The sequence below is a fragment of the Brachyistius frenatus genome, unplaced genomic scaffold (assembly GCF_029030835.1).
Source record: "Brachyistius frenatus isolate BFR_SWC_R1_liver_20210118 unplaced genomic scaffold, ASM2903083v1 Contig_8, whole genome shotgun sequence".
In the NCBI taxonomy this organism is placed as follows: Eukaryota; Metazoa; Chordata; class Actinopteri; family Embiotocidae; genus Brachyistius; species Brachyistius frenatus.
The window spans coordinates 3,147,023-3,219,111 of record NW_027210607.1 but is presented as its reverse complement, the minus strand read 5'-3'; the positions used below and the strand labels follow the sequence as shown (position 1 = coordinate 3,219,111).

The window sequence follows — 72,089 nt, the reverse complement described above, 5'->3', positions numbered from 1 at the left end:
AAAACTCTCACAACCCGAAATGATAACCTACATCTCCCTATATACTGGCAGGGATTTCTCTTTTGGAGTGATACTCTTTGTTTGCGTTATAAACCCGCCAACTGAAGTCGTATTAAGAACCTCATTGGCAATACAAAGCGCCAATCATCAATCATGTCACCTCTGATTTGCTGGAATAGAAGTGAGGCATTCACATCCGTTCAACACAGGCACTGGTGGGCTATCTTAGGCTGGCGACAAGATATAGAAGCTCCTATTGGCTCAGGTGAGGTGCCAATCAAGCAGTGTACAGCGTGCAGACACTGTTTGAAAGCTGGCGTGAAGCCATTATTTACTACTGACTCTAGTTTTGACTGTGGAAACTTAGGAATTCCTGCCGGGACATTTCAATGCAACAGCGGATGATGTGTGTAATAATGTGTTTTGGACTAAATACTTTCCTTGATTGGATTTAGTGGACCTTTGCTGACTTAACCAGACTATTTTTGTCTGACTTTTTTTTGGATCTGTGCTGGACCACAAGGCTTTATTGGTGAGTTAAGTCAATAATGTAATTGATTTTTTTTTGTTTGGTGTTGGTCTGACAATGCTGTTTACTACACCTGCTGTGATGATTGTATCTTGAAATGGTTTATACCAGAGACTCTTAACTTTTCCAAAGAAATCTAACATGAGTACACAGTGAACTGTTGCACTATGGAAACATTAGCCGGAAACTTCAACAGCCCACAGGCTGCTCAGGGAAACCTCAGAAGTGTCTTTTCCTTTTTATTTCCTGTTTTAAGACCAGTCAGTGATGCAGCCCGAGAGAGAACCAAAATAGTTCTTCTTTCTGCTCCCTCTCGCACACAAGCTACCAAATATCACAATGTAGTCCTGAAATGTCTGTAAAAGGAACATTAACGAATGTCTGAATGATAACCAAATTCAGAAAAGTTATGCCCGCCGTGTCTTTCAGAGACTTTAGTTCCACTGTCATATAAAGTTGGACAGATCTGAGCTCATTAGATGTGGGAGGATCTGGAGAAAGAAAGAAAAAACTCCCACAAAGAGGAGATCATAAACACACTTTTAAGTTTTTTTTTTACATTTTATAATACGAGGTTTTCCCTAATATCATTTCGCTTGTGCAACTCCCAAGTGTTTTTTCACAGCACCTAAGCCACTATAGCTTTACTATAAGCTTTGTTTACCAAATGTTTGGTGATTATTATTTTTTATGGCAGACAGTGCATTTTTTAAATAAATATTGTAATGATAGCAGTCAAAACTTGCGTAAAAATGCAAAGGTTTAAAGTCAAGCCTGAACACACCGTCATGTTATCCATTGGTTTGTGAACGAACAGTCTGAAACTCCCAGTTCAATATTTTGGTCATCACCATCTTGTTATTTTTGAGCCAGAAGTGTCCATATTTGGAAGAGCTGTAAAGAAGCGATGGGTGGGACTGACTTCACGGTAGACCTGTCAATCAAAGAGGCATGTCCCCAAATATGCCGCTTTTAAATGCCTGACAGAGCCATAATGCAGTTTTTGTTGGTTTTGTTTCATGTTTATATAACACACAGGTGATCGTAACGCATACACATGCAACTTTTGTGTTTGAACAGTAGGGGGAGCATTAATGATTGAATTATTTTCAGATAGATCTCTAGAAAACTAATAAGAAGGAGTGACTAAAGCCAATGACACCTTAAGGACTTCTGTGAAAAAAATGGGTTGACTTTGTGAAAATCATTTTCTGATCATTGAAATGAAAACTAAATAATTTGCATAACATGTTTGTAAAATGTATCTATAGCATTCCTTGAGCTCATACAATGTGTTAGGTCTGGTTAATTGGGGCCTCTGGATGTTATCAGCATGAGGAGTCTGTTTTCTTAAATAAATGAGAAATGTCTCTTTTTTTTTTTTTTTGCCAAATGCATTCATAGTGAATTATGATTGCAATGTTCAGGCCAATTAAACTGGTGTTCAAGCTCCAGTTACAACTGTGTGTGTGTGCCAAAGGGATCTGGAATATTCTATGTTGCCTTAAATGACATGAGATTGAGTGGAAAAAGTACTGCTTCGGTTTATAAAGTAGTTCACTCCTCAAAGTAGAGAAAGACAGGATTCTACTGGATAATACATTTTACATGAACCTTGTGGAGGAACTATAGCTTTCAGATCCCTTGTTGCTCGTGAAAAAATAACAAACTGAAAATGTTCCTTATAATTACAAAAAGCATCATTAATAAGGAAAAAAAAATGGACTAACCATATGGAAGTAGTAAAGTGAAAAACCATAGAGCTCCAGAGCAGCTCTGGCGAGTAGAGGTGTTTATCCCCGAAATGATTTATGTTAATATTGGGCTAAATGGGCTGTGAATCCAGCATATCCCCCGAAGCTTTGGCTCATTTGAAGATCTATGTGTGCGACTGCGTAAGCCTGCAGATGGCCCCGGCTGATCAGGCACCCAGACAGGTGGGTGTGCCCCTCTTTTAATTGATATCCCCATTGTTCCCACTTGGTCGAGCATGGATCGGTAGAAAGCCCTCACAAACGAACACGCTACAATTCACAAAGCATAGACCTTACGTCTTTGTGATGTATACTCAGCACAGATGAACTTGACTCTGATTATAATCTACTGTGGAGTAATATCTCATTGGGCACCTAAATCATCTGACAATGATTCATTTTATGCATCAATAATTTTGTGTCCACAGCTCCCTAATGGAACTGTAAACTGCTCTCTTTGCTCTGTTATTGTCTCATGGGATTACTGCGATAACGTAATGCGTGTATAATTGAGATTCACTTTATTGGCCTAAAACATTGCACATGTACATAAACTCTAAAATTCAGGTTTCAGTGTACTCAGAATGGCTGCATGTCGAATCAACTCACCTCAACATATCGGGACTTTAATGCACCATTTCACCTTCCTCTAACAACTACATTTTAAAGATACACTGATTAATATTTGTGTATCAACAATAGATCAAAACAATGTGTGTAACATGAAAGGTGTTGCTTGTATGTCCAAACCGAGAAGAAATTATCACCTAATTTTGCACATGCCTTCAAATAAAGGAGCTTTTAGCACCTTTCAGACTGTAACTTTGGTTTCAGCCCTTATCATTGTTGTTTTAGTCACATCAAGTAGCTTTTTCCTACAAACAAACAACCAATAAAAAAAACCCCAAAAAAACAATAAAAAAAAACACCTGCCCATGCAGCACCATACTGCAGAGGAGCGTTTAACAGCTAAAAAAAAAAAAAGAAAAAAAAAGAAAAAGATATTTCCCCTCGGAGTTATGGATGGGCATTTTAAGCAAAGATACTATCTGATAATTGCTTGGAACTAATCGACTCTTATTCCACTATTAATCCTGTCCCCTGCAAACTGCATGAACACGTATGTAAAGAGAAGGAGAGACTCAGTTGCGCTGTAAACTCGAGCTCAAAAACTGCCATCCAACTTCTAAAACCATCGCCTGGGACAAATCTGATGAGCAGCATCTCTTTAGCTTCCTCTTTGAGATTAGGGCTGTTGTTTGTGCTGAACGTCCAACATCAAACTCACTTTGTCTGGCCGTTGATTATTGATCAGTGGATTCACCATCTGCTCTGTGTTTTACTCTAATGACTGTACATAGATGTGGTAGACCTGTCTGCCTGCTATACCTGCAGAGTTTGCACTAAATCATTTATGTTTCAAAGGAGTTCTGCACAGACCTTTTTGACATCTGTAGTCATCTTTGCATGTTTCTCATGTACACATTGTGGTGTAATCTCACAGTTTCACCTGCAAAGCTCCAGAGCTTGGTAGTAACGTGTTCTTCTTCTCCTTATGTTGTTTAATGGAGGCTGGTAGACAGCTTTTAGGTGCATTACCGCCACCTTCTGACACTACTAATGCATTACAACAAGCGCCGCTAAAAACGGGAAATAAGGAAGGATGATCTTTTTATATTGTAATGAATATTTGAATATCCTGACAAGGAGTTGGTGGAGAACAAAACAGAGCCAAAAAGGAGAGTGAGATTGTGTTTAAATTTGCAACTCCAAAAGAATGCTAACAGTCCTCTCAATTCACTCTGCTTAAAGTTGTGGCAATTAAACAACTTTTGATAAGTTTTGGATGGAAGTTAAGGACATGTTTGGCGGAGTTAAGGGGGAGCTAATAAATTGGTTTGAAACTAGAGATCCAGGTTAATGATATACACCCATCTACTGCACTGATTTTACCTCCGTTGCTTGCTGACATTTGTCTTTGATTTCTATCTCAAACCATTCTCTTTCTCATCGTACTTTCCTGACTTTTCTTGCATGTGCAGTCGTCTCTATGGTTGGATGTTATGGTTACTGTGTTTTACTAAATACAATATGTGAAGACAAGGTTTTGCACAGGTGTATCATTTGATTTATAATGCTGAATGATGATAAGAGGGATTGTTTACAAATAAAGCACAGTCTATACAGTTAATAGTACTCGTTCTATATCTTTCTTTCCATGGCGGTAAAAGACAAATATATTCCTTTCGGTCCATGTCTGTAACACCTACAATATTAAAAGAAATAATTTAAAACTGTACAGACTATATGTACACGTCAGTCAAACTGAATGATTCGGAAAACATCCATAGAGTGGTGTATAATTTATTAAACGCATAAATATTTGAAAAATGTGCACTGCAGCCCCCCATTCATGACCTTGTTTTTCTCTCACAGGGATGGCCCCCAGACACATGCAATGTGGACCAGTTGAGATTGCAGAGCAGAGTGCATCTCTGAAGGGCTAGGAGACCATTTAGCCTGGTTGAGCTGGCAGCCCACAAATTATTCAGGTTTGGCTACCGAGGCGCATTCACACGTCGGTGTCACGTAGAGTTCACAACCTAGCTGCTCTGCACAGGTGGACTCTGAAGCCCCCGCAGATAGCCCGAAGGGTTATTGGCACCTGTTAATTTGAATTGGACTGTGTGGGTGTTTGCATGAGTAGCATCAAATTGTTTTTGGTCAGCGTGCACAGGCGTTTCAGTGTGGTTTTTTTTTTAAATTAGCATCTTGTTTCAGAGTACCTCGGACAATATGCAGTGATCAGCAGTATTTGCTTGAATTTCTCTTTAGAAACCCGAGTCTAATAACCCGAATTTCTAAAGGGACACACACATGAGCTTTTACACTGTCAAATAAAAGTAAATAAATATATATTTCAATGTACTTACATTTTTTTAATTACATTTCTACTGTATATCAGATGTCTGCCATTACCTTACAGGATCCAGATTGTTTTCATACACATAAGAGATTCAACGATATATATATATATATATATATATATATATATATATATATATATATATATATATATATATATATATATATATATATATATATATATATATATATATATATATATATATATATATATATATATATATATATATATATATATATATATATATATATATATATATATATATATATATATATATATATATATATATATATATATGTCTGCAATCTGTGTTACCGTTAATTCAAACTGAATATTACTGCCACTACTTTGCATTAAAAGCATGCAAATTAAGTGGCTTTTATTGTGAAAACAGTCACAGGAAATCCAATATATTTACCACCGTCACAGGCTGAAATCATAAGGATTAAAAATGAACTTTAATCAATTTACAAGTGATTCTTAACTACCTCCTAGAACATTGACCTATGAGCGATTCAGACTTAAATTTCTGCAACATACATTGATCGTAGCCCCACCACCTCCACCACCACTGTGAGTTGATGCTAACTATGTTATGTTCTGCTTCAGGCTGAAGATGAATAGATTTTTGATGTTGGGAACAAAAATGCCCGACAGACTGAAAAAGGAACTTCTGTCTTGTTCTCTTTTGTCTCTTTCTTTCAACTTTTTGTTCTGTTATTGTTTCATTATCAACCTCCTCCTATGGCAGATTCTCACTAACATTATTTAAAATATTGCAAATAATGGGACTATACTGTAGCATTTTATATAATATGTCTATGCCAGCTGGTCCTCGTCATTGCTTTGCCACGTTCTCTCTTTTTCTTCTTCTTTTCATATTCATAGGATACTTTTCCATCCCCCCTGGGGCCTGAGCTTGAAACATGTTTCCATCCTCCCGACATTTATTGCTGCATCCTCTTTGATGTTTTTCCTTATGCTTCATGTTTCTGTATTAGAGGTATTTTTATGAAAAGGAAGCAACAACAACAACAATAATATTGTTAATAATAAAGTCTTCACTTTATTTGACACTTGCACCATAATAACACCTAAACATAAAAAGAAAAAAAATTGAATAGCCCAACTTCTCCTTTCTAGAGTGAATGACAACCCACACAGGTTTTTAATAAAAAAAAATTATAACAGCTAAAAATTAATGAAACAGGAACTAATTATATTCTGTACTTTTTATTACAGTGTTTCTGTTTTAACTTCCCCATTAATTATTGAGTTGGTAAGCCCAGGGAAGTTGAACATGATTTTTTTTTTTTTTAAATTTGAACTTTATGATCTTTTTTAAACTCTGACATAGCCAAGTACTGATAATAATAATAATAATTAAAAAAAAACGGAATAGGAATGTATGTTGTGTGAAGAACTGTATCATCACAAAAGGATAGACTGCTAAGTAGCAGAAAAGCATCTTTTTGAGCCTGATTTTAGTATTGAACACACAGATGGTTTAGTGTAGACAACAGCACTTAGTAGTTGTTGTAGTTATACAACCGGAGTGGCACTTCAGATTGTTGTTTTGATTTGTTTTGTAGTTGAGGGAACAATCACCCTCCAATGAAGTGGATTATAATCTGTGGGAGTCCGTTTCAGGGGAAACGAGATCCACATGACTAAGCAGGCGCAAACCAACCGCAAGAATCCAGTCCTCCTTTCAACCTGATTTACCACAGCCCATGTATGCTTTCCCTATCACCATTTCATGAGTAGTGCAAAACAATGACTGGAACTTTATGAGCTGCAATACTTCAATTGTTATAAGCACGTTTCCACGTTTTGTATCCAGCTCTGTGCTTCTTTTCCTCTTTAGAATCAAACCAGTTGCTTGAATGTCAGCGCACCTGACAACCCTTACAAAGCTGTGTGGCCCTACAGATGTTACACAACTGTGAATGACTAACACGTACAAAGCTTTCTAAAGTTGCAGTTGAAATCAAGTAAAAATAAAAGCCACACGGTTCCAGATGGCTTCTTAAAAATTGTACATCGTATACATCGTACACGTGTGACAAGAAATTAACATAAAAAAGCTGCACTGAATATGGTGTCTGCCAACTTGGGAGTTAGTGGTTTAATTAGTGTGCAAATATATTACAATATAAAGCAAATATGAATTTATTCAGTGATTCTCTGAAGTTTGCTTCAGTTGCATGAATGAGTATACGGTCACCGATCATACCACCACCAAAAAATGGGCTCCAAGGCACAAACATGTAAAAAGACCCCAACTCCCCTTATTGTTTATGGAAACAACTCTTCCAGACTAAAAGACCTGCAAATTGCAGCCATGTTGTTTGTAGTTTTTTGAGCCTTTTAAACACATTCTCATTCTCAAGGCATCAAATACTGATGTTTTATCAAAGCTGTTTGTGTCTCATATGAAACTCATAAGGAGATGTGTTCCTTAAATTTAGCCAACAAACATGTTGTGGTTATGTTCAGCAAAAGATTAGGCTTTGGGTTACTTAAAAGGAGTCTACGTTAGCTTCTGCCTTACCATGAACTCAAACTTCAGTCTACTGAATGAGTGTCCTTGGGTTCACTATGGGACTTAGCTCCTTTGTACTTTGTCACAAGACCTTTTTTGACCTGTCTCGTCATGGTGCAGACGTAAGGTACCTTGTGTATTTTTACGACTCCAACGGCTATAACAAAATGGCAGTATTTGACACTCTATTTCGTAGTATTTGTTCTTTTTCGTAGTTTTTCTATCTCCAGTTGGTTGTGACTTTGGATTTGCGTCTTTTTATTTGTAATTGTTTCGCATCAATTTTTGGCCACTTTACATTTGTTTCTAGTCCTTTTAAGCATTTTCTGTTCCTGTGTAGCTGTTTGGCATCTTGTTGTAGTTGTTTGTGTCTCTGCAGTTATTTTGTGTCTTTGCAGCTGTGTTTTGTCTCTTTTGGGTCACTTTGCATATCATTGTAGTCATTCAGCATCTCTTTGTTGGCATTTTGTGTCTGTTTGGAGTTGCTTTGTGTTCCTTTACAGTTTGTTTAGGTGCCTTTTTAGTTTGTTTCGTTTGTTTTTGCAGTCCATTTTTTTTAGTTTTATTTTCATTTTTTTGCGTCTCTTTTTGGGATCTTTTGTGTCACTTTGAAGTAATTTCATGTCTCCTCGTTTTGCTTCTCCTTCAGTGACATTTTTCACATGAACCATACTCTCTTGATTCAAAAAATGCACATGAACTTCAGTATTTTGTTCACCCTGGACATGGAGAGAGGCCATCTCACAGCATATGTGTATATATATATGCATGTGTAGGTATAGAAAATTAAGCAATCAAAGCCCGACATGCAGGTTTTATTGTCTGACAGCAGAGCTGCGCTGCTTCTGTGGTTTTATATTAGGTACATGTTAATGTAGCCTCAGTGTGCAGTGTAGTTTTAATGTGAAGAACTCAAACAGGCTGGTCCACTAAATTAAAGACTGATGAAGATCAGGAGCGAGTAAAGTCTCTGCTTTTAATTGAGCTCTGTGACTTTCTACCTGCTAACAGTCCCATCAGTAGATCAGTTCTGTGGAGACTTTTTCAGTAATCCCTTCTTGGTTGTAAGATGAAGGGCTGGGAGACTGTGTCTATCACAAGCTGACATATTTAACACACATCCTGCAGTATCCTCTAGAAGTCGTCCAAGAATGATCTCGTCTCCGCTCTCAGGGCTGATAAGACCTACACAAAAAAAACATGTTCAGAAAATGCAGTAAAAGTAAGAGCACCGAAAACCCCACTGAGCCCCATGAAAACTAAAGTCTCATCCTTCTTTTATGAAAACTGTTTTTTCTATGAACTTTACTGGCATTGACACATTGACAGGCATTTTTAGTTGTCGATGGGTCCACTCATGTCTTCCATCATGTAAACATATTTGACTCTGTAACCAGTGAACAAACGTGGGAGGGTTAGTCTTCATCCAAATAACAGTGATTCATTTTCTTGAAACCACTAAAGAAATATGCAGGACACTGTGTAACTGTAATCTGTGGTAAACATGTGTTTAGGTGATATCTTCAGTGAGAGGTTCCAGGGGATTGTGTGTTTTCAGAAATATCTCTAGTTCCACTTTGCCATTTTTCCAAAAATCTGTATTTGAGTATCAGTATTGTACCATGGTTTCTCTAGCATTTATTTGAATTTTTTTTTTTAAAGACACGAGTTGTCACTTTTACGTTCCAATCAAATTCTGTCCGTAATTGACTCTCAACCCAAATGTGATGTTTAGAACACGTTTCAGCCCAGTATCGTGCGGAAGCATGTAATACACGCATAAGTCCACTGCAGGATACTGTGTCAGTGTTGTGTTATCCTCGCCTTGATGCGAAAAGTACATGCGCATATGACCAGGGTAGAACAAGGAGGTTCTTTGACGATGGACAAAAGAAGTCAGAGTAGGGACGTAGTTGTTGTTTTTTCCCCTAAACCTAACGACAAGTTTTGTCAAGCCTATAGGCGAGACACATCGACAAAGTACGCTGGAGAGGACTGACGAGTGTAATACATGCTTTGGCATGATACTGGGTTGCATGTTTTTTCAGGTGTCATCATCCACTATTGTATTCAGCTACACTTTCCATGTAGAATCCTATCTGGTTTGTCTATTATGCTTTTGTATATGTGGGATATTCTTTTTTTTTTTTTTTTTTTTTTTTGCTGTTGCAAGGTGTTTAAACAGATGTAAAAAAATGGGTTTTTATATTTGTTGGTTCGCTATTGTTTTTTTTCTTAGATTGGGAAAATAGCTGATCAAACTGCTGGAAAGAACCTATATTGAATGGCTTGCATGGTATAAAGGCATCTCTGAAGTAATTAACACAGGATGGGTTCAATTATGGCATAGCATGCGGATCATTCATCTCACTTCGATACAGCTAAACTCACTAAAACTGGATTCGGATTTGACATTGTAACCAAAACATGTCAAGATAATTATGAAACCATTTATTAAAAAATCCTGATGTTTTCATTGTGATTGTGCAGTGCAAACCTTTCAAAGCAAAATGCAAAATAAATTGTTTCAAAACCTTTAAGTAAACTGACGTGTACACTCAGTCTAATACTTCATCTATCCATCTGAACAGTAGACTTATTGGCTGCCTGTCTCTGCAGTACAAGAATGACTCACTCAACAGTTCAAAGCTGACACACAGATGAGGAGTCTATTGAAAATGACCTCTGATGTCTTGCCAAGTTGCTCCCACTGGATCTACATATTCAAAATACTGCAGGTTATCAAGCATAGATTAAGAAAACCCTTTAACCTTTTTACAATATCCACTCCATCATCACAGAACACCATCCAGATACAGTGTGATTGTTTGACAAACTACATACGAGTTACTTTAGTAGTCTTACTTGGAATACAATAGATTATAAACTGAATGACATTCCCTGATGGCAGTGGCCTCTTTCAGCAGGATATAACAATCTTCAACACTTCAAAAAATTGCTCAGGAATAGTTTAAGGAAAACAACAGAAAGTGAAATGTGTTGAGCTGGTTTACAAATCCCCCAAATCTCAAACGCATTGAGCGTCTGGGGGACGCAAGTTCAAACCAGTCCAATCCACTCCGCCTTGCAATAGAACTAACTGGTCAGTTGTTGGTTTGTCCTCAGCGCACCGCTTTGGCCCAAACTGCAATATATCAACTACTATTTGAGGGATACCCAGAATATATGATCATATTTACACTAATGTACTTGTCAAACTTACCAGCTTATAGCAGAAGTCCTACTTTTTTTTGCATAATATGGACGGTGTGTACTGCAGCTGGTATGGCGCCACTGTCAGTGAACTATAAGTGAACATTTACAAGTTTTAGACTTTAGAGAACAAAAAGAGTTTGTCAGCAGGACCATCATAAGTCTTTTCCATATTCCTACAGCAGTCTGCCAACTTTCTGTTAATGCGTTATTTTGATCTTCACCACTATAACCTAGAGACCCTCACAAGTACGCTCTGCATGCTGACAAGCTGTGACACCCTTAGGCTCAGCCGCCATCAGTGTGTCTAAAATATGCTGCGCTGCATTAAAAAAAAAAAAAAGTCGAGAAAAGAAACAAAACAAAAAACAAATCTTACAGCGAATAAAAAGCTATCACACTCTATACTTTTGCTTTGCCTTTGGATACAAATAACTTCAAAGGTCTGTCGGAGAAAAAGCTAAGTGTGGAGAAAAAAAGAAAAAAAAATTTTCCCCTAAAAGTTCTACCCTACCTCTTTTTCTGCTTCTTTTATTTCCAGGGATGAGGGCAGAGCTGAATGAGGGACAAAGCTATCATATGTGGTGATTCACAGTCACGATTATAGAAGTGATCAAAGTTAGTGCGGACAGCTTCCAGCTCCACCATGAGAACAATTCCACTGCAAAAGACAAGAAGAAGAAAGTTTACCTGGGGCAAAGTGTAGCTGTGCTATCAAAACGACTTGGTTTTGCCTTTTTTCCTGGCAATCCCGGCCTTCCAGCAGCCAGAATAATTAGAATGTTGCCTGCATATAATAACACAAATCCCTCAAAGACCTCTGCTCTGTATGTGAGCATTTGCATTATGTGCTGTGCATTGTGTTTTTAAATTACAGTCCAGAGAGTGAATTATAGGCCCAGTGAAATGAGTGATAAATGTACAGGTAGGGTAGTCCATTTGCAAAAGCCGATACTTCCCCATAATCATAACTTTATTTAATCCACAGTGAGCCATTAACACAGTTGTTTGCTGAGTCTTGAAAGCAAATAAATATGCAAACACAGCATATCCACAAAAACGCCTTTACATGCCATTAAATATTTAGATGCTCTGCATAAAATAGTTATAGTCCATGTAAACAATGGATGCCGACACACACACACACACACACACACACACACACACACACACACACACACACACACACACACACACACACACACACACACACACACACACACACACACACACACACACACACACACACACTATAGTCTCATTCCCTGTTCCGTGCGTTAAATTAAATCACCAGGTCTTTTGTACTTGTATTTAGGCCTGACATACACTTACCTGTCTACTTCCTATTCATCTGTGCCATTTCTCATCTGACATCGTCATCATCATTATTAATACCGCACACATTTCTGGGTGTCAAACATCAAACTAACTTTCAAATCAAACGAAAACTACACCACTGTCATCATTCTCAAAATGACACGATGTACCGTATTAGCTCTCTTTAATGACGATCTTCCCTTTTTAAAAAAAAACAAAAAAAACTCCCCACTTCCTTCTGCTTTTCTTATACTGTAAACTTATCACATATTTCATTTATTTTTAATTTGACTCATTTATTATTAATTTGCTCATCCTGATATAGGAATCGTTCTGTAAATATACGCTGTCATGTGCAAAGGGATTTTTTTTTTTTTTTTACTTTTCCTGATTGCAATAATAGCTGTTAAATGTAATCATGTGATGAAACGGATTTGAGCAATAAGGCTGGTTGACTTGAAGACGGATGCACCCTGCCCTGCATAGCGCTTGGCAACGACAATGGAAAACTGCAAAAAACAAAGAAAAGTATTATAGGGTCTGGAGGGAGTGAATCTTCTGGAAGGCTCTTACATTAATTAATTGGCAATTAGCATTTAAGAAACCGCAGTGAGTTGAAAGCAAAGATGATATAGTGCTAATGAGAAACGATTACTTGTGTAAAGATGGCTCTCAAATGCCCTGACAACTTGTTTTCATATCAAATTGTTACACAGTCTACAAAACAATTCTAGTATTTTTTTAAATCTGTGTCATTATTAGCATGAAATACAAACATGTATTTATTTATTTTTTTGGTAATTTCAGTTTTATTTTCGCAGTCGTATTCCCAACACTGTTTTTTTTTTTTTTTTTTTTAAACATGCCTCTCCCCTCCTCCTTTGATTGACCTACTTTTCAGGATGCTAATAAGTCAGGAAGGAGACGTTTGGTGTAGCCCTGTCGGATTTGCTCACACTGGGCCGACATCACACCCCTGTCAGCCTCTTTATTGTTGATGAAGGCTGTTTTTTTTTTTTCAGGGCGGTAAGGGTGTGTAGAGGATTTGAAGCCGTCTAAAACAGAAATATGCTGAAGGATGTATGTTTTCCAGAAGAGAAACAAAATGTTTTTTGGCAGCGCTGCTTTTGTCAAGTGGCAACATAGGTAGTAAGTTCAGGAACGTGCAGCACTCTTTGATTCAAGTAGTAGACCTCGCCAATTTCAATTTCATGATTAAACAACAACAAAAAAAGATTGACAGGAAAGCCAGTCACCTCAGTTTCTTCCAAATAGCATGTCTAAAAATATCTATCACACTTTGCGGCTCACGTTGAGAGGCTCCGTATGCCAGTGAGATTTAGTTAAACTCCGAGACGTGTGGTCATCTGCCATTGTGAGGGAAGTTCACGGCTGATCTAAATGGACTGTGAAGCCTTCCCAGAGGTTTGCAGGCCGAAAGCAGCATAATGAACTGCAGCAGCCGGGCCGTATTTCACATTGCAGTGAAATGAATCAGTTCCACAGTAAAACCTCCAATTTCACATGTCAAACAGCTCGCTTAAACGGGAGCTGTGGTAATTTAATAATGTTTAAATGTGCAGTAATGCAGAAATATGCTTATTCTGAAGACTTTGAATATTTCACTAGCAGAGAGGATTATGTTCTGAATCACTGATGAGCCTATTTGCAAAGCATCTCTGAATTATAACAGAGGTAGATGTAATGTGTAACACAGATTGTGGGTGAAAACTGCATGGCAAGTACAGGCGGCATATTATCTGCCCACGATTCACACAGTGGCAGGTGGTGCATTGTCAGCTGTGAATGTGTGAACAGAAGCACAATTATAACTTTCCCACATCACCTGCTCCAAATTAGCTCGGCTGATCCTCGGATTCACGGGCGCCGGATGCAGAGACGAGATGACAGCTTGGAAATGCTTTCTGTCACACAAAAAGTGAATCATTTCAAACCAGACACTTCTTCTTCTTCCAAAACAGAGATTTGTCTGTTAGGCCATTTATAGCAAAAGCCTGAACATCGGTTTATAATGGCATGTCAAAATTGTAAAGCTTGACCTTTCAAACAACAAAACCAACTGGGGAAATTGACGTTCGTTTCGCAGTTTATACTTTCACCACTCTCACCACGAGTAGATCATCAGCTTAGCTTAGCATAGCATTACAGAGCCAGCTAGCCTTGGTTCACTTAAAGGTAACACAGCCTGCCTGTTGGCAACTTAAAAGCTCCCGAATTAACATGTTATACTTTGAAGTATAACCCATTTTCTTCACGCTGCTGTGACGTGCAAACTGTGTCCAGTCTTTATGCTAATCCAAGCTACCTCTGGCTAAGCTAACGTTGGCGATGACTTCATCTTATGTGAAAGCGTGGACTCCTGCAGTTGAGTGTTTTCCCCCCCAAACCTTTCTTTCAAGTGCTACTAAACACTTCAAACCCAATAATATTATTTTAATTTCGAGTCAGTTCACACGCTCTAATCTTGTTTTAACGCTCCTTTAGCTCCCCCAAAGAGACGCGCAACACCGGCTTCAAACGTATCGGGTCAACACTCGACTCTCCTCCGTGATTTGGCTTTTGTTGGCAGGATAATCGGAGCCCTCTGCGTTTTGAATCGGCGGCAGCAGGTCAACGAGCAGTCGAGTGGGAACTCGCGCCTCTCGGTCCTGTTTGACAGCCAAATAAAGTCGCCCATTTCATCGCCGCGCCGGGAATTGGCGGTGCGGCCTCCCGCGTCACCATGGCGACTGAGTCGCCTCACGCCCGGTGGCGCTTCCCGCTCACAGAGTTGTTCACTTCGTACTCGGTAAGCAGTAGCGGCCGATCACAATGGCTGACCCGGAGCGTTGACCTTCTACCTTGTAGAAAGTCGTAGTACGAACCGAGCCGAGCGCCGGAGTCACAGAGGAGGCGAGTCATTTGAAAAAGGTCAAACACCTGAGTGAGAGAGCGAGTGAATGAAACCCTGCACACATTAAAACAAAATGTACACTGAACCAAACAAAGTCGCCCCCATGTGTGATTTTTAGATGGCATGCTGCTTTTCTGGCTTTCCAGTCCCACGCTATGCTCTTCCTTTTACACAGGTGTTGCTCGGTGACTACCACGGCTGCCAGTTTAATGGTGGAACTGCAACGCCTCCCCGTTCAGTTTTCAGCCCTTTTACACAGAACAGCGAGGCTGAATAATGGCCCAACATTCCTGCCTTGAAGAGGCGCTGTAACTGTGACTGAGAGATAAAGTTACACCATTGGTTGGCCAAATGCGAGGTGAGTAACTGATGAAGTCATTACCGAATGCAGCAACTTCCTGTACCCATTTCAAAGTAAAAGCCATTGTTTTAAATTATAGGCCACATACTACCTTTTGATGTGTTCTGGTTTTATAAGGTTGAGACTGATAATTAAACATATTTTAGCAGTGGTTCATTTTTTTAGTTCATTTGTATGTCGAGGCAATCGGCAATTTGCTCAAGGAATCAGGAACCTTTGCCAAAGAGGTTGTGTTTTCGATGCGGTTTGTTTGTTTGTATTTCAATGGGATTACAGAAAAACTCCTACCCCAATTTTCATGCAACTCATAGTGGAAGGGTGTAGCATAAATCAAGGATGATCTCATTCAATTTTGAATCAGATCCAAAATACAGAGCGGATTCTCCAAATATTTTTCACTTTCATTAAAATTGCGACATAACACAAAGCATGTGCTTAGCATTAGCTTAGCAGCACTTAGCATGCTAGATCCTATTTATCTTAAAATCCAGTAGAGGGTAGTTAAGTTCAATAGCGACAACATTTAGGGAATTTTTAGAATACAACGACCCCATATCTCAATCCACATCGATTGGTTCAAGTCTGGGATACACTGTACTTGCCCAAACATAAAATGGGTAACAGATGTGAGGAGGCACAAGCATATTTTGACATCAATAGTTTTGGAAATACATCCAAGCATATTGTACAGAGTGGTTACAGCCGCAGCTTTGCATGTAGGAGAATGAACTGTTGGCCTTGGCAAAGGTCCTGGGGAGGCTGAGGGTCAGACAAACTTAGCAAACAGATATTGTACGAAAGAGAAGAGAGGTGGAGACAACAACAGCCTTAAAATAAATACTAATCTTGCTTCATATCTTTAGAATTTTTGTCAGTTAGCCACATGAACTTTACAGTGTAATAATATATCTGCTGCTGCCAAGAGACCAACATTATGAATGCAGCTTCAAGGTGAGGATGCATTCAACAACTCTTTGAACCTGAGCTGCTAAGGAGGTTTCGACCTCATAAATGAACAAAGACACAAGAAAAAAGCAAAGAAACTAGAGGAATATTACAGAAAAAAACTGGAGTTCCTGCTGAGTTATTAAGAATTATGGTATCATACTGAGTAATCTTGCGCAAAAACACACACATGGCTGCTGTGTGTATTTGTCCTCCTGGGGTTCAAAACCTAAAAATACACCATAAATGCATATATATATATGCACATATACAAGTTTTGCCATTTTACACACAACAAACCAGGAAACAACAGTAATTTCTTAAAGGGTGTGGATGCTGCATGGTTATTGTGTAATTGTGTGAGGCTGTTTTTTTTGTTTTTTTCCATTGTGATGTTCTGAAGTAACAGAATTCCTTTTTAAAATTAAATTTCTGGGGAAAAAGTCCTGAATTGCAGTTAAGAGATGTGGGATGATTGAGTTCTTAATCTGAACATTGCAGTTGGTCAGAGAATTAATGAAGTGTTCCTGGTGAAATTGCTTTCCTTTATAAACTTGAGTAAATTGTGTTTAACTTCTACAGAGAACCAGGAGAGTTTTCGTACATTTCAGTAATGCTACTCTGCTGCGAACATCTTAAAACTAACCCGGCGCCGTTGTTCTGGACTTGTTAATGTGTTTCTTATTTTCAGAAGAGGATACCAATGAATTAATAACTGGAGGATTGAAAACAGAACACTTTCTGGCATCAGCTATACCTTCCCCCCTTTTGTAATATTGACAATATGCTGAGACATCTTTGCTAGTGACATCTAACTTCCGTACAGTTGGAACAGTGTTTGCTTGGAGCAAATAAGCACAACAACTTCATTGGCACACTGTTGGACTGTTGGTACATTTTTAAATAGGGATACATCATCCTAATGGAAATCTCATGTTAGGGGGGGAATACCATTCAAAACTTCAATTATCATGAAATATAAAATACTTTTCATGCCATGAAATTTGTGACAAAACATCCTGTAATGGGAGGTCGCTCGGATCTGATGTCCCAGCAATGGGATTAAAGAGTTTAAGCGTCTTTCATGGAAATACTGTGGACGAATAGCAGTCCTGCTTCTATAGACCTGAATGCAGCAGAAAATATGATTGGCTCAGTGACAACCAAGAGTCTCCTCTCATTTCCAAATGTTTAATTAAACATGAGGCATATGCCACAGTCTCACCAGTTTGGCAAGACGCACAATATCAAGAGCAATAGAAACCTTTCCTTGTTTTGATTCCACCGTGAACGTATTTGAATATGTTTGAGGCGATAAAACGATGTCTTCTACTTTTGAAAAGCACTGAAAAAAGAAATGTGGCAAATAGAGTCACTGTTAACTCTAATCTATTACTGACCAAAATCACTGCCTGAACAAAATATAAACAAGCATCTCTGCAGCTTTGAATCGGCATTCAATTTTAAACATCATTCTGCAGGATTTTACGAGTAAATACTACACATCAGGAAGCAGTGGGGATACTGGAAACCCTGCTGTATCATTAAAAGATGCATCCCACGATTACACTCTTTTAAAGCAACCCTTGTTGATATATCTGCATTCACAAAAGACATGGCAGCAGAGTCCCTGCTGCATTTCTTCAAAGTTGGTCATCAGGCACAAAGCCTGACAGTTAAGGGACGATGAAATTCTCTGAAGGAGAACGTGCCACTTCCGCTCCAAACAACATCTCAATAACGATGCATGTAATCCAAACACACAGAATACCTCGGGAATGATCGCCCTCAAACAGAACCGGTTCCCTCAGCTATCAAGACATCAAATCTGCTTTTAGTGGCTCTTGATAGAACGGTATCAGTACAAGCTGATGCAACTCGCAGGGGAATTATGAAACTACGCTCAGCTTCATCTGCTGAATGAAAATTTCATCAGCAGGAGTCTTTTTTTTTGTTTTTTTTTCTAGGCCGGGATGGGACGGGGTCTGCACAGCACTAATGCAGTACTCTGCTTGCACCACGGCAACTGATTACACAACATCCAGCAACGATAAACACTTTCAAATGAGGAGCCACTGGTGAATGATTTAATGCATGTAGGGGTCAGTGTCACACATAATCCATTTTACAATGATCCAATGTGGGAAAACAGCTAAAATATCAGTGAGTTATAAAATCCCCTTTGAATAAATAATAGTTTCCACTGCAGATTCAATGTGCGATTCTGCTTTGCAAAGTTAACAATACTAAATATATGAGTTTTAAATGTTTCCTGTATCGACTAAAATCTCATTGAGTCAGCATGGAAAGTTCTTTTTATGCTCCAGACCTCGTGACTCAAGGTGTCTTGCCAGCTGTGGGCTGTAGGTTATCACTGCTGCTCTGAGAGCAGGCGCCTGATAAATTATCAAATACATCAGCGCACCGCAAAGTACAGCCTGCAACTACTCCCATCTCTTACATCGCAGTACTCCTCAAAGAAGGGTCAGAAACCCTTTGGGTCCTAGATTTCCCATTTCCCCAACTTTTTTTTATTTTTTTTATCTAGCACAGCACCATATTTTAATAAGAAGGACAGAATTTTAGTTTCCACTCCCCAAACTGTTACCCCATCACGAGAAAGTGCTCTTTTGTGCTCAATTAAAGCTAAAACTAGCTTTTTTTTTATTCAGAGTCAGATTCCTATGTCAGCTTGGCTGCTGCTGACTCGGCTTCGACTTGTTCAGCGTCCCCATTTCTCCGAAAGAAAATCTACATACGGCTGCCATCTTTTGTCCTACAAACACCATACATTTTTAAGCAATCAAATATGATCTCTGTCTCTCAAGGTGGACTCAGCTGCTGAAATATAAATGCGCCCTTCGCTTGCCCTCTCATTGGCTCTCATTTTAGGCATCCAGCTCCAACAGCTAGGATTCCGAGACAGCCTCCTGTAGGAGTAGGAAGCGGAGTCAATGGGGATGTTGGACACACACACACACACACACACACACACACACACACACACACACACACACACACACACACACACACACACACACACACACACACACACACACACACACACACACACACACACACGCTTCCATTATGAATGGGGATTTTGGATTCGCATGTCGCTCCCAGGCATATCTGACCCTTTCTTCGTAAGAGAGCTTTGTCTTTTTCAGACATTATTTCCCACCTGTGAGATGATGAGTCTGTTTATAGACTTGTGCAGATAGAAACAGAGGGAGAGAGAAGGACTGCACTTTGGCAGTGTATTTATGTAAATGAGTGTGGGTTAATTTTGGACGCATGCCGCTTTAAGGTGGAGTTAAATGTTTCTTGTTCATCGGGTACCGAGCAAAATCAATAATATCTGAGACATCCGTAACATGTAGGGATATGTGTTACGGGCAAACGAAAAGCACCGCCTTTATAATGTTCTGTATTCTTCTCATGCTGTAAAGGACATATTACAGGAAAAACATGAATACATTTCTGGAAAATGCTGCTGTTTTAATAGAATTAGAAGCATTTCCTGGCATAAGTAAGGGCATCTAGATGCAACTATTTGATCACATTTGCTCCTGGATCAACCCATTCCTGCGTGGTTGCAGCACGTTTCCTAAGTGCGGTATCATTGGTGGCTGATTTAGGCATCTACATTTCATAGTGATGGGAGTGCTTTCTGAATGACAATACCCATAGGAGAAGAAGGGGTCACTGAATGTTTTGACAAGTTTGAAAATGACTCGAGTCTCATACCATTTGAACAGTAAGAGATTTTGGAGTGACGTGTTAAACAGCTTTCAAGCGACATCATCAGAACACCAGCTGAGTTGTCCTGATTGCCTGTCATCTGTTTGTCAGATACTGTAGTTTACTCTACATGAAACATTGTTGAGATTTGGAATTTTGGGGAGGTATGTCCTTCAGCTCCTTTGTTAGTCTCTGCAACCTTCCTCTCTGAGGAAATGTTAATGTCCATCCTTGGAGAAGCATAAGTCCACCATGACTCATTTGAAAGTCCTTTAATGATAGATACCTAGGGGCTAGTGAGCTCCCCCTCCCCCCTCTCCAGGTTCCCAATCAGACTGAGTTTGATCCACCCCTCCACTCCCCCCCAGCTCGTCCAAATATGGTCACTTCTGTCTAAAAAAAAATGGCAAGATGGTGACGGCCACAATACAGAACTCAAGACTTTAGAACAGCAGTTCACAAATCAATGGGTGATGTCATTGTTGTTTGCCGTTTGGTCCGAGCATTCTTGTAACTTTCAGAACATCTTAAGTCACTCCCTGGCCAGCTGTGCTTTAGCGAGGAAGTATACTGTGTTTGAACTTCTCTCTCTACTATTGTTTTTCATGAGTTACACAACTATTTGTGCCACTTTCCATGTGAACAAACTTGTCTTCTACCGAACATCTTCCAGGAGAGACTGTCTGAAAATGTGTGCCCTTATATTTCAACATTTAAATGATCAATGGCAGCTGGCTTCTCACTCTGCCACAGGAGCCTTTCAGAGTAGCTATAAACATGTTTGATTTGGGTCAAACATCACATTGCCTTTCTTTTCAAAGAAACCTCATGTACAGATTGCCTTTCTTTTCAAAGAAACCTCATGTACAGATTGCATTTTAGACTTATTGTTAAAAATGTCTGCTCTCCAGCTGAGATGACCCCGATGACATCACTAGGGTTGTCTCACCATGTAGAATTGAATGCCCCTTTAGTCTCCTCTGATTGTTTGTTTTGATGCTGTGATATTGCTATAGGAACTTATAATGGTGTGGTATTTACTGTTGGTGTTATGATGGCCTTGGCAGGCTTTTTTTCTGCTGGCACTAAAGACATGGGAATGAGTTTACTGTGGCTATATGTCGTTTTTCTCCATGGTAATAATATGCAGTCACATATCATATTTTAACAGTTTAATATCATTGTCTCGTACACAGCTACTTTAATATGATTACTGCAGTATATATGACCACCCATACGATTTTGTATTAACATAAAAACCTGGCCACAAATATCCTGGCAGAACACATGTTCAAACACTATTTAACCTAACAGGATATGATGATGATGATAAATGAACGTAAGTAGAATCTCCCGCTGTAAGAACATGATCAGATGTGGTTATTGTGCTGAAGTCTGAACTGCTGCCCTGCTCAGGCTGAAGATTGCAGAGTTGTCAGAGAGGAGAGCACCTTACCCTGATCATCTGACGGCAGACGGCTCCTCCCCGCTCCCTCCTGTCTGCTACGCAAAAGCAGCGGCTTGGCCACAACTCTGCCCGCGTTTCTCTACACAGGCTCGTCTGCGTGAGCCGGAGCCGGAGCCGGAGTCGAGTTCTTCCACTCTGAATAAACAAGGACTCCGCTCCCTCCCGGTGTCTGCTTTCCAATGAATCAGTGATGAGAGTGGCGGAGAGGAGCGACGGACGCGTTTCTTCTGTGTGGACCGGCGGCGTGTGCAAAAGTGCGCTCCGTGGTTCAGCATCATCTTCATCCTCCGCTCCTGAGATCAAGCCGAACCCCAGAGGCGCGCGGAGATCCTCACTGAACCCCCTCGTGCGAGGTAACCAGATTTTCCTCTAAAGATGTTCCTCTAAAGATGTTCCTCCACTTTGTGAAACACATTGTTCCTGAGCGACACGGCGGCTCACGTACGTGCTTTTTTTTTTAATATATATATATATTTTTAATGCAGCACTGCTCCAGCGTTTGACAAAATGATGTTTTATTCTTTTGAATTGACGGGCGACTAATTTATCAATTATTAAGGCAGAATAAGTCGCCTGGCAGAGAGCTGAATCTCTGACATTCTGGAGAATTATCATTTAACGCGTGAAAAAAAATGCCTTGTCTTTTTCCCTGCAGTTCACATTTAAATCGTCTGTAATAGAGTATTGATCAAACTAATTAAAATGCCACATCCAATAAATTAGCTTTACAAGGTCCCAAGAGCACACTCTTCTGTATATATCCTGTGGGCTGTGACATATAAAATCAGCTTCCTATTAAAAGTTTTGTCTGCATTTCATAAAGTTAGTGTATTAGAAATAGATAAAACACACATTCACAGAAGTTCTGCCTTCAGTGCTGGAGACTAGGTGCAAACCGAAGTCTCTATGCGGATGTTGAAGCATGAGCTCAAGTCACAGACTCAAACAGACAAGAACTGCTAATGATAATTGCCATTCTCCTGTTCCTGCTGAAATGTAGCCCTTGATGTAGTATTGTTTTCTCCTCAGTGCCATGTCTATCTGCCATCAGACCCTACCCAAGTGAAATTCCAGCAGCCACATATTACCAGTCACAGGATGCAAATTGCCACGGGCTGAGCAATTCACCTTTTGATTATGAGCATGTGGGTGTTGCCTTATGTGAGCTTGTGCTTGTAGCTGCAGGATTTGTCAAGGCATGAAGCCGGTGTTTGACTGGAATACGTTCTCTGATGAAACTGAAATGAAATGTATTGTTTTTCAGCTGCAGCTCCGTCCTATCCCGTGGCTAAAAGTGGGCTTTAATTGGTCTCTGTTTTAAAATAAGTGCAATCTTTTACAGCCTGAGCTGCACAGCAGAGTCTCTGTTGTGGGGGTGTTAATGTTCTGACAACTACTTTATAGGTTTAGACTGCTCATTACACGGAGAGGTGCTGCATATGTATATTAGTCTTTTTTTTTTTTTTTTAATCTTCCTACAGCAGGCTTTTGGTCCTTTTTTATTTATTTAATTTGGATGTAGAGAACAGGAAATATTGTAAGAATTTGTGCTAAAAGTTAATTAGTGACACATCTTTCAATCAAAAACTCAAAGTGGTAAAAAATTATAAATGCAACGCGTTACATGCAGAAATTCATAACTCAAAGGCCATTCCTTCAGTGAGAAATATAAATTGGCCAGAAAAGTGGGATACAGACACACAACAAAGGGCAAAAGGGCAACTTGAAAGAGGGGTCACCCTCATTATTTTCATACACGACTAATCAACATGAATGGGGCGACTGTGAGTCTCCAGCTAAACCGGAACAGATACTTTGTTTGCTTTGTCTCGGTCCTGGAACCGAATGCTAAAGTAAAGGCGAGGTCAGCGTGAGAAGACAGCAGGGCTGGACGCTCTATGAGATCAGCCCGACAGTAACTGTTTACGAGTTGGGTGGTTAAAGACGATGGTGGATTAGGGCGGTGTTATGATTTCTAAATCCCTCGGAGAAAGCTCGAGGTGTCTCTGTGATTTATGAGTGGACACACACCGGGGTCAGTGTATGTTACGGGAGACTTTCATGTGGGATGGATGGAATATGAAGGAGGAGGAGGAGGAGGAGATGGGGCAGAGAAGCAGCTCCTTGTGTACAATTTCCTGTTATTAGGTTTTTGCATGATGGAGTTTATCCAGTTGGCTCCACTTGAGCAAAGAGGGGGGTGGAAGAGAAAAACAACCGAACAAAATTGCCTCTTCTTTTCCTCAAGTTTTCCTAATCAAGAGCGATAGAACGTAACAAGAGAATGGGATTAATATTTGATGAGGTTATGTTTGCTGAATTAAAGGATGAAAACTTTTAGCTGGGATATTTGTTAAAAATGCAAATGAAGTCCAGAGATTTCCTCTTTTCTATGGTTGTGGGGGTTGATTTTCTCTCGAGATAAAAAGAAAAGCTGTCATGAAATAATTTTCTGCTGTACATTGTGCACAATGCACCCCCAAGGCCGTGCATTCTGTATGGAAGTCCTACTGAAATGAAAATACATAATTAACTGTATGTCAGTGCTGTTTGTGGTGAAAACTGTAATTTGCTCAAAACGAGACATTAAACCTTTTTATGTACATTTATTTTACTGTAGTGGTAGCACCCTCTGTATTTGAGGCATGGTAACGTACTTTAATTTGATTGGTTCAATGTCTGTAATGGCAGACACTAAAAGTAGTTTGTAACGTCACTGGTCACCCCGGCAGGTAACCAGCTCGAGGCTGTTGTTTGCTGTTCAACCTGTAATTTGAGCTCTCCCTACCATACCGAATGAATTTGCATGTTGGCCACTGCATTTGTGTTTTGAATTGTGGAGTTACATGCTCTCTTCTGAGGTTACAGAGCTTTCTGTTGCAGAGCTTTGACAGTCTGGTAGGCTACCAACAAGCTTTCTTTCTTATGCAAGATAAACATCATTGAGTGTGGTGGAGCTGCTAATGCTTAGCAGGTGTTGAACTAAAGTGAAAAAAGTATCGTCCGGAGAGAATCAGAGCTTATGTTAACAAGCGGAGCTAACAATAACAAGCTAGTCTCTCCAGGTTGATGGCGTCCACTTTCAGAGTGAAGTATGCACTCAGCAGGCTGTCCTATGGGCAGAAATGGGTGTCACTCTAAACTGAATTGGAATCATTTGAATTTAAAATTACTCATCTACAATTGTATTAAAAAAAAAAAAAAAAAAATAAAAATTGAATCACATGAGACTGATTTGCAAAAAACTTGAAACCAAGTGTTGAATTATGACATTTAATTAATTTGCTCCGAAACTGTATTTGGTCTAAGGATGGCAATTTCAAGCAAAACTACCATTCCAAATTCCCTCTGCTCTATTCTATTTTTCTTCAAATAAAGTCCGTGACCCACCCCCTGTGTACTTCTGCATTCAGTTCTCACAATTCAAATTTAATTCATGAAATTCAATTTCAGTTTGTGTCTTATACATGTCTGGGAAGAGCAGTGAGTACAGAGTCACATTCATGCTATTACTGGTACACAGAAAAACATTTCATATAATCAGCGAGTTTCGAAACTGTTACCGTTACATGTGAACAGAGCGCGGCACTGTGACACAAACCATCGTCTCAAAAAACACAGACATATACGTAGATCGTGCAAGCTGCTCATATTTACGTTGGTTGTGACCTCTAGCGGCCATAGTAATTACAACGAAAAAGGAGGTAGTCAGGTGACATTTTAAATAGTGAAAATGTCCACGTAGAGAGAAGGTTGAGGGTGGTTGGTTGGACGGATTAAACACAACACTTTCACCCATAGACTGTAAACAGAAATGGACGTAATCTCCGGTGCAATACCACTGAAGACCACTAAGGGCTGGCTCCAAAAAACCTCTGGCTCCTGTAGACTCGCATTCAAAAAGCATAAACTTCTCTCATGAAATAATACATTTTTCTTCTGAAAATAATTCTACAATTAATAATACATCTGGCCTTTTAGAGGTATGCTTGGGGGCGTAGCTTGTTTGATTCACATGCCTTGAGTGCAGTCAGGTTAGTGGGATAGGTCGGTGTGTATTGTGCAGCCGGGTCTGATCCACCCCTCACTTCTCTCCAGCTCCAACCGGTCGTCCAAATATGGTCACCTTTGGCCAAAAGGAAATCCCCCGAAAAAAAACCCAACAAGCCGGTGAAAGTGAGGAAAGTGTTAATATCAGTTAATAAATGTTAAAGTCCAAGGGTCAGTTTGAAGGAGTGGCTTCCCCTTGTTCCCATGTGACTGCGTTCACAGGGACCAGGTATCATTATTTCCTGTGCGCTCAGTTTAATCGGAGTTGTCAGCTGTCATGTGCTTGTTGATTGACTTTGATCTGAGCTAATGATCGCTCTCTTCATCCCGGAGCCTCAGGACTCATTCATCATGTTCGCAGCCGCTCTCAGTTTCTAAACTGAGCCGTTTGACCGATCAGATTCTCTGTTCTGCTGCCTTCTTGATTTTGGATATTTAAACCGCTGTGATTAGGTCACCCGAGTACAATCATTCTTCCAGCATTGTGTTGTTAATGTCGTACAGAGGCTGATTTTTTTGTGTGCCTGTAGAGTTGACTGGATCCCCTGTGTGCCTCCCCCGTGGACTGATTACTGATCAGACTAGCATTTCATATCAGCCTTGTGGGGGGAAATTAGAGGATTAGCAACAACTTCATGCTTATTCCCTACGTATCTTCCAGGCTTCCAAATCCTGTGCAAGCCATTGTTATTTTAAGTAGCTTGGCAATTGAGCGTGGAAGCAAGCTCTAATTCTCCCAAGTCTTCGGAGCGGCAGAGAGCTAGCGTTTTGTTTTGGAGCTACCTCTCCTGCTATTCGTGTTCTTTCATAATGTGGAAGTGAGCAACTGAGCGAGGGCTGCGGAGCTGGCTGCTAGGACCTCTTCACTCCACTCCTTGGTTCATACATAATAGATAAGTCACTGTAACTTACAGTACAGGGCATAACTAGGCTAATGCCCAGATTTGCATATTTGTGCCGAATTCCATTATTCATGAGTTCGTGGCAGGCAGCGATCCACAACGCGAAGAGTCACCTCGGTCCATATGATGCGCATCATATGTGAGGGGCCGATACCCACCACCTGCACCGACCGCATCTAGTTGAAAAGGCAGCACAGAAGCCGTCTTTTGCCAGGCGCTCGGCAGCCGCGTCTTCCTCATCAAAAGCCGGAGTCTGAACTCCTGCCTTTGGGAAAGCCTTGTTAAGGAGGCGCACGGTCTGATGTCAGAATCAGACAACGGGCTTCTTCCGACCATCCTGAAATAAAAAGACAGACTAGGAGCAGTGACACCTTGTAGCGAACAGATTTCATGAGTCACTTTTTCCATCAAGAGGTTCGAGAAAAGCCTGACGCCGCCATCATCGCCAAGTAGTAGATTTATCATTCCACTTGATGATGGGCAAAGTTATTTATTCATTACCTTTGTTCTCTGCCTGCATCGGAGGAACACATGCCAGGCCCGTCCCTCATTATTGGTGATCGTGTGTCATACATCCCTTTTTATTTTCATGTGTATATATATATATATATATATATATATCACACCGATGTCTTGTCATATTTGTCAGATTAATGGTATATCTGTTGCTTTGGAGAGCACGACCCCGTCATGTGAATTGAGATTTGTTTTGATTCAGATGCCTCTGCTCCGCCATATGTATCAATTTATTTTGTGTGGGTGTGTGCGGTTTTGTGCGACCGTGAAAAGGGAAAGTAACAGATAGTGTTATGAGATTTTCTGTTTGTGAAATATGTTCCGCATGTGTCAGGGGGGCCCCAAGAACAGACTATTTAACATTTTAATGATATGATTTGTCTGCACCTCAGCGTTTTGCCATTAATTTAGTGATTTTTAAGGTGATCAGGGGAGCTAAAGAGGGACTTCATGTCGAGGTGGGTTTATGTTTTGCATTTTTAAAGGAGTCAAATCACTGTTTGTTCCCCATTTAGAAAAAAAAAAGTAGCAGTCTGTCTGTTAAATTATCTTTACTTAGTTAAAGACATTCCCCTCTTTTGTCTGTTTCCTTGTCTCTGCACATAATATTAAAGGAGCAGATGAATACTCATGAGAACAAAATGTCAAGCATCGGTTGGTCCTCCTGACTTGCACTCTTGCAACTGCCACAAGCAACACTTGACATTTGTTCCAAAGGCGGCGATCTGGGTTTGTTTAAATATGAAATTTGATCCTAAGACACATTGATTTAGGTTTTGTTGTGGGAAGGTCAGATACCTAACAAAGGCAGCGCAGACAAACTCTTCTTTGATTTCCAAGTTAGGCGCAAAAGAAGGTGAAAATAATGACTGGCCGTGTCCTCAGATCAAAAAGCCTTCAGTCCTTGTTAAGCGTTGGACAGAGCTAAACTATTGTTGAAGGAGTAAACTGATTGCCAAAAGGTCCAAAAAGTATTTTACAAGTAAATATACTGTTAACAGTAAGTATTTAACCGGACTCACACACAAATGCATTAAGGTGAGGCACAAAGTCGTCCGACCACTATTAATGATGTCGCCCTCGTGCTTACTGACGAAGGGTTTAGCAGCAATATCCTGAGGCTGTGCAGGGAGCTGTCCGTGGTGCTGAATGACACCGTTCATCTTGCTTTTTGGGAGGCAGAATGCCCCGATGAGCACCTCTCTTCGCCCTGCCTCCGAGGGGAATACCGCTCATCTCAAACTTGAAATTGAACTGTAAAATATGCCATTCCTCTGCCTTAGATTTCCTCTCTTTCTTTCTTTCTTCTTTTTTTTTCTTTTTCTTTTTCTTTTTTTGCCTTAAAGGCAGAGAGGTGACACAAAGCATTGTAGCAGAACTATATGTATGTCTGGATCTAAAAATAGTCAGCATTATGACAACACTCAAAAGCAAGGATTCAGTGGCACACAATGCATTTAGGAAATAAATAATCATGTAATGTCATCAGTAGGCTTATTGTTGGTGACCTCGTTTCACGTGAACATTGTTGCCTCCTCCCATGAAGAGGATGTTGCTGCTCATGAGCCCTTCCCTGCACCTTTGTGACACCTTCCTGAATAGAATAAAAATGGTGAATCCTTCCAGAGACTCTGAACTCGGACAATCCAGTCATAATACATTTGATAATATTGATAATGTTTCAGAGATGTGTTCACTGAACTCCATTATCTTTGTTGAGGATACAACTGCATGTATTTGTATTAGAAGTATGTTTCTCATATATTTTCCAGTTCATTTACATGTGTAGATTTGTAGGTGAAGAATATTTGAAACAATGTGTGAGGATTTATTCATTTAGTTAATTAATTAATCATTTAAATAATATGTTCCAGCCAAACAAATGTTTCTCCAATTTTTTTTATTATCAGAATTTTTGACTTTTTTTTTTCTGTATATGATGGTTGATTGCATATTGTGGGACTTTGGACTGTTGGTCCAAGAATATTATGCAATGCAAAGCTTCTATACTTGACACTATGTCGTGAGTAACTAGTAGAATACAATTAATTTTGAAGGTGTTTTGTCCACCAAAACAATTGGACACACGATAATAATACTGTAATGTAGAGCTAAAAAAAACAGGATGAGTTGATCACCTGAAACTACTCAACAGCTATTCAGCTATTTTACTTGATTAGTTTACATGGCTTTACAAGCAAAACAAAAATCACCTTCTTTGATTCCAGCATTTCTGGTATGATGATTTTTGTTTATTTGTCACACATGATAGTAAAATATATATTTTGGGGTTCTGATGTCATTGGTGGTTGGCATTTTTTTCACTATTTTTTTTTTCACTATCATGTATCTTAAAAAATAAACTAATTCATTATAAAATGATCAAATAATAGTTTATCTACTAACAGGTGAATAATAATAAGAAATAACAGTGATCAATAATCAGTAGATGAATTGACCACTGCTGCAGCCCAAATATGCTGTAATGCATTTCAGGACAACTAATTCTAGCTTTATAAGTGAATGTAGTAGATTCCGAACCTCTCTTTTCACCTCAGCCCTATAGGCATTTTTTTTTTTTTTTTTTTTTTTTTTATTCCCTGAACAAACATCCTTAAATTCAGTCAGTTCCACAACTGAGGCCAAAACATATAACCTTGATGTATGGATCACTTGGAATTTTGAAATGCAATAAGTCTTATTATCTGAATCACCAGGCCAGATATATATATAAAAAAAATAAAAAAAATAAAGGATGAAAAACATTTAGCTTCTGTCTAGTTGTAGCTGTAAATTAGAGAGTGAATAACTTGTTGAAATTCCACACACACTAGTAAAACTGAACAGAAATGACTGTGACAGAGTGCAGTATCATTATCTGTGGATATAAAGATATAATCAGCATGGATAATTTGAAGTTCTCTCAGATATTGGAGACATTCAGATTAGCTACATTTTCATTTAACCACATCCTTTTTCAAGTTTTTTTTAATGTTTTAATTTCACTTGATACCACATTTGTACACTCGTTCTAATCTTGTAATTACATCAATTATTGTTTCCACAAATCCACAATGTGTGTAGCAGATGTTCAGTATTTATTATTGTTTATTGTTTGATCAGTTAATAAGTATGAGAGGGGATAATTTGGGATTTAAGAGGATAGTGATGATTATTTTTATCATCAAGGAAAACGAGCCTAAAGGATGACATAAACGGGATTTAAGAAAATAAAACGCTGACACTCGAAACAGCTTCAGTTTTCATTTTTGTTACCAGTATGTTCAACTTGAAATACATCTCCTCCAAATCATGTTATTTTAAATCCATACCCACTCTAAATTAACCCATTTACAGTGCTTCGCTTTAGTGTCAGGTAAATATTTAATGGCATGTATGTGAAACATGTGTTCGTTTTGCGTGTGTATGCATATTCCATTATTGGAAATATTTATGCTGCAGGCATTTTGCTGCGTAGTCGTTCACATTTTAGCATCAGAGAGCTGACACAGATTTGTGTTTTATAGTATTTATCCTTCTATAGGATTTTAAAATGCGTTAATGCGGATTTATTAAAGGTTATTTTGTACTTTTTTTTTCAATATATATCTGATGCTCTCTTTGGTTTGAAGAGTGAGTGTCTGATAAAAAAAACAAAAAAACAACTGTCCCATTTCACAGGATGTCTCGAGGCTAGCTTGACCCGATAAAAACCGGACAGAATTTGGCCCTCACCTTCAGCCTGACTTTCCATCACACGGCTTCCTCTTTACATCATACCCCCTCTGTGAACTGCAGCATGATTACAATGTGCGGGCTGTTCTGCTCCACAGTTCTGGAGTACAGTAAGGATTAACAGTGGCATTTGATGTCAGGTTTTAAGGTTCCAAAGAATACTGTAACATCCTCATTTAATCACTTTATGTTAAAGTACAAAAAAGGTGTTTCCGACCATTGAAAGTGAGCTTTTATTATTACATTTGTTTAAATCCCTCAGATGGTTGAAGTCACTAGAGAGAGGATTCTTACTGTGGCTCTGAGAAGTTTCCTCTGTATCTGTGCACTGATGCTTTCTGGAGCAACAGATGTAGTTGCATTGGTCTGTGATTTAATGCAAGGAGCACTCCACTTGGGAAAACTCATTGGCCAGCAAATTAAACCATTACCTCCCCAGTTGGAGTTAAATATGGAGAATTGACTCATTCAATGTGTGATTACTATGTAATACAGCTGTCTAAACAATGGCAGCCACTCAATCCTGCAAGTAAATTCTGCTTCTTTGCAAGATAAGGGCTGCAATTGCTTGTCAGGGGCACAGTGAAGTTTTATTAAAAGATGCATGCTAAGAAGTCAAAAGAATTCATCTGTTGGGATTCATTATGAGATGGATCTATTCTGAAGATTTGTCTTCATTATCCAGCCAAGCACCAGGCAGATAACACTGCCTCATTTGCTTTCCGAGCCTCAATTTTCCCTGAGCGATAATGCGGCATCTCTTTTGTGTGGCTGTGGTAAAGACAAGCAAGCCATTTTCAAAATGCGTGCAGGATTACAAAGGTTAATCATCAATTTAAAGCTAATCTTTGTTAAATACCAATAGAAGCATGGTCTGTGCTCGAGAAAGATGTAATCAGGCAAACCCCAAAACAATCCTCTATCTAAATGAAGTGAAAGATGGTTAATCTAGGCTTTACAGCTAGAGTTGGAGAGCAAAGAAGGAGGAGGATTGCATCACACTTCTCAACGAATGTTACACAGTTTGCCAGATTTAGTTGTCGGGTCTATGGGGCTAACCTCAGAACCCGTACCACTTCTCCCCATGCTTTTAAGCCGAATTAGATTAATCACCAACAAAGCACACCCAATTTTTCTTTGCTGCAGCAAAGCAATTTCACTCCCATCCTGCTTCAGCTGTGAGGAGTCTGCTGGAACTATCCACATGTATTTACCCTACCTTCATTGTTGCCATGGAGTTGAGATAATTATGGAGTTTTAAAATTACGCAATCAAGGACAAGATCCCTGTAACCCAGACTGGGAAAATGAGCACTTCATTTTCTCCTTTTTTCTCAGCTAATATGGGGACGACTGGGAACACGGGATCCTACTCATTGTCTGGTCTGGTGAAACAGGGCTGCCAAGTTGGCTAATTAAAGTTTGAGCTATAGTTCCCTTTTATTCCGCCCTTTTCATATTTGTTAAAGGTGACACTTCATGATATCAGAGCAAACATTTTAGAAGACATATAGAAGCTAAAGGGAAATAATCCTCTCATGCAGATATGTAGAGTTGTAGTAAATATGAAAAAGTAGAGCATTCACACATGACACTAGCAGGGCTTCATCCAGCCCAGGCCTGTGGGGACCAGATGGATTACATCATGCTGATTTCGTTACATCCACAATTCATGATCAGACTTCTTGCACGATCAAGAGAACATTCGTTATCCAGCTTGCTGTCATGCTAATATAATACACCCATCAGTCCACTGGAGAATACCGTGTCAGTGTCACATTTTGCCTCATTTAGGTGTGAAAAGTACAAAGTATGAACTGTTGCTTTAGTACACAAACAATCAGGACGTACTTCATCGAAAAAAAAAAAAAATGCATTGAACTTTGACCCTCTTGGTCATATCTGTCGCAATCAGTAGCGCAACATTTGAATTAAAAGGAAAAAGAATGTGGTTTGAGACATTTTACTTTTCTTTTTAATGTCTCTTCTACTTCTTCCTTTTGCGAATTGCAGCCCAGCAGAGCATTAGCGCCGCCAACTCTCTCGGCAGATCAGTCGATGTAACGTACGTATGTTTTGTTGCATACGTAGATCAGAACAGCCAGAGTACCATGCTGGCCTGCATACTGCAAAATACGAATGAATGCACTTGGACATCCGGATGTGTTTGGCATTTTACATGCTATGTTTTGGGACATAATACATCTTTTTTTCCTGGATGCTGATAGTACAAGTATCGGAATGCACAGAATGTCTGAAAGAATCATAGAAACAGTCACAGGGCAATCACAAATTATCTCTTACTTTTTCAAATATGTATGTGTTGTATGTTCATATTGTAAAAAAAAAAAAAAACACTTGGACGGATCATTATTTTGATGCTGGTGTTGGGGGAATTCAAGTAGACACAATTTAAAAGGAATCGGGGTAAATTATGAAGGTAAAATATTCATGACATCCCTCTGAGGCAACGGTTTTAAAAAAGTAGGAGATAAAAGTTTTATATTATTTTTGTCAAACTTTTTGACTAATAAGTTAAGGTCAGGACAAAACATTGCATTTCCCATTAACCTGAGCCATTTCAAGTCTCTCGGGCAGGAATTTACAATAATGGGAAATAGAATCAGCTCACCTTAATGGCAGAGGCAGTAATTCCACTGACAAGGTAGACTCCTTTAATAAAGATAAGCCCCCCAAGAAAATCAATAAGCTGAACTAATTTCAAGAGGACTCAGACTTGTCTAGACAAACACAGCATTCACACTGAACCAAATATTTTTAAAATACCTTTTTCATTGATATTGCTTTGAGAACCCACCGAGGCTGTTTTCCCATCTTTGCTACAAGATACAGCAACAAAGCGAGCCGTATAGGTAATCCTGAGGATGCCCTTTCTCTCACTCCTTTTATTCCCCCATTAGGCCCCCGATGCTGGGTCCACAAACTTCTCTAATTAAGAATTCGTCTTTAGCAAATTTACCCATAAAACAGCCCTTGCTGCAGAACGTGGGGTGATAAAAGAAGTTATTGGGCCTGCGACCTCCTTTGCCTCTTATCTCCCATAAACACTTCAGTTGGTTTTACAGGGCCATGGAGGCGGCAGAACGAGCATTAAGCCAAAGGGGAATAGTGAGGGGGACTGATGACTTATTCATGAAGAATGGCGCAACAACAGGGCACAGATGAAACTGACAGTGAGAAGTACTATAAGTTGTTATGTAGTTCTGATAAGACTTGTCTCTTACTTGTAGTTGATTGATGTTTGGGCCGGGCCCCGTTTCACTATGCACCATGGTCATTTTTGAAATGATAAAACACAGAGTGCTCGAGCTCCTTTGGAGGAAGGACTAATTATTAGCTCATTAGCTTTTACCAGAGTTCAAACATTAGCTTGCTGTTTTAGCATCGCAGAGACAAAGCTCGACTCTACTATGAAAGTCTCCCTGCTCAAATGACATGATGTTTTATTCCCTCTATCTTCTTAACCTGATTCTGTCAAGGCCAGAATTGCACATGCACAGATATTGTAATTAAGTCGCAGACAGGTTTTTTTTTTTGAGCTGTTAAAATGAACATGTGCATTTCTTCACATGTGAGTCACCTAACTGCTTTTGTTTTGCTTTTCACTTGAATTCAATTCAGTTTTTACCCACACCTCATCTCAGTTTGTGCATGCTCCAGTGATTTAAACTGATGGCAAATCCCACCTGGCTATGGAGGCTGAACACAAGAAGTGTATGACAGGATTGCATTCAAACCGCTGCTAGTGTTATGTTCGCCAGACAGAACAAGAGGAGAAAGTATAAAGTATCAGAGAGTGCCAATACTTGTGGTTAGCCTTCCTTGAAAATGTCTGTAAACAGAGCTTTGCTGGTTGTGGAGTCTCGCTTTGAAAGCGGATGTAAAGCCCAGCTGGCACCGGCATTTTCATCTGCTCTCAGGCAGAGGCAGAAATTCTGCACCGAGGTAAGGCCGAAAGGCAGCTCCGGCGCTACATAGGCTATAGTGTGGGGCAGAGCGAATGCAAACGCTGTAAACAATGTAATGGTAGAGTGTGGGACAGCCGCGTGGCGCGCCGAAGCTTTAAATCCTCCCCCCGTCTCTGCCCAGTCAGCCCTCTGAAGCACTCCCGGCACGAGGAAATGGAGCTGGAGATTGTTATTATAGATAAACACTTCTCTTACGATCTAGTTTGCCCTGCAAGTGGGAAATTACAAGGATGCTGCTCAAAGTTGAGCACAGAGGCGACTGATTTTATTTGCCTTCGAGGTGCCAGTGTCACAAACCGTGCTCAGCAAATTACCCTGAGCAGTGTGTTTACAACTGGTCGTCCTTTTGACCATTTACAGGTTTGAATTTGTAGACTTGTATGAGAGGGGGTTGACAGTATTATTCAGAAACAGTTTTTATGATCATTATTTTTGTGGTGCTCCAATATTAAGATTTGTTTTCCTTTTATTGTCTGTTCCTTTAAACTGAATATTTTTTTGGTTTAGGACACAAGACAATTTGTCCATGTTTCCTTTGGTTCTCAGAGTTTTGGTGTAAATTAATCGGGCAGATAAATTTGATATAGAAGATGATGGTTTGTTGGAACCTTATACATTTGTTGAATTTAATTCTAAAAGGCTCGAATGTTTTTAATTCAAAAGCAAAGTATAACCCTAACCCTAACCCTGCATATTGATGTGGGTTCATATTGCCCGAGGACAGACTTGAAAATCATGAACCTCTCCTTTAATGAAATGTTGTCTGTCTGAAACAGACATGTTCATTAAAAGAATGACTTGGCGAGTTTTAAACTTAGCACTGATAAACGACCGAGCCACCTCGGCCCACACGGTCTGATCCCTCTGATTATGTTACAATCGATGGCCGGCATGTGAAGCGACAACTTGAATTACTTATGCAGATGAGGTAGCTCGATACTGTGAAAGTTCAAGTTCAAGGTTATTGGCTGTGGCTAAATGATATCCCAGAAATGCGCGGCTGTCGCTGTCAGTCTGATGCTCTTTCCATTTCTCATCTGCATATCTCACAGTTACGCTCCACTGATTTGTCATTCACACGTACGCCACAAACAAATGAAGCCAATCCAAGGCTTTGCGCTGATGTCATAGTCAAGTCATGTACGCTGATGGTCAACCGACTGCTGCTCCCTGACTTTCTTCAACTTGATCGCACTTTTCTGACTGTCAAGAAAGAAACTTGAGGTATGCGGCGGCTGCTCGAGGTATTTCTACCTTGGCATTCTTTGTTTCTGCACACCGTGTACTCAGGCTGGCTACGCAGAGTGCTCCCTCTTGTTTATTTGCTGTGTATGTCAGTGATATCCTGCTGTTGCAGCAGGAAGCACCAGAACCAGAACTGACAAATCTAACTATACAATGCTTCAACCTCTGATGCGAACAAACCCAGGACCACCCCCCTTCCTCCGTGGGAAAACGTTTTTAAGTTGAATGCTTTATTATCAGCTCTCTAACTGCCGCCTGGCGTTGAATCGCTTCAGCGCTTGGCAGCCAACAGCACATCACAGAAGGTCCAAATACTAAACCTCGAGTTCTGCAGTGCTGAATACATATTTGTGATGGCGGGAAAACACTGGCAGATCTGCGGCGTGTGCCTTCCAATAGGATGCTGCTGTGCCAGAGCGTGAAAGGTTTTCCAAGTCCTGGAGAACTGCACACACCAGCTGTAGTTTGGGGAAATAAACACAAGTTATAAGTTGACCTCCTTGAAGAAAATAGCACGCCCCTAGTGTGCATATACCTTAGCTAACATGTATTACGTGCTGCTCCATGGAGTGCAGCATGCTCTGTGCATAATTCCAGCCCAGGCTAAAGTGGGATTACGCTTGATGTATTACTTAATGCTGTTTATGAGCTGTTAGATTGATGCCATTTAATATACAACTGTACAAGATCATAAAATTCTCCAAACATTGTGCATTTCTCTGCACTTTTCATCAGTGATATCTTTGTCAGCATCCGGCAGCTCTTCGCATAGTTTTTGCACTTAACTATTCATCACATCGGCCTCATCAAAGATTAAGAGTATCCTCACAGTTCATTACAAGATGCCTTGCTTTTTATTTGATGGAGTAATTCATCCATAATACATGTGTATATTGCCATTTTCAGGATGCCTGCGAAACTGGAGAGCAGCATCGGCATTCCAAAGACTTAAACCCCCAAAAAGGGCGAATAAAGTCAGTGCATTTGTTTTGATTAAGTCAAAAAAAAACGTGCCTTCCCTCAGCTATGAACCGCAGAGCAATTACTGTACACGGAGAAGATCAGACTCATTGTGAGAACCGGGGAAGGTGTGATGGGAAAAGCATGATAAGAATTACAGTAGCAGCAAATTGGTAGAGCAAAATTAGTTTTATCTTAGTGTGGGTGATGAAGAGGCTATTGCAGCGAGGCGATCTTGATGTGGTGGGAAGCATGGGTGCTTTATCAGAAGTGGCAGGCTGAATGAGGATGATCAGGCAACTCTCTGATTGAATTCCTTCTCATAGTCTGTTGTTGTTTCTGACGGACCGCGGAACACTTTCCTGAGTGAGTCAGCGTCCCTGGGATTGGTTGCCTCCACTCATCCAAGGGTGATAGCAAGTCAGCCTATTTTATCTGCGAAAATGCCTCCTGGGAATCCAGACAATGTCAGCTGATGCTTGAAATACATCTCAGCGCATTGACAAATGTCAGAGCTAAACTGGAAGAGGCCCGGGCCAGAGTATGCAGCGGGGTAACGGAGGCTGTGAAAGCAATCCCGTGGTAGTTGAACAATGGTGCATTTTAGGCCGGGTAAGTGGAGGGGCGGTTGCCATGGCAAAATGACAGTTTGTAGCTCTGCAGCATTGTTTGACTCCTGTAATTTCTGCTGAGATCAGGAAAACCAAGAGCATTTTCAAGATGCTTTGAGGTGTTGCTTGTTCATACAGATCTTCATTCGAAATCTGCCAATAGAGCCTAAACATATACTTATTTATGTGGCACAGGCCGTCATCATGTTGGATGGCTCATGTTCTACGTATGCACAGATGGCAGTGGGCAGAAAGATTGGTAATTGGAAGAGCCTGCTTTGCACACTGAACCACTCTGCAGGGGGAAAAAACCACAAGCTGAAGAGATCACTACACCGAGGAAGTTTAATTCGACGTAAAGATCACAATTAAAACACTGTAATTAGTGTCCGAGGCTATATGTGTCTCAATGACAGATTACACCCTCTTCAAGTCTGTTCAAGTTTGTTAATGAATGCTTGTGCTGACATGTGGGTGTGGATTAGGTCATTGTCTTACTCATACGCTCCAGAAATAGCCAAATATCGCTTTCCATCTGAGCAGTCTGATTTCTTCTCAAAACAATGAAACGTTTCTCCGTCGTCGGTTTCAACATGTGAAACGCTGCTGAGGTGTCCGTATCAATATTAGATCTGTCCTAGTTCTGGCCTTTTCTCAGACTGCTGAGACTCGAGGTGGAAAGTCTATTCAAAGTCTCCATTATCCGTCGAACACGTCGTACCAGACCTATCAGTTCAATGTAGAGTTCCATTGCTGCCATTGATGTCGCTAAAAAGAGTCAAATATCTCTTCATATAATACATTTTGCTAATGAAATTTGAAGCTGAATTGAATTTAGGTATTCAAGTTGTCTTCATCCACAATGGACCAGGTAGTCAGTGAGTCGGGATAGGGCCACGTTTCGGTCCCCCTCCGCCTCCTGTGGTTCCTGTAATGAAAGAAAAGGATGAGAGGAAGCAGAAAATGAGTTTGGATTTGTGCGATAAATGAGAGAGAAAGGGCTTAAAAACACCTACATGGGTAAGAACAGGAAACCAAATTAGAGCACAGCGTGGTCTTTGTTCCCGGACCTGAAGAGAGACTGTAGCAAAGGCAAACATAAACCAAAGAGCACCCTCATAATCCGATGTACAAAGCTTCTTATGTTTCTCCTTCAATCATGTGGTCGTCCTGGGTGTTCTCACTTTAATTCCGAAAACTCGATCTTGGAGGTTAGCTTGTATCTGTTTTGAAGTTTTACTTGGTTCCCTCTCCACCGTTCGAACTATTCCTCTTTGCAATAGTATTCGTTTTTCAAGGAGGTTGGCTACGGTCTCATGGGCATTAAAGTTCCTATAAATATTATCAGCCGTGGTCACAGGGACATCAAGCTGCTTGGAGATGGCCCTGTATGTTTACCCATGCTTGGCAATTATTTTCTGTCTCATCTCCTCAGACATCTTTCTTCTCTTTTTCCTCATGAGTACTTTTCTTCCTTTTAACAGGCTGAATATCTGATTATAAAACTGACGACATAATCCACTTATTTATCACCACTTTTAAGACGTATCAATATTTGTGCAGGCCATTTCAGAACATTGAGTATTGATTTCAATTGAATTAAGTTTAATACTTTCCAGGGAAAACAGAGCATTGTTGTAATTTGATGGGAGGACACCAACTGTGTCTGTTTTTATCAGTCATATCATTCTTGCCAACAGTGATGCACTGGTGAACCCAGGAAGCGCCCAAGTTCAATGATATTGGCTCAAGACACGTATCCACCAGGTGGCCCCAGAGGAGAGTATTACTGTGATGCTGGTTCCAGTGGCATTGCAGTTGCCAATTTATTAGGTACACCTAGTTAAAAAGAATCCAGTCAAATATAATGGTCTTGCAATGAATCCTTTTTTATGAAGCTTGATGTTTAATTCAACTGTGTGGTAATTGTGGAGCATGTACTTCGCTGCTGAGTTTCACTGTATTACACTGACAGGAGTTTATATTATTTTGTCTACCCCATTTAATATCAATGAAGGCAGGTACTGCAGCTCTCTGTGTAATACAATGCAGTTCAATACCTCTACAAACGACACCATCGCAAAGTTGATTCAGCATCTCTCTGCATTTGTTTTAGCCAGGTGTACCTAATAAACTGGCAACTGAGTATTATTTTGAGCTGTAATACCTTGGATCTCACTCATTGCAACATTGTTTTGCTGGTGACAAATTTTCCTCTAGTTGTTTTTTTTCTTTTAGTCATTAAATTGATGAGAAATATATTGTCGCTATAAAGTAAAGTTGGCAAAAGAGCACCCGACTCGTCAGGACAGTTGTCTCGTACTAAAAGTATCTTCCACCTTCAGAGGGTTCAGAGGGCACCTCAGTCAAGGCCACCTCTGTTGTAGTTTTCTAGCGGAGGGAGAGCATTGCTCATTCCCCGACCGCCTTCCCCTGACCCGCCTGCTTACTGAGAGTGGCGACTCAAGCTTACAACAGCCTCCAACCTACATATACCCCCATAAGTGGCTGTAATATACCAACAATGAAAATAGATTGGGACGACTCGTGCACACATGATTCCTCACATCATGATCAAGCTAGCTTTGTGGGAAGATTGAAATGCTCAGCAGTGCTCAAGGCGTCCACTTGAAATCCCTTTGCATTGTTATGCAGAGCGTTTGGATAGTTGACAAAAATTGGGGATTTTTACTTGTTCTGTTCTGGATTATACCTCATATCCCCCCCCAGAAATTAAATATGTGAGCAGCTTTTTATAACTATGCTGGCTTCTGTACTGTCTCTGTGCATGACACATATCACTGTATCTATAAGGGTAAGGTTAAGAAGGAAGAAAAAAAATGATCATCTCTCTCCTCTGTGAGCAGCTGAAGTCTTAACTTGTAACAGAAATTAATAAAGTGAGCCAGGAATCCCACTGTGAACCAAAATGCATCCATAATTTAAAACCGGTCTTGCATGTGGGAGTGAGGTTTCAGAGTTACAGTTGGATGTGTGTGGGTGGGGAATACATTGTACTGGTTTTTTGAGGGCCTGCTGGAGAGAAGGGCTGAGGGAAAAAAAGGTAGGAGCAAAGGGGAAAGTGCAACAGAAAGCAGGCTGACGGTGCCTTTCTGTGTCCCAAGTGATGTTTTGTTTTGAGGGGGGGTGGAAGGGTCAGAGGCATCTTGCACGAGATCATCTAACAACGCTGTGAGCCACTGATAAAGAGATACAAGAGGCTGAGATGGAAGCAAGGCAAAGACACAGTCAGGAGATCAGAAGAGATTTCTACGCTCAGGTCTGCTTCAGATTGTATTTTTTTTTTTGGTCTTTGCCCATGCTGGAAACAAAACGGTATTCTATCACAGCTGCGTGAATTCTTTCAAACGTGTGACCACACCAGAAAAAATGCATAGGAACAATGATTTATCCTTATAACTTGCTCACTTGAATCCATTTAACAGTAAGTGCCGCCCTTTGTAATCAGGCTTTATCGTCGTACAAATTATTTTGTACTAACGTCTCTAATGAGCAGCCATTAAAAAAAATAACAAAGCTGCCCTGTACAATACCTGCTGCCCGCCACAGTTAATGGCGCGGGGGGGCTGCTACATATGAATGAGGGTTTGTTCTGAAGATGTATAGAGGCAGCTGTTTGGGTTAATTTGTGGGAACCTGGCTTCCTGTGGCACCGGGAACCTGTGGAGCCCTCCTCTTAGCCTTAGTGGGATATAATGAATAGTGCAGCTCTGTTAGCACTGCTGTGTGCTCAGGCAGTATAGGCAGCACTTTTGCTCCGGTGCCAGATGAGTTTTGAAGCCGAGATAATAGTCGGCAAGTGTGCGTGTGGGGGGCTCTGTATCGTGGGTTCAAGTGGGAATTCGGTATAGGTTTGATTTTGTTATCTCAGCAACCGTGCCACTGCCTGCACTCAGTTCAACTTCTGTACCCACTTACTTATAATCAGGGTCAAATAGGGGATGGAGAGTATCCCAGTATGCAGGGCAGGGAGACATCTTCAGCCTGATAGGACACTCACAGAGCTAATGCATGTAAAACTAATGCAGTCAAAGTGTCTTCTCTACTTCCTGTCCCGAACTGGTCGCCCCTCACTCCCAGTCTAATTAAAAAAGTCGAGCCGTTTTAAAAGACAGGGAGGGACTTAACTGTAACTGAAGAGGTATTAAGTGTTCATATTAGGGATGCACTGATACCACGATCTGCTAATACTAAGTAACCAACATTAGTCTTCTCTTGAAATTTAAAATACCTCACTGGGGTATTTTTTTATGTAACATTCAGCCTGGCGCTGCTGTGTCCCCCAAAGCAAAAAACTATTGATTACATCATGGCCAATTGGTGCTTTGAGTTGGTGCCTAAATCTATTCAGCGCAACGGATCAGTGCATCACTAGTTTCCAATCTGGTTTATATCACTGTATAGTGAAAATATTGTTAGCAACAGAAAAGGGGAAATGCGGCACTGCAGTACGTGTTTGATAAAGCCGTGTACACCCTGTAGCACTTCCACTTCAACCCGCATCTCACCTCAGCTGAATTTCACGTCGCCACTTCTGGCCTAGCCACACCTTGGTGCGTTTGCCTGTGGAGGATTAAGCTGGTGCACCTCCAGGGCTCCAGAGGGAAATGAGTACAAGTAGAACATGCAAACTCTATAAGCAAATAAAAAATACAAAAAAAAAGTGCCCAGAGCAGGGATCTGAATATAGACTCTCTTGTTGTGAATCAGTAGTGAGCAACCACACACAGGTGATATGTATATCCTGCTCTTTTTAATCTTCTCCCTGCCACCCTGTGCCACTGGCCACACAGTGGAAATATTCCTGGTTAAGTGGTCTGCCAGATGACGTGGCCCCCATGTGCCGAATGAAGAGCTGGAAAGATATGCATCAAGTGCTGAATAACACAATAAGGCCCAGCGGAATGTGAAACAAGGGCTCCTTCCAGGTGGCGGTGCGCTGTGAGAGAAGTGGGGGGAATTGGATGAGACAGAAAGCTCGTCTGGCTGCCTGGCTGTTAGCATTGGACTTGGCAGCTCTCTGCCAGCGAAACGCTGACAGGCAGGCGCGCCTGTCACAGCACATAAGTGCCTCCTTGCACAACCACGGGCCCTCTAGGGCAGGTCAGCTCTCCTGCGCTCAGCACACAGGCCCGGTGCCACAGTCCAGGCACGGATTGTAGTGTGAAGTGGGGGCATGTGTCATAGCCTTTATATGGTTGAAAAACTCTGTAAGGTGAGATAAAGGCCACTAGTGACATCACAGAAGTGCATCTGTGCACATTGGTAGTTCGACTCTTCACATTTGCTTTAAAAGACGAAGTGATTTAAAATGTATTTCTGCAAGAAGATAATTATTAATTACAGCTGGTCACTAAAACAACCAAAGTGCACAGATTTAAAGGAGCAGTGTTGGATTTAACTGTTTTAATATTACAACCAGCCTCGTTCTCCCCTTTGAAGTGTGTCAGAGAATCTGTGGTGGCGATGAAACTCGTATAAAATATGAAATGCCCTCTCTAGAGCCAATGTTTGGTTTGTCCGTTACTGTAGAAACGTGGGCACTCTGTGGAAGAGGATCCGCTCCCTATGAAGATATAAAGGGCTTATTGTAAGGTAACCATAACACAACAATTCTTATGTTTGGTGATTGTACTCATTAAAAACAAAATAAAGAAATATACATGCCCTCTAAATCCTACACACTGCTCATTTAATCAGTGATTATCTTATAATTTAATTATAATAATAACACATTTTATTTAATTTGATAATTCCTACAGATCACACTTTCAGATCAATTTATTTAAAAAAAAGTGTGTTTAAAAAACGGTCTCTTTTTAATTATAATGGTGGATCATTTTAGACTAAAACTGTTTTTTAAAGCGTTATTTTGGCATTATCCAACACAAATTGAGATGGACGTCCTCAGCTCTTCGTTACATACAGAGTGCTTTCCGTATTTTTTTTTTCTGATAATTATTGGTAAATATGGACATAAAAAGGCTATTAAGAAAATAACTGCTATCAAAGAAAAGATGCATTTAACAATATACTGTTTCTACTCTAAACCCCAACAGATGCAATTACAGTAGATGCAGAAAGTGAGGGAGGACTTCAGAAATGTCTTGATGTGACTAAGTAAGTTGTAGTGAACACTCTGTCCGTCTGTGTGCATCCTCGTGTTTGTGGCGGTGTGTTCCCAGGCTGAGAGTATCTGCATGTGTTTAGATTACCTTCCCGTGACCTTTGCTGTTGAAGCTGGATGTTTGCATAGCCGGGCCCTGTTGTTTTGACTAGCACTGTGTAAGCAACAGCTCTCTCGGCCGGTTTTCCTCGTGAGGACATCTGAAGGCTTGCTTGCTTTTTAAATTAAGTCCATGACATTTGAAAATGTTCCTTCTGCTATTTCAACTCATGGCTGCTTGCTACAGAGTAATGGATCATTTTTATATGGAATTTCTTGTGAAATAAATGAAGTGAAGGTAAACCATTTGATCAGTGTCTATTGAAAGCACAAAAACAAGGCAAATATTTAAATATTTAACAGCAACATGTTCAAAGTTTAAAAAGATGAGGCAGCAGATTAGGATTTTCCCATTGTTTTGAATGAAGGGCTCCTCTGCACTGTTATAAGTCAAATTCAACACTCAAACTCCTCCTCCTCGTTGTTTGCTGAAATCCATTGCTCTGCTATTGATTTTCTTGGCATGTATAGGAAATCAAAGCCACCTAGAAGTGGGAATTTATCTGATTTCCTGCAATACATTTGTTCCTTAGATGTCTCCAGATACCTTGATTTTGATTGCCCTGGAGAGGTGGTGTGTGTGTGTGTGTGTGTGTGTGTGTGTGTGTGTGTGTGTGTGTGTGTGTGTGTGTGTGTGTGTGTGTGTGTGTGTGTGTGTGTGTGTGTGTGTGTGTGTGTGTGTGTGTGTGTGTGTGTGTGTGTGTGTGTGTGTGTGTGTGTGTGTGTGAGAGAAGTGTATCGATTCAGGTGTGGATTTTGACCTGGTAAAGGAAGACAAAGCGCTTCGGACTTGTCTTCTGGCCTTCAGCCACACATGCATACCTCAGACACGTGTGATGAGCTGTCTGACTAAATGTTTTTCAGCTGGAAAAATTACAGTATCAATTGAAAGTGACTTTATAGAGTGAGAAAGCAGATGGAAAGAGGTGAGATGAAAAGAGACTCAAAGAAAGATGAATTGAGATTATCCTTTTGAGATGATACACTTATAACAGACATGGATTGTATTTATGGCAGGATTACTTTTTCAGGGGAATGAGGAAAGTGCCATTTCAGTATAATACAGACATTCATTCTGCTTTATATGCCCGAAATCTAAAAGCCTTTTCTTTTTTTTTTTGTCTTTGTTCTCCCCTACAGATGTGCTGTGGACTGCCAATGATTTTTCCTCCTCCTCCTCCAGTTCAGATTCAATGGCAGACAAAGACTGCATTTCTCACTGCTCTTGTTACCACTGAGCTCAGAAAGACAGATCTGGTGTGCAGCTAAACCACTGTCTCCTATCTCGCTTCTCTCTCTTTGCCAGTCTCCACTCTTGAGTCCATCACCATGGCTTGTTTTCTGGCATCAGCCTTTCTCCTGGTTCTCCAGACATATGCAGCCCCACCTGAGCTTGTCCAGGCAGGATTTGGCATAACACTGGATCCCATGGACTTTGATCCTGGTCTACCAGCCAACTTCACTGGAGATGTGACATCTTCTCCACCGCCAGGAACTAGCAAACGAGCCCCACATAGTATCATTATCGGGGTACGCAAAGGAGGCACGAGAGCGCTGTTGGAGATGCTGGACATACACCCTGAGGTTGCTGCTGCCGCCACCGAGGTGCACTTCTTTGACTGGGATGAGAACTATGCCAAGGGCTTCGAGTGGTACCGTGAGCTGATGCCCTACTCTTACCCACACCAGATCACAGTAGAAAAAACTCCGGGTTACTTCACCTCGGCCCTCGCACCGGAACGCATCTGTGCCATGAACTCGTCTATAAAGCTGCTACTGATCTTGCGAGACCCGGCCGAGCGGGTCATCTCCGACTACACCCAGGTGTACTTCAACCGGCTGGAGAACCACAAGCCGGTGCAAGCCATCGAGAACCTGCTAGTGCGCAACGGAGGCCTAAATATCCGGTACAAGGCCATTCAGAGGAGCCTGTATGACATCCACATGCGTAACTGGCTGCGCCACTTCCCCTTGGAACAGATACACATAGTGGACGGGGATGCTCTGATCCGCGACCCCCTGCCGGAGCTTCAGAAGGTGGAGCGCTTCCTCAACTTGCCGCCCAGGATAGTATCCTCTAACTTCTACTTCAACCAGACCAAGGGGTTTTACTGCATCCGGAGTGACGGTCGGGAACGCTGTCTGCACGAGTCTAAGGGACGTCCTCATCCTGCCGTTAACAGCACCGTCCTCCAGCAGCTCCGCTCCTACCTACAGGAACACAACCGAACCTTCTTCAGGCTGGTGAAGCGCACTTTTGACTGGCAATAAGGAAACTCAGATTCTGAACCGAACTCAACAGAGCCAGTACCTTGCCTGTGACGTGGGCAAAAAAGAGGGGTATAGAGCACTTTACAGACATTTAAAAAGCCCTTTGAATAGCCTCTTTATAACTACTGTTGTGATCTCTGGTTTCAGCAAAGCAGTTCTATATTTACACGATAAGGCAAAAAAATAAATAATGAAAAACTGTAACTAGAGGCATAAGATTAAAAGGAAGAACCTCCAAGCTTAATAAGTCATTCTCTGTGCTGGAAGCATTTAAGTGGTCAAACTGCAGTGAAAACAAATTTATGAAACTGATGAACTTTTTTTCCCCCCTCTCTCTTGTTTGATATTCTTGTTCTTGATAATAAATTGTTCTGCTTTCAAATGTACAAGAGAAGCGGCATGTTTGTATCTGTCTTCATTTCATTCAGGCCATCGAAAGCCCCTGAGCCCTCTAACCTGTGTTATTTAGGGAGTATACTGAGGTAGGCAGAGGCATTGAAATGAGCCTTTGATTTGCTGTGGTGGAAGGTAGACATTAATGCAAGGAAATGGGTACCCTGGAGCAGCGCTTTAGTCGTACAGGAATCACTAATAGCTTTGGACATTGAAGGTAGCCAGTGCCTGCAGCTAAATCACTCAAATCTCCATAGTCAGCAAGCTCAAATCCACGGAGCTTCTGTTGCATTTTGCTGCTGCGCTGTTCAACAATTTGCCCAGGTGTTAAATGTAGTCATTAAATGATATGCCTAACAGTGCTGTAAATCCTTCACAAATGACACCGTATCTGCGTAGATAGCCTTTCTACATACCATCTCTTTCCTGAATCATACACAGCATGCAGTTTTTCCCAGAAACAGCTTGTCGTCTTATGCACAACAGATAGACATGGGTCATGTTTCTTTCATTGATTAGGCTTTAAACAGCAGCCAAAGCTACAGCTCCACTGGGATATGATATTCATGTGATCTCCCCCCTCTGTCTGCTGGAATAAGCACTACAACTCTCCCAAGGCAAACAGTCATTGATGCTACACTGGATCTATATCCTGAACTGAACACGGGAGGGGGGGGGATAAAGCTGGGGGCTATATCGAAATATGCTGAATATTTATTTGAGTAGTATGGTTCACGGGTGATTTGGGATTTTGAATTATAATTAGACTGGAAAATTGGGTGTGTAGACAATTTTTGAATGTTGAAAAAGTCAGTGGAAAGTGAAATTACCCTGAACTCATCTCTCAGGGACTTTTCTCCCCTCTGCTCACCAGGGGGCACTTGGACTCCAGAGTAACTCATGAGGGACCTGCATGTCTAGACATGCTCTCTCTAGGATCCCCGCTGTCGGTGCACACACAGGTGAAGGGCCTGCGACAGTCACCCTGTGACCCTGTCTGCTCTGGTATGTATCACACGGCCGCTCATCTGGAAGATAACGAACCATCCTGCGGCACAATCAGCCTTGCACAGAGACACATAAGCGCGCACATTACCCATCATTCCCAAGGTGCTACATTGGCGCAGCACATTGTTTCCATTAAGCAGGTGGGCAGGAAGGACAAAAGGGCAGGTTTGCTTACAATATGAGAACACGCTGAACAAATTCCCATTTACAGCCTTTATTTAGATGAGTGTGCTTGCTGGGACCTGCACAGTGCATCTGCAACAGTCTAATCTTGGGCTCAGAGGAGCTGCAGTTGAGCAACGGGTTGTTCAAGGATAAGGATATTCTTATCAGTAAATCCCCTTAAGTTCACGTCATTACAACAAATGCAATGACGTGACTCTTTTTTGGAGTTGTGTAGGAATTAGCGTTTAAATGCAGGATGTTAAACTGTGACCACACTGACTTTTTTGGAGGATAATCCAGTGTTGGTTTTGGTTTGTTGGCAAATAATACTGCCATTCCAAATGTATTTATGTATTACTCTTACTGCATATAGAGCAAAACTACTGTGGAAATGATGGTTCCTTATTGTGTTGTTCTCTAAAAAGAGTCTACAAGCAGGCTACCAGCTCTGCCAGCAGCAGTTCTGCTTGTCCCTCAGGGAGTTGTAGAGTATTTTTGTGATTGCTGCAATCAAAAATGTTTGATTTTGCAGTGGATTTTCTCAAAAATAACAGAGTTTTTTGCAATAGAATTGTGGGTATTACAAAAAGTTGTAAATTGAGGAAAAACCATAGATTATTTTTAGAAACTACCTGATAAAGAGTAATATGTTCACTTTCTTTGACAATAAGCACGCTGCACATCACAGAAATATTTTAGTTCTAACCTTCTAACCAGAACAGGCAGTCTGTGACTCATAACAGAATACAAAGGCTTCATCTGCAGTCAAAATAAGAGCTTTGGATGCTGTTTACTTCATATTAATGAAAATGAAATGTAATATTATTTCAGCACATAGGCCTACTGTATATATGCTCCCAAAAAAAAGAGCTAAGCTGATTGCAAATGAGGAGTTATTTTTGTTAGCGAGGTTTTTTGTGGAGAGGCTACTTTATGCCGTAATACTTTCAGCAAAGCTTCTATCGAGTATATTTTAGCGGAAAAATCATGTGAATGTTGCAAAACTGCAAGCTCTGGCAAATGTTGCGGAGATTACTTGAATTTGTGTTAATAATTGCGACCGAGAGATCTTGATTCTCTGGAGGGACTGTTTGACTTACAGCACACTAGTTCCAGACATACTAGCTATTGTCACTATGCTAACATGCCAATTATGTACTTAAAATGGACACTATTATACCCATCTGTGTTAAGTATATTATTTATAGCAAGCAAAGATTTGCTTATCAGCACTAAACACAAAATACAGTTGAAATTTTGACCTGATGGTGGTGCTAAGGAAAATGTAATATTTGTACCGAATGTCATGGTAAGACAACATCTGGCTACAAAGTGTACCACTTAAAAAAAATCATTGTGTTAAATCCTTTGTTATGAAATACAAATGATCTGCCCAATGCACTATGTTGAGTATCACCTTTTCTGTACAATGATAAAAAAAAAAATAATAATAAAAAAAAGCTGCTTTGGTTGTGACATGCTGTAATGCAAGTCATTTAAAACCCTGACACTAACAACTTTCTTTAAGTAACGGCTACTATTGAGTGAGTCACTTATCACGGCATGTCTTTGATAACTGCCAACCTCTGGCGTAATTAAAGGTTTGAGGGGTGGTCGGGAGCAATCTGCTGTAGATGTTTTGGCTGGTCTTGTCATCCTAGAAGCCTCTAATGATCTGTCTGGGATTGTGATTGATGAAGCACTTAGCATCGAATCAAAGCAGGAGGAACGCTCGCTGCTTGCTAAGCTGTTTGCAAACTAACAGCCACTGTATTTGCTTGATACAAGTCTATTACAAAGGTGTCCTTGATTTGAATTAATGACCTCCGTGTCAACATTAGAAGCAGAACCTAAAGCACATTAAGAGTTGATTGACATAGCTCAGCAGATATGCATAAGCCACAAACAGCATGGGTCAGTGAGTTGGGCTGCGGCTCAATAAAATGCAGGAGTCGATTTTTCTTTTCTTTTTTTTTGAATGGTGAACACTGCAACATATGCAGAGTGTCTAGCAGTAATTCATTACGCACTGAATGGTTCACTGTTTTGATGATGATACGGCCCTTTTATAGGATTTCAAAAATAACCTTATTGCCAATTGAATGAGTGACTTTGTGCTTATTTCTCTATTAAATTCACAGCTATTCCACACAGCTGTGCACACAGGTGTGACCATCTGGACGACGCCTGACAGCTCTCATCACTGTGAAGCTATTTCTAAAACATCATAGTGCCTCATTTGCAGGATAAAAAAAACCACCACTTCATCCAACTCTACCAGAAAAGACATCAACCAACAGCAATGAGTTTTTTTTTTTTTTTTTTTTTTTATATTGCTGGCTCAACTGCAAAAGGCCTGTGGGGAATGATGCACACAATAATTACGACAAAACCAAGCCACTGAAGCCTTTTTACATCTCGCTCGATCAGAAAAAGAACAATGAACATAAATCTAATGAGATCAGGGACTCCGACATGTTGCCCAAAATACACATTGGATTATCAAAAACACAAAAGGCTCAGAAACATAAGAAGTGTGCAGATAAGTGTGTTTCGTACACATATTTTAAAGGCTCCTTATGTTGGTTTTTTTCCCTTTGTGATTACTTATTCATTTGTTTGTTGATTTATTTTTCATTGCCTTAGGTGCAGAGGGCATGTGTTTGATGTGCTCCCATGGCAGTCTTTACTAAAGGGGGAGGAAGGCTGCTGCTGCATTCAGGTCAAAGGGAGGAGAAAGAGACATGTCTGCTTATTTGCTGCTGCATTATAAAAGCCTCTGATTAATCATTTGAGGTGATGAAAAAAAAAAAGGATATAAAAACAAACTAACGTGAGCTCAAGGCTACGAATGCAGAGCTCATTGTAAAAAACTTTCAGTGCAGGCATGTGTGAAAGGGGTCAAAAGGAAGCACAACTTCCACATGCTGATCATCCTTCCAGCGCTCTGATAGTTGACCTCTTGCTGTTCTGCAGGAGACAGGATGTCAATAGAGACTCACTGGTGCAGTGTTTCACTGCTCCTCTTAACTAACACCTTTTAATCAGTTTTCTGACTCTGACCTTCACATTTATTGTTAAAAAACACACTCTGTGTGAGTGAATGCTCCTGCAAACACTAAACACAGTTATATTTATTCTGGGATCCTTTACCATCAGTTCCTACTTCAAGAATCAGAACCAGGGAACTCATGCATTATGCTTTTTTGAGGGAGCACAGTGTCATGGTCATGAAAACTTTAAATCAAGCAGACAAATGTACTTCAGATCCAGAATAGTCATTGTATTTAGCCCCCAATGAAAAATAATCTGTTACTGGTGATCCTAAAGGGTTCTGCATATCTTATGAACACTTTTGTATTTACTCTTCACTATTCCTTTTTGTAGAAATATTGAACAACACGGTATTCACCTGTAAAACGTGCAACACACCTGTATGTCCACTAAGGGATACCATGTTAAGTGCCTCTCTAAGTGTAATAACTACAGAGGTCATGTGATGAAGTACAAAGAATGCTGAAGTCCGCAAAGGAGAACGCCAGGGTGGCAGGATAAAGACCGGACCTTCACCTGGGAAAGCGTTGTTAGTGTCTGTGACAAAACAAAAATTAACCAGGATTTCTTAGAAGTAAGCTACTTACGTAACGTATTTTAACGCAAACCATGATCTTTTTCTAAAACTTACCTTGTGGTTTTGGAGCCCAAACCTAAGGCACCTTACTTTTCACACCTTGGTGTTATTTAGTGGACTGACGGGAGTATTACTAGTTTTACTGCGTTGGAAAATGTCAGTACAAAATATTTATTCTCAAGGTAATGGAAGGTTAGCTAGCCAACACTGCTCAACAACGAAAGCTTAGATTCTCTACATGTATAGGTTTATTTGCATTTGTGGTAGCCATGTAGAAGAACTGGAAACTAAAAGACAAAACACGAAATGGAACAAAGAAAGAAAGATGTAAGCATAAGGTCAAAAGAGTAACCAAATGGGGAAAGCGGTTCTGATTATTAACCTCACATGTCATTTTCTCCGTTCTCAAGGAAGGATGACCAACAGTTGGAGCAGCTCTATTGCTTGGATTGACGTGAAATGTTCCCGGCTTCTTCTCCATAGCAATGACAACTAAGGATCATGGGAATTGTAGTAGCTCGAGATGAGTACCATGCCAGAAGGACTTTTTTTTTTTTATAAATAAAATTGGTTGCCATAACATAAACCTACAATATTGCTGAATAATCCACTATAAATTAGTATTATATAGCCAACAGAAGACACTCCAGGGAGCAGCAAGTCCTCCCACTTTACAACTTCAAAAGGGGTCACAAACTAAAAAGATTGTGAACGGCAGCTATATACGGCATAAAGGCATAAACAAACTCCACAAACAATATATTTGTGGTGTTTTCTAGCTAACCTGACAAGACATGGATCCTTCTTTTTTAGTGTCACCTCACACTCACGGCTCCATTCCTCCATATGTCTGAGTGCTGATACAGCATATAGACTTTGTGTCTGTTCTGGAGGCTCCAGTCACTTTTCTCCCTCAGCCTCTTTTATCCCTCAGTCCTCCCCAGCAGCTCTTGTCTATTCATATCAAAGGTTGGCGGAACAGTGCCAGAAGGCATTTCACTCTGGAATATGAAATCTACTCTCCTTTGGGTGTATAGTGGAACCCTGAGTCCCTGCTTTGATTCCTGCACAGCCAAACAACAACAACAGTGCACAGCCATGGCAGGAAGCATCTCATTTCACTGCTTGACTTACAGCGGCGGGGGCCCATAGGAGCCAAGTGTCACACAATAGCTATTTCCAGCCGCAGCAGAAAGGGGCAAGAGGGACCCAAAGCAAAGCGAGAAGGTCTGTCTGAGTTCCCTTGAAGTCTGTCAGTCTTTTTTTTTTTTTTGCCTGGTTACTCCGTCAGCTGGGATTCCACCTAGCATTGGATGCTTAGCGCTTTTTTTTCTGGACTTTTTTCGTGGCTGCTTGGCTGCAGCACTTCAGGGGGGAAGGTGACATTTTTCAATGTCGTCCCTCATCACTGTCTGCATTTCATTGTTTCAAGCGAGCCCACTCAAAAGGGTGAATGAGGTGGTTATTTTTAGAACATTAATTTATGTTATACAAATTAAGTATGCTTCACAAGTGACTCGACTCGGGCACCTTCCTATTGCTAATTCATTTCAAAGCAGCCCCTGTGCGTTGCTCCATTTGCAGGCAAGTACAGAGATGTGAAGATAAAGCGTGTTCAAAGGGGTAGCGCAGACTTGAGAGGAAACTATAACATCAGCTCAGTCCCCCTGAAGTCCTCTATAAAGTGAACAACCAACTCCTTTGGGTGGCGGCTAATCCAGCATCCTTATGGCAGTTCAAACAGGTAAATAAGCCAAACGGAGGGAGAGTTAGTGAAGCTAAGAGCAAATAAACAACTTCTCAGCGTCACATATTGAAAACAATTTTATTTCTTACATTGGCATCAGACTTATTAGAAACACTAATATTCCATATTTAGTCCATCAGCACTATCTAAGCAGTGTGTGTGTGTGTGTGTGTGTGTGTGTGTGTGTGTGTGTGTGTGTGTGTGTGTGTGTGTGTGTGTGTGTGTGTGTGTGTGTGTGTGTGTGTGTGTGTGTGTGTGTGTGTACAGCACAGAGAGGTGCAGACTGGTCAGAAAGTTTTACATTAATGTATTTCAGATACTTTTGGAATTGATCCACTGCTTACTCAGGATGCAATAAGTAAAAATATTATCAGAGAAATCCAGAATGACATGCAAATTTAGCAAACAAATATTCAAATGCAATATGTTGAAATTGCCACTTAATGAAACCCGCAGGAGGCAGGATACTTACTCTCGACTTATCAGGTGATGCCACAAAGTGGAACCTCAGCAGCGAAGAGACTCCCATCATCCCTCTGTGGGTGGTGCACATTTACGATGTTTGCCGAAACTTCAATTCTGCTGTCGGTGATTGGTGTGAAATCTTCTCTGCCCGCTGTGAAAAATTATAAATGTGTCTTCTTAACAGCAGTGAGCGAGTAACCTACAGAAAGCTGGACTCCAATGTTTTTCCTTTCATTTCCTTTGGCATCATCAGAGCAGCCAGGTTGAGCAGTTTGCTGATGTTGGTAGGATTTCAGGGGTACTTAAATTTAAAGAGCTTTTATACCTTTTATAAATCATATTAGTTTTAAACATGATTATATAATCTTTTCAATGTCTGTTTTAGCTGTGAGACGTCATATGTGATATGTGACAGCGAGGCTGTGGAGCTGCTCCAACCTGTTAACATGGGCGCTGAAATGAAAACCTAAATGTTTCGCAAACGCCACTCCGGCAGCTTATCCCGAGCATGAGGGACTGTTATTTTCTGTCGAGTTTAAACGTTGTCACTCTATTTAAAACAATTTTAAGTTCTTCCTTTTTGATATTTAACGATTTGTATTTTGAGTTCTAAAACCTTCTACGACAATCTTGTCATCTTTTGTTGACTTTTCTGTTCCAAGGTCATAAATTAACTTGAATAATTTGCTTTAGAAACAGATCTACTATTTATTTATTTTTTAAGAAAATAAAACTCACAGTCAAAAACAACTCGATTAGAGATGTTAATATTGCCGTACATGTGTGGGTTATTTGCTTTTGTCTGCCCTCAGATGATCAACATGGTAAATTTTTCCAGATAATAATCTGAGCCACTTAAATGTCAGTGGGTTGTTTTTATTTTAAGTATTTTGTACTGTCCTTGTAGTGAAGTAGCAATTCAGCCTATACTCAGTAAGTGAAAGCCTTCACATTTACTGTTCCGACCACCGACTGTGTTTGGTTGATTACTGTTCCAAATTATGTTCCTGGTGCAGGTTCTCACTAAGATTTATCTACAATGGCTTGAAATAATTTGCTCCAAATCCACCCAAAAGGGCGTTTTCATTTCAGTCAGAATGTATTATTCAGTTTGACCTTCCCTGACGGAAACCGAGGGGTCAGCATTATCATGCATATAAACGTGTTGTTCATTTATGCTCCTTTGCACATAGCTCGTTGATTCAGAAATTGGGAGCATTTTGCACACACACACACACACACACACACACACACACACACACACACACACACACACACACACACACACACACACACACACACACACACACACACACACACACACACACACACACACACAAACACGGTTTTAATGAGTTTCCCACCTCAGCCAATATGAGAAGAGTGTATGTGTGTGAGTGGAAGTTGGGAATGAAGGCTTGTAGCCGGTCAACTTGAACACAGCCTTGTTAAAAAGTCAATTAAAGAGAAACAAAGAAGGAGCGGGGGTAAAGAATTGTTTCTCTTCACATCTGTTTTCACTTGCAAGGCAGCGAGCAGCCTCAGCGAATGAGTGCAAGGATTATTTATAGGCAAAGCCCGGCTCTCTGAAGGGAAAGAAGTCTGAGTCCGAGATTATGACTTTCCTTTCTGTGTGTTTCGACATCAAACCCAGTTGTCGCAACGTACAATTTCACACTTGCGCTCCAATCTTCTCCAGTCCTTACAAGAAAAGAGTTTATAAGTGTCTCAGAATTGCCGAGCTGTGGCAGGTTTGTACAATGCATGGCTGTGGAGATAATCTAAAACAAACATACACTTTGGATGATGAAGCTGTGCATGCTGCACTTTAAATTCAATCAACCAGAGGCATCCACAGACACTTTCAGGGACAGGGCCGATAGCCGAAAGGGCAACTTGGACATAAATCTGTCAAGTAATGATAAATCTGTCTTCTTCCGTCAGTAGATACAAGCGGCCTGTGAGAGGTAAACGGGTTTTGGCCCCATAAGAAATCTTTCAAACATTTATTTCTAACAATGTGGCAATAATTTTCAATTATTTACTAATATGTTGGCTAGGATGGACATTTCTGTCTCCAAAAAAAACATCAATATTTGAACTGTGCAGAAAATGTGTGTCCCACGTGACCGAAACAAAAGTGAATTCATCCCAACTCTGCTGCTGTTTCCTTCTGCCAGCTGTCCGCTGCCTGTTCTTTCATCTTCGGTCCTTTCAGAGTTCGGCTGTCTGTCGACAGAGCAGAAAAAGAGGAGCAGCGAAGAGTCAGCTGTAATTGCTGGCCTGTGGATGTGCACAGGGAGGCTGCTCCTCTTTATGAGCACAGAGGGCACTGGCAAGGCACTTTTGTTTATCACACCACTGCTATGTGCCCTGTCCTCAATGAGAGCCTCTAACTTATTCTGCTTTGATGTTCTGATTAGATGTCTGAGGCCTCATCTCATGCCGACCCAGTTTCAGTCCAGCAGGCCATAAACAATTGCTGTTAAGGATCAAACTTTTAAAGCCAAGTTTATTTCTTGATCTGACCTTTTTTTTATGACACAGATGAATGTTATCTCACCACACCCAATTGTCAAGAATGCAAACTGGAATCTTTTAAGATGGCCGCCGTCTGTGCCCATGCAATGTTGTTTATAGAGCTTTAACAAGTGAGACCTTTCTGTTTTTACTTCTTTAGCTTTTAAACTGTACATATAAATGTGGCTTTTATAGCATTGTGTTAATACCTGTGACAATGCAATTTGTTTTTAATTTGGTCTTTTTCAAATGTCAGCATGCTAGCATACATACAATGACAAAGCAAAGAAATATATTTTTACCTTTAATATGTTTACTATCTGAGTTTATTATGTTAGCATGCCATCATATGATATTTAGATCAACACATAAAGTACAGCTAGTTTTGTAGCTATTTAGTCAAGAATCTTTGGCCATGATGAAGTATGGTGATTACCAGAGTTATTACTATTCATCCTGAACTACAAATTTCATCCTCATGGTGGCACTAGCGGAAAAGTCAAGCGATTACCAAAGTATTTATAAGTCATCATGAATGTGAACAGAATATGTAACACATTCTAAATCCAACGGCATCAAACATGGCCATTTAGACAAAACAGCTGTTTAGATGCACCAAGTGCCTTAAAATTAGGCACCAAAAACCACATTGTTAGGAGTGGGAAAGGATCATGGTCTGGGTTTATTGTGACACGGTCACTGTTTGGTTAGGTTTAGGTAACAAATCGACTTGGTTAGGATTAGGGCCAAAGACTGCCTGGGTAGGGTTCAGAAAATACAACCCTGGGTTTGGTCCATTCAACCAACCCCGACCTCCCTCCTGCGTAGTTTTTACCCGTCTTTGTCCTCGTCACGTGACCTTCTTTGAACGGCCTCATCACAGTGGATAAGACATAAGGTAGCCAAGCTTGTGTGTGTCTCTGTGACGTCAACGGCCGTGTCAAAACAACATTATTTGATGTCTTTGGAATGATAACTGGATGGAATTCCAAAAATATTCATCCACTTGTTGAGATATTTCAGTCTGGACCAAAGTGGTCACCAACTAGTTGACATTGGTATCTTAAATCTGGCTAAAGATTTATTGAATCATATCGTATTTGATCATTTTAGACAGTGTTAATACTAATATTTCTGGTGAACATTAAAGGCTGAACAGCAGTGATTTACTGCCATCCTACGGCACCTGTAACCATGATGTCAAGGTGTACTGGCCGACCGTGGAATACACTTCTGCATCACTGCAGCAAGCTGAAACGTTCAACCACGTTTCAGCTGCAGTTCAGTTGCCATCCTGCATCTGATTTACAACAGTAGCTCACTGAGTTACCTGGAAAGGTTTGCTCAGTGAAAAGAGCTGTAAACATATGGCGTATACTTAGCAAAGTTAACCAGATGACCCGGAGCTTCACCAGACACGGCACAGGTGGTCAGATTTTGTAACAACACTTGTGTAACCTGGATGACATATATTTTCCCACTCAGGTGCTTGCAAGTTCTTGGCAAGACTTAACAAGATCTGTGACTTGAGGATTGTTGTTTGCGTAGCTTTTTTTTATATATATATATATAATTTTTTTTTTTTTTTATCATACAATATAACCAAGCTGCATTTCACAGGAGTAAGTTTATCAGAAATCCATCATTTAATAGTCATTCTGAAGCCAAAAAGCTATTTTCATAAAAAAAAATATCTAATTGTGCCCACTTGAAGGCTCATTCTAAAGATGACCTCAGCTGACAATATCGCACATCTTTTGCCTTTTTTCAATTAATCGAGGGTCATGAAGCGGATTTACTCCAAAATGTTAACATTAAAAAGGCTTTTTGGCATGAGGGAGCAGTACTATTCAATCTATTAATGAATACGAGATAATTAATGTCCTATAATTGCAAACTCAGATTTCGGCCCACAATTAGAATTAATTGAATAGATTAAGAATTATCCCTGATCTGGGTGGAAAACCACTTGAAAAGGAATTTAATGAGGACGGGTAGAGAATCAGTTCTGAAGATAAGATGATGCACTTTCTTTAGTGTATAATGTGTAATACTGATCATGTCACAGGGAGCTACACCGATGGAAAGAGTGAGGTACCGGCTCTTCTATTTCTCTCTACTGGGACCACTGGAGATATTTGAACTCATCTAATGAAGTGGTTTGGATAAATGGTCGGACGCTGACGAAGCTCTCTTTCTTCAAGCAGGTTATTATGATCCAGACTTTTCCAGTGCTGTTACACTATTTATAAATCATGCAAATTCATCTACAATGTCTCCTCAGTGAAGAGCATCCCAGAGGGTCAGGCTTATGCAACACACTTTTTCTTCTTAGGTTTTAGTGAAATATGAATCTATGAGGCAATAAAACAACTCCATATCTCTTTCAACTCATATGGCAAAGAAGGAACAAGTAGATATTGAAATATTTGAATATCCTTACAGCAGATTTATTTATGATCCTAGTTTTATCTTGAGGCAGCCAAAATGTATTTAAAGTTGACATCTTTAAGATTTCAGCCCTGGTTGATTTAGTCAATACCTGGGATATTGTGGCAAATGTGGTTTTACATGAAAAAGCCAAGCAGCGACTTTGTGAGATATGCAACCTATAGAAGTACAATGTGAAGAGTATCTTTTCGTGTATCTGTTTACAAAGCAACCAAATAACAATCATAATCTGAACTAAATGTGCATGACACAAGCCATTTTCATGGTTTTCGTATCCGTGTGTCAGCCTTAGATTTGAGAGCACAAAGATGGTGTCCATGGGCTTTACTTAGACAACCTAATGTAAAATGGTTTATCTCTTCTCTTACAGGAAGAAGTTAAGTCTTCAACTCAAGCCTCCGAGTATGTGGGGTGCGCCGAGGCTCCGTATTGAGGCCTCTCATTTTTTGTAAATGCCAGTGTGAAACCCTGGGCCATGTTAAAAATACGGCAAATGGCGTACTTACATACTAACGCTCACTATTCTGAGTGCTTTCACACTGCAATGTATGGAAACATGCAGTGCATTATAAGTCACCTTACGATGTACATAAAACGGTCCAAAATTGAATTGTGAAACGGTCCCCATTATGGCTACGTAGCTGAAAGGGAGGGACGGCCGACTGGAGGTATTTTTAAACTGCAGCGTTTGAGGAAGCTGCAAAAGTGTTTATTTTTCACTAAATATCACCATACTGCTGTTGAGTAAAAGCTTTCAGTATGTTTATTGTGTGCATTAAACAGAGGGTATAAACACTTGTTCTCATCTCGGTAAAGCTGGAAAATGTGTTGGCGGGTGATACATTAAAATGCTACGGTGATTATGTGTAAGTGTACTAAGGGGAGTAAGTTATTGGCAACACAGACATGGTATTGGTTGTTTTGTCTTCCTTATGCTTCCCTCTGGTCTGAATCCTTGGCCCCTCCTACTTCGTGGAAGGACTGTTTCCACCTGTGGAGGAGTCTATATAAACCGGTTTCATCCCAAAATGGCTCTCTCCCTCCCAACTTGCTAAATTGGGTTTCATTGTGTTACTTTTATCGTTTGCTTGTGGCACTTGTAGTTCTTACTTGATTTATGTTTGATCTCTGTTTGACTTATTATTTGTTATTTTCTGAACGAGCTGAGCATGAAAGGCAGCTACTGTGAGAAGCAAACTGCTGCTGTATGCTGATCATTGCGTGTTGCTAGTATCTGTGAAAATATCAACAAATATTGTGATCACTCATATGTAGGATGTAGCTTTGTAAGAGTGGCTCGTAGATAATAAGCTGTTAATTCATATGGTAAAACGTATTCAATTCTATTTGTAACAAAGATAAATTTGTAACAGAAACTGACATTTATTACATATTTAAGAATATTACAGAACCACTAATGTTGCCGTGACTCTGCTTTTACTATCTAGGAAAGCCAGTACACTGAAGTTATTCAGAATAATATATATGATTTTGATGATGCCTGTTTGGTTTAACATGCAGGGTTTTGACAGCTAAACTAACTGCAGCTACAGACAAACAATATTTGGAATATACTGACTGCACCTCCTCAAACTCAGGCTGGTGATGATTAATTCAGAGGAGTCTGACTGGGGCTTCCACAGCTCAGGGTAGAACAACAGACTCTGCATCATATGTACAACATCATCAGTGGAGATGTTCCTGAGTGTTTGTGTTAACAGATAACAACAGTATGCACTCAACATGAATGTAACACTATGCACAGCCAGAAGTTCTCTTTTATACTGCTGTTGTACTGTGGATTATAAATTATTATAGTGCTACTAAACTATTTTAACGAATGCCACACAGTAAATATACTAAGATTTAAATTACTGCATTCAAAAATGTTCTTAAGTAAAATTATGTAAGTATTATCATCAAAATGGACTCAGAGTATGAAACGTAAAAGTACACAATATCAGTGTTTTATTGTTATTATGATAAGTGATGTTTTGGGATTAATATTTCTGTAGACTTTACTGCTATAAGGTTGTGCTTATTTTAACTATTTATGTTGTGTTGGTTCATTTAATCTACAGTAATGCATCATATTCCATAAGATCATCATATGTCTATATAGTTTCTCTTCTGTCAGAATCACGTATCTTTAAAAAGTCAACAACCACAAAAAAACAATGCGTTTTCACAAATCCAAGTGGGTTTTACAATACAATTTGTTTATTTATCTTCAAAAGTATGGACATTCTTCATCCCACAAAGGAACTGAAGGAATCCCTCAGTTTATTAGAAAAACTCTCATTCAAAATCATCACATTTGGAGATACATGGCTTTTACTGGACAGGAAGGATACGAAAAACTAATCTGAAAAGTAACTGTCGGACAAATGTAGTGGACTAAAAAGTACACGATTTGCCTCTGAGTAGAAGTATAAAGTTGCATCAAATGGAAATACTCAAGTAAACTACAAGTACCTCAAATTTGTCCAGTACTTGAGTAAATCTACTTAGTTACATTCCACCATTAAGAAATCTCACTTTAATGGATTAACGTGTTAAAACATTTAATGTAATTGAACCCATCTGTTTCTTATATTTCTGAGGATAAGCACACACTTTTCTGGTTAAGAAAGGAATATTAGACCGTGTTGTTGAGGATTTTTTTTCTTTGTGCTGCTCTCTGTGAAGTGCTGGTGGAGGACACGTGAACAGCCCCTTTACACCTGCCCTCATCATCTTGATATTTCACACAGACTGGACAGCTATTATCTGAGAAGTGGGTCCTGAAGTTTTCCTTCCACCCCTCTGGACTACAATCTCACACCTCCTCTGTGTCGCAGTGATGAGCTGATAAATATATCACATCTGTCCTCTTCTACAACCACCTTTATGTGTGTGTGGGGGTGTTTGTGCGTCCATGTCCGTGTGCATGAGGCACCTTGATTGGAGGTGTATGTATGACAGCCGCAGCAACACCTGGCCTCCCCAGCAGGAAGCGATGTATCTAATAATGAGAGAAAGTGCCAGGGACACACAAGATGTATCCAGCAGAGAGAAGTGTATAAAGACGACCACAGTCTCCTTACTCGAGCTGCAACCTAACCGCGCACACACACGCACACACACACACACACACACACACACACACACACACACACACACACACACACACACACACACACACACACACACACACACGCATGCTGTCTACCTTTTTCCTATCGTAAACCACGAGGGGTAGAGATAATCACATTTTCTGTCAAACTGAACAGGTGATGGCAGCTCGAGAAAAAAATAAATAAATAACTACAGCGATGCAAATCTGCCTGTTTGTTTCTTTTTCTGCAAGCATCAGCTGTCATCGCAGCTCAGGTTTCACTGGAGAAATAACTCCGTCCTCCCTGGAAGCTACCCATGAATCAAACCTTGGTCATTTGATTGACAGCTCATTACCCTCCCCTTAACACAGGCAACAACCTTGGAAAATAGAGGCAAAACTGGTGGAGTTCTGGTATTTTCAAGCCGAGGCTGAGAAAAGAAGGGACATGAGCACAGAGGTGGAAAATATCGGCGTGCTTTCACTTCTTGAGTTATTGTGCCAACTTTTATCTTCTGTAACTTTAATTTTCTTGAGATAAGAGATCAGATTAATGAGCAGCCTCCCATGACAGAGTTTATATTTTTGTTAATAAGACCATAAAGGGGATGATTGCCAACGTTTTTAGCTCTAACAGCCACTCAGTTATTCAAGGGCAAATCTTTTTTTAAAATGATTTATCACTCACTTTGACTTGGGTAATTACTTTGACTGTTCCTATGACTTGAGAAAAATGTATGCGAAGGGGCAGTTCTCTTTTCCTCCACAGTAGATTTCAGTGCTTTTCCCAGAAAGACTGAGAGCTGAGACAGCAAGTCAAGGTCGAAGCAGTTTGCTCCAAGAAGGGTCATCCTGACCTGTGTTTGGGTTTACCTTCATCAGATATTAGGTTTTTGAGGCTTTTATTTCGGGTGCTACATTTTGCTTTTTTGACATGCTGTGACAATGTTGCATGAAAAAAAAAATGCCACCTGTATTCATGGGTGGAAGAAGATGAACACAAATACCCCAATTGAACACATGCAAATACCCTGCAACCTTCATCCCCTCTGTACAGCAGTATCAGAGGAGTCTGAGAACTCCCTGTTCCCTGGAGAAGGCCCAGCAGCCGCCACACCGCCCACCTTATCTCCGAATTCCCACCACCGGTGGAAAAGGAAGGTCTTTCATACGACTCTTATCACTAGAGAAGGAGGTGGGAGGGAGAGGAGGAGGGGCGAGAACCCCCATGGCGCAAGGCCGCAGCCCCTCTTTCCCATCCCACGTCTGATCATCAGTCCCACCGGGGTGCAGTGTACAAAGAGAGAGAGACGGCAGCTCACTGTCGGTAAGACAGTGTCAGTGAGGGAGAGAGAGAGAGAGAGAGAGAGAGAGACAGACAAGACAGGAGAAATGTCAGAAACTCTGACGACCCTCACATCTCCCCTCTGCTGCCTCGGCGCCGCATTAGGTTAGATATAGAGAGAGGCAGAGCCGGAGCGCCACATTTCCATTTCTAGCAACAGTTCTCATGTGCTACTATTTGTGTCTGGCTCAGTTCATACCTTTACGCACACCGAAAGTGAGCACATTTAGATGCTGTTAAGCATTGATATCACTAGACTGGAAGGGGGGAGGGGGAGGGGTGTTAGATCGAGCATTAGACGGAATACTTTTTTGTGTGAGTGTGTGTGTATACAGTGGGCTATATATCAGCATGTAAAATGACTTGAAACAAGATTTGAATGGAGAGACGATAAGATCATTACGACACAAAAGAAGTAATGTTGAAGTTGGGATATTCAGCGATCATCAGCAGTAATGTTGGAATTTTTCTGCCTCAGTTTAAGTAATGACGTGATTTAACTTTTGACCTCTTATCACTGTTTCCATCATTCACATGTCTGCTATGTCTGTCAAATGTGGACATCTTTATAGATCTAAATGAGACAATAATTTTTCTCCTTCCAAATTTAACTTGAAGTTTTGCAGTTAGTTTGCAATCTTAATTTGCAATACAAATTGTTTTGAAACATTCAATTCAATTGAGAACATATTGTTGTGAATGAAATTATTCCAACTAACAACATTCCCTATTTAAAACATATCCTATTAAAAGTGCATGAAAAAATCTAAACGCAGTATGTTTTAATGTCTGATGATAAAATAACTGCAAATATTTTATATACATATGCAAAATTTCAGATCTTTGTCAGGCCAGACTGTTAAAAATTATCACCACAAATCAAACCTGACATTAGTGGAAAATTACATTCAAAATAGTGCTAGTACAAATGCAGTTGTCAGTCAAACGTAGAGTTACACACAACACAAAAAGAGAAAATGTAATTCTGAAGCTCAGCAAATATACAGTACATCCATCATATTTTGATGTTGGCGAGCACCAACGTTAATGTATGTTGTATGGTGAAAAGGAAAGCTGTCAACATGTCTGACAAGTGAGAAATAAGACTGTGAGACTGGGATATTACATTATGTTTGAAGGATGACTCTGGTGTTGTGGTGTAGATGTGTTTTTTGGGGAAAAAAAGAGTTCCTGAAAGAGGGCAACTGCCCAGAGGCCACAAACTCATGAGGGCCTCACCTTCCAGAATTACATGTGGGAATTACATCAGCTGCAAATTTGCTGCAAAGGCATTATTGTTCCTCAATATGGTCCCGCAGATTAATTTTACCACGAGGCCTTCCAGTGGGTCAGTCTGGTCCTGACTTGAAGCACATTTTAATGCATTTATTTTGAAAGCATGATTTTTTTTTTTTACACCAATAACTTAATGAACAACTAGTTAAAGTTTTGCTTTTTTTTGTGTTATCTTATATTTCGTTGCAGTCCCCCTATAAGTACATCACCTTGAAGGCCCCATTCAAGACCTCAGACACAATCCAAGCAGTGATTTCCCAGGAAAGGACTTGTAAACCTCTGTGCATCAGCCACGTCAAAGGCCCAGAGGGGCACGGTTGATCGATGTGTGAACACTAAATATTTAATTCAGTAGCGTTTGATCTTTAATTGCCATATTAGTGCACCATTAGCCCCGATCAAACCAAACAGAGCCGTTCAACAGCAGCATGCCACATTAAAGTGGTGGTGATGCATGGCAACGCCGAGTGTCAGTCAACTCAGACAATAGTGTGCCCTCACTTCTGTCAGCTCCCTGCCAAGTTCTGTAATGTCTGCTTTAGTCACTGCCAGGCTTATTACAGTCCCTGCGATAGTACAAGAGAAGCTGCATGTGTGCTGAAAGAAGGGATGTCATCATTCATTTACCCGGCAAAACAAAAAGATACAGAGTGGAATGATAGAGGCATTACTCAAATCTGGGTTAACACGAGTCTCATCAGCAGGAAGTTCAGGTCTTTGTACTGCTGTTAAAACCTTCATTCAGTTATATTTTATGTAACACTTTAAGGTCTCAGCTAATGTCTTTATCGTACGGTGACTCACAATGAGAGAGCAGGTAGGGATTTAATGCTGGGAGTGATATGGCCTGCAGGTTTCTCTTTGAGAGACACAATTCACAAAAATCCTCAAACACAAACGTGTTACCACTAAAATGTTGAATAATAGCTCTGGTTGTGGTTTTATAACATATACAGTTTGATCCATACAGGTCCAGGAACCTCCAGAGTAGAAGGGGTTAAAGGATACTTCTAGTTTTCCCTCATTAATAGTTACATTTATATATTTACATGCTGCGCATGGTAACTTTGCAATCAAGAAGTTGTACTAAGCATATGTTGGGTCAAAATGCTTTCTGCAGCTTTCTAAAACACCTGAATAATTTCAAATGTTTGTTTGTGAGTCTGACCCACCATAGACTGTATATAAAAATGGACTGTCTGAAGTGTTAAGCCAATGTGGAAGCTCCTTAAAGTGCCGTAGAGTGCAATACCGCTGAGGACCCCTAGAGGCTGGCTAAGATATAAATTCCAAAAGGCTCCAATGGATTTCTATTCAAAAAGACTTGACTTCTCTCATAAAATACAAAGTCAATGGATTTTCTGTACAAGTCATTGTTATGTCATTAGCTAAAGTCACTCTTTCCGATCAGTGGCGTGGTGATCATTTTTAATTAGATATTGGGCCTCAAATAGAGGTATCTTTGGGGGTGTGGCTGGTTTGACTGACATGATTTCAATGCAGTCAGGTTTCCTGTATAGGTGGGCGGGGCATAGTGTATTCAGGTTCTCTGTCAGATCCACCTCTCACTCCTCCCCAAGCTGTCCAAATATGGTCAGCAAAATGGTGATGGTCAAAATGCCAGAATCAAAGATTCAAAACATCACTTCATAAACCAATGGGTGACGTAAGTATAAGATAGATAGATAGATAGATAGATAGATAGATAGATAGATAGATAGATAGATAGATAGATAGATAGATAGATAGATAGATAGATAGATAGATAGATAGATAGATAGATAGATAGATAGATAGATAGATAGATAGATAGATAGATAGATAGATAGATAGATAGATAGATAGATAGATAGATAGATAGATAGATAGATAGATAGATAGATAGATAGATAGATAGATAGATAGATAGATAGATAGATAGATAGATAGACAGACAGACAGACAGACAGACAGACAGACAGACAGACAGACAGACAGACAGACAGACAGACAGACAGACAGACAGACAGACAGACAGACAGACAGACAGACAGACAGACAGATAGATAGATAGATAGATAGATAGATAGATAGATAGATAGATAGATAGATAGATAGATAGATAGATAGATAGATAGATAGATAGATAGATAGATAGATAGATAGATAGATAGATAGATAGATAGATAGATAGATAGATAGATAGATAGATAGATAGATAGATAGATAGATAGATAGATAGATAGATAGATACGTAGATAGATAGATAGATAGATAGATAGATAGATAGATAGATAGATAGATAGATAGATAGATAGATAGATAGATAGATAGATAGATAGATAGATAGATAGATAGATAGATAGATAGTTACTTTATTAATCCCACAAGGGGAAATTTTTTTCGCTACAGCAGCATTCACAGAAACTGTATTCGGGATTTCAATCTGGGGACACTTGTCGTCTCACCTTACACCTGCATATGCATCCCCATTAACCGGTGGTTGTTAGCAAGTGTGAGGTTGACTTTCTGGAAACTCAACAGCTAAATGCAATAGCAGATCAACCCATGGTCTATTACAAGGACGAGAGTCAGTCATTTCAGTTTAATGGGAGATGGATCCAGAGGCAGAGAGACAACAGGACCGTTCTGAAAGTCAATGTCTCCCAGGACAGCGGTGGTTGTGGTCACTGCTCCGCTTTGCAAAACAAAAAGAAAGTTGATGTTTCTTTTCCCAGTGGTCAAAAACCAACAAACCTAACACAAATTCACCTTCAAATTCATTCATTTGTGTTCACCTAACACAAATTAAAGACATTAGACTACTCAGAAGAATAATGAAGCATCCTTCCTACTCTCCAGCAGAGAGTTTTGTTTAGTATGAAGAGACAAGCATACTCAAGGGGTACCGGGCCCTCATCAGCATTGCTGAGCAGGCGGGCGAGGGAGAGCGCGCGGGGTGTGTGTGGTGGTGTGTGTGTGGGGGGTGGGGTGGGGGGGTGTAGAGCGTGCTGGGCTGGTCCCACTGGGAGCGACCTGGGGACTCGCAGCCTTTTGAAGTGGTAATTTGCCCGGACTCCAGGGAGGGCCGCCAAATTGAAATGTCTTTTGACAACGACAGACAGCCACTGTTGTCGTCTGATTGAGCCACCCTCAGGGACAGAGAGAGGGAGGGAGAAAGGCAGGAAGAGGCTGGGACGCAGACGGAGAAAGTGTGAGTTACAAGGACAGAAAAGGGTCATCATTTCACCGGATTTTTTTTAAAAATAATTTCATTGGAATCACTGAACTAAAGGTAGCACGGCGGTGACATGAAAAACCCATATCAGTTATCCGTCTGTCATAGATTTGACTTCTTATCAAGTCTTTTAATGGTATATTATTTCACACATTTTTAGCGTCCGGCCTTGAAAAGTGAAGTCTCCAGAATAAATGGGAATGAACAGCATACCTATTTCTACTGAAAAAGAAAAGAAGCTTGCAATCATGGAACCAAAGCTCCTGCTGCCGCTGCTGCTCGCTTTGTCAGTAACTCTGTGTCAGATCAGGTGAACACCAAATAGCAAGAGAAAAGGAGAAAAGATGGTTGCAGCCTTGGAATGTATCAGCACATGCATTAGATTGATGAGAAAGCCTGAGCCCTCCATTACCCGTGTCTGACTGTTCTATACTTTCCTGTGCATCGCAGGGAGAAAAGAAAGAGCATTTACTGTCACAGACATTCACTCAAATTAAAAGGAGATTTTTCCCTCAAAATGTTCATGGTGCGGAGAAGTGGTACGCCAAAATAGGTATAGGGCTGGTGGAATCTTTGTTGAAGATTATTTGTCTTAAAATAATGGCGATTAACAATTAAATGATCTTTTTGGTCATTTTATGACACTCTTATAAGCTCTTGCACTGAATATTGGAACAGATAAATACAAAAATACCTTTCTGTTTACTTTTAAATGCACAGAGCAGGCATGACATAAATAACTACTGAAATATTCAAAGAAATTACCGACAATGAAAGGTACCAATATTCAGAATAAACAATGTACCATGGATGCGCTAATTCTCCACTCATGTGCATTAAACCATAGATGAAAAAGAGGGCGCAACGAGATGACATCATTTAAAGAGCGTCAATCAGACTCATCGACTACATTGGACGTAGCTTCCGTCGCTGATAAATGAGGCCGGTGCAGAAGTGCCTTAAGCTGCAATACCACCGAGTGTCACTAGAGGTTGGCTCCAAAAAGCTTTTGGCTCCACAGACTCCCATTCAACTAATTCAATAAACTTCTCAGTCAATAAAATGTTTCTACGAGTTATCTCGGTTTCGCTCGCTAAAGTCACTCCTGCCTATTCGTTTTCTGGCGGTCCATCAGAAAATAATCCCGTCATTAATTATTAAATAATCTTTTAAAAAAAAGCCGTGTTTGTGGGGTCGTGTCAGTTTGATCGACAGGCCCGTCCTGCACTCTGGTTCGGCCATCATTGGTCGGGATGTAGTATTTCCATTCTGATCGAGTCAGATCCCCGCTCGCTCCCCCCCAGCTTGTTCAGACATAGACACACCTACAGAACAAATGTAAAGAGCCATGTGACTCTGGGTTGGGGGGCTTTTAGCCCATGTATGCCTGAACTCATGAGACTCCTATTGGGAACCAGGTGGCGTCGTGGTGGCCCGACTCCCCAGAGGACCCGGTTGAGGTGCTTGTCTCACCACCCCGTGGCCTTATTCTGTCACCCGCTCTGCCTGATGCAGATTGGCCCGCACTATAGAGGCTCAGGGAACCTCTCCCTGTCTCCATCTGTTTTACTGCACCTCCAGCATCTTGCACCAAAGCGCGGCACAACGAGGGAACCGGAGGGAGGGGAAGTTAAAACTCACTAACTGCTGGGGGCTGCGAAGGAAGAGAAAGACAGAATCACAGCAATGAAACAACATTTTCAGACTCAAAAAAACATTCCAGGAACAGCAGTGCTCGCACAGGCCTAGCTATGTACGAGTGTAGTTCCAACCCATCCTTAAACAGAACATAACAACACTGGTCTTACTGTTGAACAGTGTTAAAGTAACTGTATTTACATTTATTGCGTTTATATAGACGTATGGAGGGATCAAACAGAACTTTCACCCACATCGCTGTTCGTGTTTGATGTGAAACCAAAATTTAACATTGACTTATTTGAACTTAATCTTATGTATTTAATGAAGATATCATTCACCCAGATTATGAATGTCTAAAGATATTATGATATATTATTTAGATTACGTAACTAATGTTATTATTTTAACACAAAAACAAGGCCCCTTACAGTACAGCTGAGGGTGACGGGAATGTAATTGTTTGCAGATATTTGGTCAAAAAACTAAATATTTAATAAACTGAAATCACAAAGATATTTTCAAATGGTCTGCGGTGTATAAGCAAAACTTTTGTTCATTATATTCAAATATAAATTGATAAGTAGTACTGGGACCTCTTCTAATACAAATATGTATGATTTATTTGTTTAATAGATAAATGTACAGTATTTGTTATGTATGCATTGTTTCTTATCTATCTTCTCCTCCTGCATGTATGCAGACTTTGCCGAATTACATCGCAATTTTTTTGAAAAATAAAGAGTATTAATATAAAAGAAAATGGCCTACCCAGAGGCAAACTAAGAACTTCCCAGTGGCATCATGACAATAATACTATGAACTGCATGAGAAGGGAGTTTTTAGAGAGCACATTGACCTGCTCTGATACAGGTCTACACTAAGATGTCATGCTGGTGGACTTTTCTTTATTTTTTTATTGTTATACTTTTCGTTGCCTTTTCTAAGTGAAATGTCTCTGTAAAGTGTGGAATTCTTCCAGAAGGCCAACATCTGCTGATAAAAAAAAAAGCCTATTTTACCCAGAACAGAACTGATTGCAGATTTGTCCTGCTTAAGGTGATCCAGAACTACACACCTTTTTTCAGAGTAAAGCTCTCGTCCAAATTTATCTTTGTGAAACTGATTGCTAGTGATGATGCTCGTTTTTGACCTCGTGATGGTGCTAGATCAAAATTCAAGGGTTCACCAAAGCCAATGGGAGAAATCTTCTGGGGGACAAGTTTACTATCCCTGTTTAAATAGTTGAGACATTTTACAAAAAAACTAAAATGTCAATCTCAAGGTGGAAAAGCTGGTGTTCACTCTAGGCCACAGGCTGCATCCTCTGAAGACCATGGTAACCAATCAAACAGTCATTACAAATAATTGTTAACTAGAGACATTTGACTAAAGCAGAGCTGATAATAAAACACTTTACTTACTGACTTGCATTAGTAGATCATTTGTATTCTTTCCTCCAAACATACAAATTTGCAGAGCAGATTCTGGAGTCAAAATCTGTGTTTACAGAGAGCACCCGACCTCCATTAGCTGCTAATGAATATGACACATCCTGTAAATTGCCAATTTAAGCCCCAAAACAACTACAGGTGTTTGCAGGAAATATCGCACACCCATCCTGTCAAAGTGTCACCAAGTTGTGCCTCTGAAATGTTGCGCTGACTGAACCCGCTCCTGGCTCTGTGGCAGATGTGTTTAGATGAATAAGCAGCTTGTGTTCCCTTTTTTCCTGCAGAGTGAGACATTTCTGCTTAACTCTGCAGATTTACCTCGCTCAAATGAAACTCTGCAAAAAAAATAAAATAAACAAACCAAGAAGAGTGGATTTGAAAAGCTACATGTTAAAGTGTACCCAATTAAAAGCAGGTCCTCATGAGACGTATTGGAAATGAGTCCGACGTGTTGATGTAGGCGGAACTGCTGCTTTAGAGTACACTTGTTTGCCTTTTTTTTTTTTTTTTAAAGCCATTTGTTTTGCACAAATGTGTCCAAACAAGTAAAGTACAGAGGATCCTGAACTTCAGATTTACTGTATAAGTAAAGCACATATTGATAAGAGAGCGCCGGCTCTTCTGCATTCCACAGTGAGCACACAAATATGCCACTGTTCATCAGACCTTGATCAAATAGTTTTGGGTTTATCTCCCCAGAAGAGTACACAGGACTCAGTGCATCGCTCAGATGGCCATTTGGCTTCACTTCACCGTAACTCATTGTCTTGTCATACAGCTGTAAACTTTACTTGAATGTTATTCTGAGTGCATTAAAACAAATATGTACTATTACACCGTATACAAACAGTGTTTGACCTTCTGCCAGTCACGGTTTGAGACTGCTGCCACCAAGTGGCGATTTGGAAGACTTGACTTACGTCTGACTGGCTGGAAAAGGTTTCTGAGCTTTAATGTAGCAAAAATACATATTAAGTGTAGAAATAAGTCTGCACCCTACAAGTAAAACCATCGTGTCCTCTTGTCAAGGAAACATATCTTTATTGCTGTAAACACAGGTAATAGATGAATCAAGTCAAATTAAGTCAATCATTTAATGTAATATTTTCTATTGTGTCATTCATGAACAGCTTTGCAAGACCCCTCTATATATTTTGCAGCTTTCATTGCAGCAGCTTGCGACAATGAAACCAGTTAATGTGTTTTTCTCTGTCTCAGCACAATGTATAAATCTCAGAACAACACAGCAGTGGTTTGTCTTGCCTTCTTTTTAGTGCTTTAGATAGAAAGTTAAAGCAACTCGGACACTTTGAAATACAGCTACTATTTTATTTCTTATCAACAGAATATGATTTATGATGGTACCCTTACAACAAAAACATGAATTCCATATGTGCAAAAACCTATGTGACCACATACAC

General features: G+C 40.3%; 1 protein-coding gene across 4 annotated transcripts; it reads left to right on the top strand.

The window, feature by feature from the left end:
* The first annotated feature begins 21,753 nt into the window (after positions 1 to 21,753).
* hs3st1l1 (heparan sulfate (glucosamine) 3-O-sulfotransferase 1-like1) lies at positions 21,754 to 46,657 on the top strand. 4 transcript variants are annotated; one of them, XM_069689919.1, is made up of 4 exons: positions 21,754 to 22,069; positions 43,277 to 43,334; positions 43,804 to 43,864; positions 45,111 to 46,657. In XM_069689919.1, exon 4 carries the CDS (start codon positions 45,300 to 45,302, stop codon positions 46,239 to 46,241), a length of 942 nt encoding a protein of 313 aa, XP_069546020.1. In that variant the 5' UTR covers positions 21,754 to 22,069; positions 43,277 to 43,334; positions 43,804 to 43,864; positions 45,111 to 45,299; the 3' UTR covers positions 46,242 to 46,657. The 4 variants fall into 4 exon arrangements, with proteins under 4 accessions (XP_069546020.1, XP_069546019.1, XP_069546021.1 ...); XM_069689918.1 differs by having other exon boundaries at positions 43,277 to 43,339; XM_069689920.1 differs by lacking the exons at positions 43,277 to 43,334; positions 43,804 to 43,864 and adding an exon at positions 32,932 to 32,983.
* The last annotated feature ends 25,432 nt before the right edge of the window (positions 46,658 to 72,089 follow it).

What these genes read in the sequence shown, in the direction of transcription:
- hs3st1l1 (XM_069689917.1), top strand. Translation starts at nt 45,300, where the DNA reads ATGGCTTGTTTTCTGGCATCAGCCTTTCTCCTGGTTCTCCAGACATAT.